This window comes from Notothenia rossii, assembly GCF_949606895.1.
Source record: "Notothenia rossii genome assembly, chromosome: 8".
Taxonomy (NCBI): Eukaryota; Metazoa; Chordata; class Actinopteri; order Perciformes; family Nototheniidae; genus Notothenia; species Notothenia rossii.
This window is the reverse complement of record NC_136906.1, coordinates 55292365-55360377: the sequence shown is the minus strand read 5'-3', so window position 1 is coordinate 55360377 and position 68013 is coordinate 55292365. Positions and strand designations below refer to the sequence as shown.

Genomic DNA, 68013 nt, shown 5'->3' with positions numbered 1-68013 from the left:
ACTAATGACAGAAGCAACAGGTATTCTTGTATGTGGAGGGGATTGGAATGTACGCCTTAACCCTAGACTAGACTCTTCAAGAGGATCCACCCAGACCTCCCTACACAAGAAACTTAAGATTCTCATGTCAGAACTGGGTGTGATAGACCTCTGGAGAGACTTCTACCCAACAGGTCGGGATTACACCCATTATTCTCATCCACATACAGTCTATACCAGAATCGATTACTTTTTCATTTTTAAAAGAGATCGCCATAGGATACATTACTGTGAGATAGGTAATATTGACTTGTCTGATCACGCTCCACTGTCGTTGTCGTTACAAATCAGTAATAACCCTGGAAATACACTATGGAGGTTAAACTCAAATATTCTAAACAATTTACAATTTAATAGACGAATGAAAGAAGAAATAAAAATGTTCATAGAAGAAAATTATAATGGGGAGGTCGGCTCAGAAATGGTGTGGGATGCACTGAAAGCCGTTTTTAGGGGCAAAATTATGTCTTTTTGTGCGTATAAAAAGAAAGAAAGACAATTAAAATTATCAGAATTAAACAGAAAATTAAAAGAGCTTGAGACAAAAAGGAGCCAGATACAACTCTCATCTCAAAACTAAAAGAAGTTAGGAATGAGATAAATATTTTGTACGCACAAGAAATAGAAAAAAAGCTGATCTATACAAAACAAAAATATTATGAATCCGGTTCAAAATTTGCGAAGTTTCTGGCGAGGAAACTCCAAAAGCAACAGGCGGATAGCACGATCTACAAAATTAGAGACTCAGACTCTAAAACTGTTCTATATAAGCAAAACGAAATAAAAATGACTTTTCAAAAGTATTACAAACGATTATATACACAGCCACACCTGGAGGGTGAAGAGCAAACTAGACAATTTTTAGATTCTCTCAACTTACCTACCTTGTCAGAAGACCAAAATACAAAATTAATAACTGCAATAACAGAGGAGGAGTTGAATATGGCGATCTCTAGACTAAAAGCAAACAAATCACCTGGCCCGGATGGTTTTTCTTCCGAATGGTATAAAACCTTTAGGTCTGAGTTAATACCGAGCCTCCTCCGGACATTCAACACAGCTTTAAAAGAGGGAAAAATCCCACCATCGTGGAGAGAGGCTACTATCTCTGTTATACCAAAAGAAGGAAAGGACAGACTGGATTGCGGGTCATATAGACCAATCTCAGTTCTTAACACCGATTACAAACTATTCACCTCAATTCTTGCCAGGAGGGTCGAAAAGGTTCTTCCCCAGCTTATCCACACTGACCAGACCGGGTTTATCTCACAGAGACAGACCCATGACAATATTAGACGTTCGTTACACATATTGAGTCATATCCAGGAACATAAATTACAAGCCTTATTGGTCAGCCTGGACGCGGAGAAGGCCTTCGACTCTGTGAGTTGGAAGTTTCTATATAAAGTTTTGGAAAGGTTTGGATTCCACGAAGAGTTTATTAGAGGAATTAGTACACTATACAATAATCCAACTGCACGGATAAAAATAAATGGGTACCTATCAGAAACTATTAAATTAGAACGAGGCACAAGAAAAGGTTGCGGAATGTCGCCATTGCTTTTTGCACTTTATATTGAACCCCTTGCCCAATGGATAAGACAGACCGATGACATTAAAGGCATCATCATAAAGGGAGAACAACACAAGACCGCGTTATACGCAGATGATGTTTTGCTATATTTAAGGGAACCCTCGAGCTCACTTCCTGAACTGTTTAAGCTATTGGACACTTTTGGTAAATATGCAGGATATAAACTAAACGTTCAGAAAACCCAGATTTTAACATTAAACTATACTCCCCCTAAACAACTGCAAGATAAATGTAATCTGAAATGGGACCAGACTTCACTGAAATACCTGGGTGTGCTGATTCCAAAAGATGTCTCCACACTGGCAAAGATTAATTATGATCCCCTTTTGACCAAAATAAATGCAGATATACAGAGATGGAACTCCAACCCTTTCATGAGTCTTACCCAAAGAATTGAATCAGTAAAAATGAACATTCTCCCACGACTTCTTTTTTTGTTTCAGGCTCTCCCCACAGAAATCTCCACAAAGCAATTCTCTGAGTGGGATAAAATGATTTCCAGGTACATTTGGCAAGGGAAAAAACCCAGGGTTAGGTTCAAAACGTTACAACTGCCGAAGGAGGAAGGAGGTATGGCGGTACCACATCTGAAAGATTATTTCTACTCGGCTCAAATTAGACCATTGTTGAACTTATGCAATCAAGACTACCATGCCAGGTGGAAAGATATAGAATTGTCACTGATCAAGGACCCCCCAATTCAGGCAATATTAGGCAATAAGGATTTAGAAAGATTTATAAACAGCACTCAAAACCCATGGATAAGATTTCAACTTAAAATTTGGAACTCTGTTAGACAGGAATATAAATTATTAGATAAACTAAGAATACTCAGATGGTGCGCCTATGACCAAGATTTCAAGCCTAATGAGTTGGACTCAAGATTTAAAAACTGGATAGCCAAAGGAATAACAACATTTTACTCAATAACGGATAAGGGACAATTAAAAGATTTCGAAACTTTAAGAGAAAAATATGCTCTGGAAAAGCAAGACTTTTATAGGTATCTACAACTACGCCATTATTTTGACCAAACTATTAAAAAATACCCACCAGATATGGATGACCCAGTGCTGAAAGAAATTTTAGGAGCCTATATGTCAAAGTTAAACAAAGGTATTATATCCAGACTGTATAAAGGCTTCATGGCAAAAAAATCTCACTCCACAGACTATGTTAAAAATAAATGGGAAAATGAAGGTAATTTTGAGATCTCGAAGGAGGAATGGCACAAATATTGCATCTTTCAGTGGAAATGCACCAACTCGCATACATGGAGAGAATTTGGATGGAAATGTCTAATTAGATTCTTTATTACCCCAAAGCAAAAATCACACTTCACAGGAGAGGATTCAAAGTGCTGGAGACTGTGTGGGAGTCAGGATGCAAATCACTGGCATATATTCTGGGATTGTCCAGTCATAAAACATTTCTGGTTAGAGATACACAAAATATTGGAAAGTATATTTAATGTGAAAATACCTTTCCAGTTTTGCATTTTTATTTTAGGGAAAAATGATTTTCACCCAGGGCACTTCAACAATTATTTATTTAGTATTCTGATATCTGTTTGTAAAAAAACCATCACGAGGCACTGGCTGCATCCTGACTCCCCCACAATAGAGGAATGGAAGGATATAGTTAATGAAGTATACATAATGGAAAAAATTACCTTTTCACTTCGCCTACAAATGGACAGATTTATTAAGCTGTGGTCAGTATGGGTCTCCTATGTACAACAGTCACGGCCAGATTTCGTGGACTTAAGTAATTGCTAGATTTGTCTTTTTGTGATGGTGTTATTTACCTTTGTTAGTTTTATTTATTTAGGCTATTTTGATTCTTGAGATCTCACTGTTCTGTATATATGTATAATATGTTATTGCTGCTGTATCGAGAAACCCAGATGCTGATGTCCCAACATACCATGTACATCTATGTTACATCCCTTTGTTCTTTGTTCTTTTTACTTTAATAAAAAAAAAAAATGAAAAAAAAATAAAAAAAAATAAAAAAAAAAAAATCAACATGGACCAGTAATCACTAACTTTGTTTCCCCCGGCCCCTTATTGGAGAACACCCAGCTAGTAACCTGGCAACCAAGCTTCAGCTTGCGGCGGTCAGAAACTCATGTATCTTCGAATCTACTTACAAATTAATATGGGGAAGTGTCAGTTCAACCGTATTTGGTTGGAAAACATCTAATTTAGTGCTTGGTTGAAACCAGTGGAGGGGAACAAACTCGAGAGACGGCTGAGCTGACCCCTGTGCAGAATCGTTGTCTAGTTGAAATCTCCAAACAATATTGTCCATTTTAGACATAGGCCTATTATATTTACAGCCCTTGATAACATCCATTTTCTGGGCTCAAAATGTGTCTTGGCTGTTTTCGTTGTGAAAACAAATGGACCTTAGATACACGGATTGACCGTCCTCATCTGCGCTCTTATTTTGAAAGACAACTTCCGGTAGCAGACTATGAAAAAACCGGGGTTTTTTTTGTTTCTGTTTTCTAGTGATTTTATTTTGTTTTGAGAAGTAAAAAAGGAAAATCATCCCGTTTTTTAAGTTCAGTAAATCTATTGTTGACCATGATAAAGAAAAACGCCTTGTATTTCAATTTTGGTTTTTCAATTTGAAAACGAAAATCAAATATCCAGTAATTTTTTGTTTTTGAATATCTATTTGTGAAAAGAAAATCCAATGACCAAAACATACACTGACCGTAATATAATGTAATGTAACCACTAAAGAGAAGTTCAGACACACCAAAACATGAAAAGTTCCACCAAGGCTGAGAACACATATGCAGTCTGTACTTTTTAATAAAAACGGATTTTTATTTGTATTTGTGATCATACAGTGTGACCTGCTTGTATGTACTTACACAATAGGTGTACTGTTCTCTCTCTGTTTTGTCCTGTCTCAGTGTGAACATAGATTAAACAGCCAGCCAAATTATTTTGAGAGCCAGGGAATGAGCCAAATTATTTTGAGAGCCAGGGAATGAGCTTATTTGTAGTCCACTGACATTCAAACGGAGTGAAACTATAAAAAAAGAAGTTAAAAGGCACTTCATGTAAGCGTAAGGCTTACACTTACACTACAGTCATTGCTTTCTGACCGACTTGATCCTTTTACTCTTCACGTTGCATAGGGAAAATGAGTAGTAGTCTACTGCCATGCTATTCAGTTGACTTTTTCCTACTTCCTGTACCCGGTTTCCTGTCTAACCTTCAGTACACATTTTACAAAAATATAAATGGGCAAATATGAAACATACAGGTCAATATCACCTAACTATTGGTAGCTGAACTGTCAATACCCCAACACATATTCTTAGATATAAATACCTAATTTTGAGTTATTTAGACACAATTAACACTTTTGGTTTCATGTCTTGTTACATAATAATAGATCATATTTGTTAAGTGTTCTTATGGTAGAATTACTATTCTTGTGGTATTACTGCCTTATTAGGCCCATATTGAGCAGAGCATATTAAGACCAAAACTCATGTACGACAACTTCCTTACATGCAATAAATAAGCACTAATTAGAGGGTTATTGAGTGAAAACTCTCAACTAATGGCTTATTACTTGTAGAATATGGACATGTAGAATAAGGCATTAATAGGTGTTTTATAATGACTACTAAAGAGCCAATATACTGCTAATATGCATGTTAATGAACAACTAGTTGATGGTTAATTTGTGTACCTTAAAATTAAGTGTAACCGAAACTGAATATGTGACGTGGATCATAAATATATCAGCAATTAAACAACATCTTCAATTTCTCATAATTTTACAGGATATTGCTATATTATTTCACATATTTTAGTTCTACACATTAATATCTAATTTGTAAAACATCACAGACAATCACCAAGCTTCAACCTTAGCTGAGGATTATGGGTAATTAGATGTTTTCGCCTATCAAAATCTCTGAAAAAAGAAATGTTTCTCTCAGAATCAAAAGGGAAAAGCATTGTACACAATTTAAACCAATTAATGTAGTGTAATTAACAAGGATAAACTGATGTGTTTTAGTTGATGAGTACTGCAGATATCACTGTAAATCATTTGACAGTGAGGGGAATAATTCCGGTTTTAGTATGACAACTTCGAGATTGGAAATACTGTTTTCACCCCGTGAGGGTTGAAGCTAACTTTACATGGACGCTGCCGTCAATGTAAATGAATAGGGGGAAAGACGTAGTATATACACGTTCTCCTGACGAGACCCCAAATAATCTTCGTAATATCTATTTAACTATAGATCCTACACATCCACTGGACGCAGATTCTAAAAGTACAATATAGACCTCTCGCTAGAAATCTAATCAAAAAGCATTTTAATGGCCAAACTATCCTACAATTTAGGATTTTCCAAAGAGGGTTATTTGAGAATATACGACCCACCGGAGCGTTTGTAATCAACGGGAGCATCAGCCCATATGCCGCAAATGGTTGTTTCTTACACTACAGTGCATGACATTAAGGATTTTGGGAGATGGCCCTGTGGGCCATCTAAGCTAATTTACAGATGGCCCTGACCCCAATAGAGATTGCCCTGAAAAATGCGCGCGGACGAAATGACGCACGAAGTGTTCTGGGGGCCTCCCCCAAGAACATTTAGATTTTAGCAGGTCTTAGATGCTGTCTGGTGCATTCTATAGACTGAATTATAAGATGAACCACCACAATATTACAATTTCAATTGTATTCTTCATTTCACTTGTTTGTGTTTGCTCGCTTGCATGCCCTGCATAGCTATAATAAATACTTAAGTTGTTGGTCAAGACACTTTCCATCTGATGAAGGCAAATGCCTTCCCAGATGTAAAAAAGTAGATGGCCCCTGTTAAAAATGTTTGTAATGTTATCCACTGTAACTTGGTCGAAGGAATGCCTCCTCATCCAGAAGCTGACCGAGCAGACCCGAGCAGCCGAGTGCATCCGCGAAGCACACACAATGGCGACGTTAGAGTTCCCGTTGGCAAGTGTTAGAAATTAAAATCAATGTTTTAATGGGGAAATGTAGTTTAAACATGCCGTCAGTTTTAATGCTCTTTTATACTGAAAAAACAGAAATTCTTGTGCACAAGCAGTTAAGCTTTTATTCTGAAAATCCTTCATCTACGGTTAGCATTTAGCATGTGGCTAATATACGATTTCCTAAAGAGGTGAATTTAGTAGCGAAATGATATGGAGTGGTGCAAACCGAAGCCTACTGATTTAACACTACAACTATAGATGTCGAGATACTACCATGCTGAATATTAAATGAAGGTACAGTTTATTTGAATACATTATTGTTTACAGACGAGAGTAGCATGTGACAACATCCGGAATGACCGGAAACCAAACGAGCCGAGAAGTATTGTTTAGAGTATTGATTACAGCGTTTAGAATGTGTTAAATGAAAAGTGATGAAAGAGAATATGAGGAGAAACGGCGTGTTAAGCATATATTGAATGTGAAAAGAACCTATCCTCTGTTTAAATGCAATAATGGACATTGGAGACGAGGCGAGCCGGCTGGCGGGGAGGAGCCAGCAGAGGATATATAACGGCACCGGAGGAGAGATCCGGGCTCTTCTCTTCGAGGAGCGGATCACAGCTGTTTGTCTGACTGAACAATATCCTGCTTGTGACCAACCCGCGCCTTTTTTAATTAAAGTACCCAATTGAACTTTCACAGAGACTCCATTTAGTCTCCTTTTAAAGCTTCTCTCCTGGACGGGAGAATAACGAACACAGTTAACACAAGCAAATCTAAATCTCTTCGGTCAAAATAGTTTCCCTTTAGCGCAATACCGCTTCAGTTGCGCCACTTATGTGACAGACAAGAAGAGTATGTGACAGACAAGAGTAGTCCATTCTAATGTGTAACACTTAATGTGGAGAAAGAGATGTGCTGTATGGGTTGATTGTGCGTTGATCTGTTGCTAATGCCTCGGGGTTCCGGTGGGCATGTAAACAAACACATAATGCTGCGCTATACTTTGTGGCCTCACCCAGTTGCATAGCGACACTTATTGTTTAGGTCACGGTGTCTTTTAATAAGCAGGTAGTCATATCATTAGCTAAAACTAGCTGGATCTGATCGATATGGACATAAACGAGTGAAGTCTAATCTGACAGGAGAGAAAGATCAGCTGCTGCTGACGAGTCGACACGCAGCTCTGCATGATCACATGCAGCGGTGAGCGGAACAAAACACACACTTCAGGTTAGAATATCACACGTAGCTATTTTAATTACCTCCCAAACTACCTAAACTAGTTATAGATATATTTAGTTTTACTGTCGGGTCACTCATTACTGGATCCGCGAGCTGCATGATACTGGTATAATAGATTGCCCGATCGGCCAACCAGCAGGTGAGGCTTCATGACCCGAGCTAAATACTAGATGGCCCCGGGCCATCGGGCAGTCCTTAATGTCGAGCCCTGCACTACCACTAGAGGTGCTACACTTTAAAATGTGACTATAGGTCGTAATAAGCTGTTGAACAGTCAACCTATTTGGTCGTTTTTTGGAGGAGGACAGGCTGAAAATAACACACATGCACTGCTAGTTGTAGCCTTTCTTTGTTTTTGGTTCATTTCACAGTGAACGACCCAATTCTGATTGGCCAATGGAGATTTGAATTCATTATACTAATGAGGTAGGGTTATAACTTATAAGTAAAAGAAGTCCAGGAGAGTGCCTCAGTTATCAAGGACATCCTTACTGAATGGTTTAATAGGTATGCCATGAAAATAATGTTTGAACTGTGCAATAATACTGAATATACTAATACTATTTTGTCAATCAAAACTTAAAACGTAACATTTCTTGGTATCCGTTTTCATCCTTTATGCATAGTAGCTGAATCACTGTAACGCATGGAAATGGAAAGCAGCCTCAGCTGGACTGATGTTCTCACTGAGATACATCCATGTTATAAAATAGATGTCTCGTACAAACTGAGAAGCAACCCTTCTGCAATGTGTGTATTATTTCGTGTTTTTCTTTGCTCATTATCTGTTGTAACTGTATGTGGAAACCTGCTTGTAATAATCTCAATCATTTACTTCAAACAGCTCCACACTCCTAACTCTCTCATTCTCTCTTGCTTTGGCTGATCTGCTTGTTGGGGCTATCGTATTTCCTCTCCCCAAGGAATTCTCTTTTATCTCTTGTCTGTACCACAAAGCTTTATTTTGCAAAGTACGGGGTACCTTTGATGTAACGCTGTGCACATCTTCTATTCTAAATTTGTGTTGTATTTCTATTGACAGAGCATCAGAGAATACCTTGGAACACTCAGATAAAGCAAACAAAAAATCGATAAATATGATAAAATGAATAAATGAGAATCGTATCTGTGTTGTTGATCTGTCATATTACAATGTTACGTTGATTTGTCTGTCTTTCACGGTCCATGCATTACGCATTTCAGTGGCTTTGTGTTGGAAAAGAAATGCAACCAAGCAGATATTTTTCTGGGTAGAATATCCTTCAACCAAGGTATTCTATATCCTTGATAGAATGCCCTGGCCGTTGCACTGAATGAGAGCGTACTTTTGGATTGACAGTTTGATCAACCAATCATATATTGATTTGTAGCCAATGGGCATATTCTTTCAGAGTTTCTCGGTTCCAGAGTACTCTAGAACAGGGGTTCCCAAACGTTGCCATGCCAAGGACCCCCAAACAACAAACTCTCACTCCCTAAACGTCCAGGAGCGACGCTTGGTCAGGGTGGCCGTGGCGTGCAGTTGGGACGCGCCGAGGCTCCTTCAGCTTCATAAACGGACGCAAAGAGCTTTCAACTGATTGAAATGTATTGGGCCACTCCACTACTCATCATCTCAAAAACACCAGATTACCTTTGTTAATCAAACGATATTGATAGGTTTAAATTGTGTACAATCATTTTTGTGTTTTTCCCCTTCAACTCTGAGAAACAACTTGTTTTCTCGGAAATGTGGAGCACCAAAGAGACTACACTACCCACAATCCCCAGCTATTGTTGTGACGACGCCTGTCCGCTTTGCGACAAACCCTGTGATTAATCTTCAAGCTCTGGGATTTGGATGTTGGAGTGGCAGTGCGCTAAGGTTACGCCGAGCGTCAAGCTCTTTGAAATGGAACGAAACCACGGCAGACTATTCAAAACTGGACTCGAATGCCCCCCGATAACTACACATGCTGGCTATTGTGTTTCGCAACATGTTCTCTATGGCACGTCTCTACTGGGAATTGCAGTTTTAAAAGACGTTTTCGTTTTTCCCAAAATGAGAAGTTGACAGTATTAAACTGTGTACAGCCCTGGAGGTTTAGGCGATAGGAAACAAATTGGTGTGTACAAATTTAAAACATGTAGTTTGCTAAACGGGTGAAAATCGCTTGTATCCATAATGGGCAGCATTATTATATACCCACATGACAGCTCATTGTTACTTTGTAATTCTCCACTAAAATTCAGAGGTTAACCTGGTATTTTTACTCCACTACATTTATTTTAGTTAGATTCTGATTAATGATGTGAAATATAAACAACCCTTAAAGCAGACTTTAGTTACACCTGAGTAAAATTCAGGGAAGGTGATTGTCAAGTGCCAACAATCAGGAGAGATATTTGATAGTTGGTGCTTGAGAAGACTAAACATTCATCTGCAGATCTCTATAAAGTATATTCATTAATCGTTATTCTCTACTAATAGTTCATTCAAAACTCTATATAATTGCTATTTTGCGCATCCCTTTCAAGATTTCAAGATTTTCAAAGGTTTATTGACATATCATACACAACTACGCTGTAGTTATGCAGTGAATGAAAAACTTGGGTCACAGTTTCCTCAACAGTGCATTACAAGACATCTATCAATATGTGTGTATACCTCCACCATTAAACTGTCAAATTCTGCACATTTCTTATACTATCTACATACATAAGAGTATAATTAATGTGTATAATACCAGTTAAAATAAGTGCTTCAACATAGTTAACATTGCAGGAAAGCAATATATTAGAGATTACTGTAAGTGCTTTGTCAGGCTTAATATTTATCTGTATAGATATCCCCAAAGTTGTTTTCTTATTTGAAAGAAGACCTTAACCTAAAGTATTCTTTAATGTGTTCATAAAGGTTAATGAGTTTGTCTGTTTTGCACATCCTCATATTAATATCTTTGTACATCCTGCACTAAACTGTTTTATTGTAGAGATCACTTACAGTATCTTCTTGATTTTTTATATTCTATATTTCTATCATTGCCCTTCTACTTTCCCCCTATGAAAGTATGTACTCTTAAAAAGTGTTCATCAAATAACATTATTTAACAAAAATAATTCAATAGCGCGCTTTAACCACTAGGCGGTGCACACAAGGTACACACAGCATACTAATAATAACTTTGTATTATTAGTGTAGGATACTTATGTATGTATAACATCTGAATATATTTAGTTTTATCTTTTTTTTTACATTATTTTACAGGATATTGCTATACTATTTCTCATGTTTTACTTCTACACATTAATATCTGATTTGTAAAACATCACAGACAGAAAGGTACATGTATATCCGTCATTTAATGGTAAGCCAGGGCCGTTTCTTCCTATAGGCGGACTATGCAGATGCATAGGGCCCCCGCGGCCACTAGGGGGCCCCCAAACTGAAAGATTTTTTTTTTTTTTTTTTTTGTATTCATACAAAAAAAGTATCATTCATACACACAAAGATGAACACAATTAGTAGAAGTGGGAGGGATGAAGCATAGCTTATGGAAAGTAGCCCTCCCGTGCATCATCCTAATACAACATTGGCATTATTGCGTCAAAAACGTATAGAAATAACGGAGTACAAAGAAATAAAGAAAACAGGAGAAAAAATTCAATAAAAGTTAGGGCAGGAAAACAATAAATGCATATATATATATATATATATATATATATATATATATATATATATATATATATATATATATATATATATACGAAAACTAGATATAGGGTCATTTTCTGCACATGTCAATGGAAATGAAAATACTATATATAAATATATACATATGTACACATGTACTTGGCAAATGAATAATAATAATAATAATATATGTATAATTGCCTATATCATTGTGAACACTTATTTTCAAGTGACTTTTTTTACATTCATATGTTCACGCTGTGGTTTTGAACTGCTTTTGAATATTATTAGGCATTTTCTTATGGAAAATATTGTGCATAACCAGTACTGTTTTAAGCTGTACTATGTCAAGACATTTTAATAGATTGAGGTTTTTTTTTTAAATATGGGAGTTGTTTGATCATATTTACCAACACCACAGACTATTTCTAATACATTTTTTTGGGATGTTATTATTTTTTGTACGTGTTTCCCCATATTTCGGAGCAGTAGTAAAGGTAAGGGAGAAATAGACTGTTATAAAGAGTATTTTTTCTTCAAGAATGTTCTTAGTATGATACAAAATACCTGTTGTTTTTGACTGTTTAGTCTGTATATCATTTATATGGTGCTTCCAATTGAATTTTTCGTCAACAAGCAGTCCTAAAAATGTACATGCACCAACTTTTTCTATCTCGGTATTGCAAATCCGTATAATGCAGTCATTTCTACTCTCAGACTTTGTATTGAATAACATGTCATTTGTTTTGGCCACATTAAGGGATCATTTATTAACTGCAAACCAATTACATAGTATTTCTAATTCTGCATTCACAATTTGTCACGGTTTGTGAAACAAGCAGGACCCAAATGCAGATATAAACTGAAACTTCCTTTATTTCAAGGCTATGATATATATGTACAATGACAAACAGAACACTCACCGCAGAACTAGTCAGGGAACAAAACGAACCGACCAAGACAGACAGACAACCCAGAACTTAAATACACACAAGACTCAATCACAGAACAAGACACAGGTGAGGAGGGAGGAGAAAACACAGGGGCCCAGGTGAACATAATCAGACCATTAGACACACCAGGGAAACTAATGACAAGAGGAAAACACAGGGAAAAGGACCAGACAATAACCCAAAGGAAAACATGACATGGAAAACAGCAAAAACACCCAAACCTACAAAACTATAAACGTGACATAACATGAGAATCGTGACACAATTTTAACAAGATCGCCAAGATTATGATGGGAGCAGAGAATTCAAAGTTCAGGTTCAGCCTCAATATATTTGGAGAGAATTAAAATGAGCCGTCTTTATTTGTAGACAGCCAAGCCCCCTCCTGTGTTTGGTGAAGCATTATGCTTAACAATCCAATTTAGGATATAAACACGACTAAACTGCAATGATAGCAAAGCTGCGGCTTGTGTTTTTGGGGTAATCAAGTCCAAATCATTGTTGGGCTGTCAGCCAATGAGTGACGTCTGAGGAAGATGAGGAATGTAAATTAAACATTGTTGAGAAAATGCTGCATCTCTTGCATTTATTGACGCAGAGGGACCTTATTGTTTACCTTTTTAATATAATTTTTTGTAATTTTCAATTGCTTGGTTTTCGTGAAATTAGCCTATTTTCCTATTAAAGTCTAACAGATTGATGCATCTCCACAGATCATCTTAAAGGCTTCCGAATCCCCCCATTGTAGTTAAAAAAAACTGTAAAAACTAGGGCCCCCAAACAGCATCTTGCATAGGGCCCCCAAAAAGCTAGAAACGGCCCTGTGGTAAGCTATTGAAATTGTGATCCAACTCAGTATTTACATTCTTATATTCAATGAAAATCAGTAATATCTTTAAAAACGTGCATTGCGGCTAAAACATCCAATCAGCGAGCTGAGGATCTTTCCTATGTCTGTTTCCGGTATTGTTCCTGTAATGAGAGTTCACATTTATGCTACATTGAAGGGTGGAATTGACTACACATCTTCAGAAACATAATTTGCTTCAGATATAATTCATAGCAAATAAAGTATAAAAATATAAATAATAAAAAGATAAAACACTGGCATGTAATTTACGTTAGAATAAATAGAAAGGTTTTGAATAATATATGAGAGTAAATTCTACGTCACTTTACAGCCCCGCCCACTTTTGGGGAAACCAACGCTGTCATTTGAACGGCGATCAAGCCTGAAGGCACAGAGATCTTCTTTTACTGTCCTTTCTTCTTAGAGGAAGTACAGAAACACGTAACTCTGGATTTGTTTTAATGTTTGAGGTGCAATAAACGACACAGCAGCTTTTTGGCATGTTAAAACTATTATTTTCTGCCTCGCTCATGAGAGTAACAACTGGCGAAATTACAGCCTTGCCTACTGATTTTAATTTAACCATATATCGAGCCTGATTCTCGATTTCAAATGTGTGCTCTAAAATGATATGTAAATGACTATTATCATTATTATAGGCAAGACAATAAATGGCAAAGATATGTAGAAAATAAACGTATTTAAGATACGTTCATAACAAACGTAACATGGGAGAAAATACGTTTCTAGCTAAACGTAATTGAGAATGCAGTTTAGTTCTGTGGGAACGTAATTTTTAGGAGACAGGGTTGGATTATTTTTGTATGAATTTATGTCTCATCCAAGCACAGAGCTTGTTGACTTATCACGAGGTTTGTCAAAGCGGACAGGCGTCGTCACAACAATAGCTGGGGATTGTGGGTAGTGTAGTCTCTGTGGCGCTCCACATTTCAGAGAAAACAAGTTGTTTCTAAGAGTTGAAGGGGAAAAACTCAAAAGCATTGTACACAATTTAAACCTATCAATGTTGTTTAATTAACAAAGGTAATCTGGTGTTCTTGAGTTGATGAGTAGTGGAGATATCACTGTGAAATCCATGGGCGTAGGAAGCATCCTCAATGTGGGTGGGACAATTTGACAGGGGGTGTGGGCGGGTGGCATGCTCAAGATGTTTTTTTAAATGTTGAAGTTAAATGCATCAATCTGCTGCACTTTGAGAGCAAAATTAGGGTCTAAATCTATGGATACATCTCTCAACAACACCCATGTGAAACAGAACTGTAAACAGATTTACTTTTTCTTTATGCATATTTTACAAATCACTCCCCTTTTAAATTGTATTTTTGTGTTACTGTCCTATAGTATGAGTTGGAATTATTTAATACTTGTTATTCTCTTATTTTGTATAACTATAATGATCATATAAAAGGTGTGCCTTGGAAATACTTATTTACATAAATGATTACCAAACCGTTTGAGACCCATTTTAGACTAAAGTTAACTATCTAACACTCAGAGAGTCCTTTACCTCACTGAACTCAACTGTAGTTATCAGCCTCTCAGTCTGACAGGAGAGGACTCTCCATCCACCTCTCAGAGAGTCCTTCACCTCACTGAGCTGTAGTTATCAGCCTCTCCCTTCACCTCTCAGAGAGTCCTTCACCTCACTGAGCTGTAGTTATCAGCCTCTCAGTCTGACAGGAGAGGACTCTCCCTCCTCCTCTTTAATAACAGTGCCTCATATTTGGGTGCTAGTGGAGCACGCTCGTGAACTGTTAGCGCCGGAGCCTCGCAGCGCGGAAACTGTGGCGCGCATAATTTTACAACTAAAGACACAGCTACACAAAAAACGCAGCATGTGTACGGCTCATGTGTACGGCCCTGAGAATCTGCCTTATTACAAAGTAACAGTGAAAACATGGTTTCGGAATCTCATTGATTTGGGCATTCTCACAATAAGCAAGTGGAATGGATTTGATAATGAAGCACTGACAGCCCGTCCACACAGCAGCTTTAAAAAAATCTTCCAACGCTTCTCTGCCCATTCACTTTGAAAGGGGTGACGTCACTTTGCCTCGCTTTTTGCCGAACTGCATTGTGGGGAAGCAAGGCGAAGATTCCAGGATTTACTGGATTTTCAGGATTCAAAAGTTGAGCAATGTTCAACTTTTGAAGCTGAGGTGGATGTGTCAGCCAATCAAATCCCGTTTATGCAAATCTGACAGTACAAGCGCTAGCCAATCAAACCACGTGTAAGCTGGGAGAGACATACCGCAGTTCATTTCTCATATTCCAAACGAGAAATTACGGTAGCAAATCACCCGGTTCTTTACGACCAGACTATTTAACGGGATACAAACCGGAGGAACCAGGCATGGAGGGAGGTGGCAGAGACAGTGGGTGAAACTGGTAGGTTTTCGCCTGTTTGGAGAGTTTATATCCAGTTTACTTCGTTTTAACATTGTTATTGCTTTGTATGTTGGGGGCGGGAGATTCATGTGATTGGTTGTTGGTCCCGTTGCTCGCAAAAAATCCCCAAGCTTTCAGACATGCCCACCTCCAAGATTTTCAAGATTTTTTCAAAGCTGCTGTGTGGACGGGCCGTGACACAGCGCTCTACCCCTCTGTTGCAAATTTTTTTTTACATGATGAGTACATTATGATGGAAAATATGACAAATTAATCATACAGCTTAATACATTTTCTTAATATATATTTGTATTAATAATTAATAATCAGTTATACATTTTTTGTATTTATCTTTTGTTTGTCATTCATTACATTCATTGTGTGTTATTTAAAATGATTGATAGATCAATTGGGGAGGTCGTAAGCTAACAGAAAATATACTATTTTTAACGATTTACATGTCACAAATTACTCCAAACTACTCACATATTGTTTTTCTGATATTCACGAAACGCTGTACACACATTGCTCTTTTGATTGCAAACATATTTCAAAATGGCTTTCATTAGCCCCGCCCCCCAGGAAGTCGGCCATATTGAAGAATTTGCGTTTTTTATGCATTTTAAGCAGTTTTGCTAACTCCTCATAGGAAAATGATCAGAAAAATTCAATTTCAAGAGAGGTTAAGCGCATAACCAATGTGAAGCTATATTGCGAAGGAATAGTCAATCGCTCAAACAGGGAGCTTGCAGAGAAAGTAAAACATTTTGACCATGTCAGATAAGCTACACTCACCTGCCTGTCTGCCTGGGACATCAACTCACACACACACACACGCACGTACGCACGCACGCGCGCACACACACACACACACACACTGAAGTATTATTTGAATTATTTGAAGTATTAAAGTAACGTGTTATGGCAGGAAAGTTCAATCTGGTATATTCATTTTAATGTCACCTTATATTGAATGTGTGTTAAACTTGTGATTTCTGCATTGAGTGACTTCTGCCTAGCAGATACCAAGAAGAGGCCCCTAGGGTCTCTCTGTTAATTATCAATTGTCCTTGCAATTAACAGGGGAATTCCCGGATACATTTTCAGATATAAGGCAGTTAAAGTCTTGTAGAATTAATGATTTATCTCCTACAGACCCCAAAAGAGGCCTTGAGACTTGGGTCACCCAGCAGTAAATGAGATAAAGGTCCTTTTGAGCTTATCAATAAAATGTATTCATTCCTAGTAAGCTGACTTTGGGGTGAAGGGAAGTTCAGGGAAGCCATTAAGCGATAAGAACAATTAACTTCTGTTAAAGATACATGATACGATGTTTGTGTGTTGAAGATGTTTAGGGGAAATGAGTATGTGTCCTGTCAAAGAGTCCTCTGTCATGACTCCGAATCATTGATTGGGGGATCTGCCTAAGGGCAGAGGGACAGAAACACACACACACACAAACACAAACACACACACACACCCCCCCCACACACACACACACACACACACACACACACACGCACAGAAGCAACAGATGGAATCAACAAACTGACTTACTACCTGGGATCCCGCCCAGAAGGGAAACCGACCAATGGAACACTGCCAACTCACTGTCTAGCTCGCTCAGAAGGGAACTCTGTGTATAAATGTTGTGATCATTTTGAAGATCGGCGCTCTTGTTTTTGACTTGCCGTTCCTGAGACATGTCTTACACGGTGGTAGAACCTGAGCCCGGAGTACTCTGCAGAGTGCTTCGTGATTAGGTGAAGTATTTGTATGATTTTGCCATTAAAGCAGATTATTGTTTAACCCTTATCCTGGCTGCTTTGAATTTTTCCTTCTTTTGAGAACCCGCTCATATAGACCCTTTTTGTGTTTGTACACAATGATGACGTAGAACGTATGCGCGCGCATTGTGGCAACAGAAGGATGGCAGAGATAAACAGCTTGTCAAGCTACGCAAGGGGATTATCAACTAAAGATCGTGAATGTTACCTTAACAAGTTGACTTTGACAAATGGTGTCCGACTTCCAGATCCGTGTTCTATTGATGAGTGGGTTGAAGACGTTAGCAAGTGGCCGAATATACAGTGGCCAGATATCTATACCTATTTAATTGAGAAACCGAGCGTGTAGACCAGAGAGAAATTACGAGCCTATAGATCAGTGGATGCTTACGAACACGTTGTCTGTGGTCATGTACAGAACGTCAAATACCATGACATAGACTCAGAGTTTTGTATTTTGAGATCAGAAATTCTCCCTAGTCAAAGACAAGGACACAAGACAACGATGTATGAGGCTTGGGTCATAATCAACCAACGAGAAAACTACGTCCTCACAGCGAATTGCACCTGTATGGCGGGGTAAGTAGCCTATTATTTGGTGTTGTGGGCTTGTAGGTAACAGTTCAGGGGTGTGTTACTGTCCTTTCAGCTGGCTATTACTCTCCTTTCCATATCAAAAATCGTATGCCTTGCCCTGTAACTTTCTCATCATAACCAGGGTTTGAAACTAACATGTTCATGAACAACAACACAGTGACAACAGGGTTCAAAATGTCAGCAGCCAATATCATTCAGTTACATTCAAAACCTGATTAAGCTTAGGATACTCACATGTCTAGTAAGTTAGATGTTTACCTACTTCATAGCCAGAGCCGAGATTTGTCTGAGAGCAAATGTTACTTTCAAGCCCAGTATGTTTATTATGATTTTGTGAATTTTCAGGCTTGGGTCATGCTGCAGCCATGCAGCTGCAATATTATTCAAAGTTGAGCTCTATGTTAGGATGGGAAGGACAGAGAAAGCAGCGGTTACTTCTGGATTGTGCATGTGGAAAGACATCAGCAGGAAAGAAGTCAGACCAGCTCCATTGAGGGAAATCAGCTTCCACAAACCAAAGAGGCTTGGCAGGCAACTTCCAGCAGCTTCAACATCTGCTAGGAAGAATAGTATCACACCCAGAGGCATGTAATAGTTGACAGAGCCTAGATAAGTTTCCTTTTGCCAGAGTGCATTTCATTCATTCTCAGGATTTCTCCTCAGTGTCTTGACACCATAATGTAGCCTGAGAAAGGTGTTACTTGGTGATGCAGAGATGAAAAGGCCTACAGACCAACGTGGCATCATGACCTTTTGTAAACATACACGCTCAGTTTGAATAGTTTCAGTATCATTTGTTATGTTAGTTTGAATATGTCTGTCCTTTTGTCTTCAGATTACTGATTCTAGAAATTCGATTGTTTGTTATCTACAGCTTAACTGGTCTGGTTTTAGAATAATTCAGTCATTATTCTTAAAATGTGAACATTATGCAGCACACTAATTGTGTCTTTTTGTTGCTCTATTATCAGTGTTGACAGATGATGACATCCGGGAACTGCTGGATGTGTACCCAGGTGCTGCAGTGCTGACGAGCCTGGAAAACAGTGACACGGACACTGCATCGTCTGACACTGATTCAGAAGAGCATCCAGACTTACCTGAGCCCTTGACTGCTTTATTTGATGCAACACTCCGGGAACTCTCACCACAGGAAATGAAGGTGAAATGTGAGGATACATTTCACAAACTAAAAACTACACTACAACCTCAACAATGTGAGAAACTGGAATTTGTGACACGGAAACAGTCAAGGTCAAATGAGTGGCAGACCTATAGGGCTGGTCGGATCACAAGCACCAAATTTCACCATGCAGCCACAACTGACAAGATCAGCAAAACATACCTAAATGATATAATGCAGTACAACAAAACAGAGTTAAATGTCCCATCTGTGCTCTGGGGTCAAAACATGGAGGAAACGGCAAGACAAGCCTACACTGCATTTATGTCCCAAAGCCATCCAGATTTCAGCATCAGCTCATGTGGCTTAGTAGTGCAACCTTCTGAGCCACACCTTGGATCATCGCCAGATGGGATAGCAAGATGTACCTGCTGTGGCAAAGGGGTGGTAGAGATCAAATGTCCCTACAAATACAGGAATAGCCTTCAAGGATGTACAGAAGACAAGCAGTTTTGTCTGGACAAGTCATTCTCTTTGAAACATTCACACACATACTACTATCAAACTCAACTTCACATGTTTGTGTGTGGTGTTAGCTACTGTGACTTTGTGTTGTGGACTAAGGAGAAGTTCATTGTGCAACGTATCCTAAGAAATGAAGAGTTTCTGCAGGAGGCTTTGCCAAAAGCACATGAGTTCTTTAGCTCGAGTGTGTTGCCTGAATTACTGACAAGAAGACATGATCCTGTCTTGGTGTCACAGAGAGCCTGCGAATACTGTGAAAGACCAGATTTTGGTAAAATGATCATCTGTGTCAAATGCAACAACCACATTCACTACAGTTGTGCACACATAAAAAGGAAGCCAGCAACATGGTTATGTAGGAAATGTCTGAGAGTTGAGGCTTGAATGCCTTCATGTAGGAGTGGGCAATATAATGTATTGTATTGTGATAGGAGATCAGATATGGTGTTAGATGTCGGTTATGGATTGTCTTTCCCTGGTTGTTAAAGTTGCATTACAGTTGAAACAATGAATTCATCATCAGCCTTTTCTTTACATTTGATGTTGTTATTGACAGCTGTGTCTAGATGCACTTCAGTGCAACAAGATATTTTAAGTTTTATTCTGTAATGCTATATATGTATCCATAGAGATAATTTGCGACCTAAAATTATTATTTACTGTTTACAACATACAGAACCAGTTTGATTCTAATATATTGTACATACTCCTACTTTCTATGTTGTTAATGTTTAGTGGCACCTGAATGGAATGAAACTCTGTTAGTAACAGCATTACAAATAAATGTGATACTGCACTCTGAATTGTTGAGATAATCTGGGGGGGAAAGGACCATTAGACACACCAGTGGCAGCCAATGTGGGGAGGTTTATTAAAATGCATTAAGTTTTAAGTACAGTAGGCCTATATACATGTTTTACAAATGTAAAATCACTTTATAAGTCATACATGGTTATGTGTAACTCATTTGGGAACAACACTCTTACAGAGGTTTGTGAGGGCACCACATACAATAACAACATCATCTAGTATGTCAACCTGCGACAAAGGAATAAATGTTTGTAAAATCTTAAAGTTTTTCCACCGACCAATAACTCGCTCTACATGGATCCTCACACGAGAAAGTTGTCTAGATGTGTCCACTTCCTGTGCAGAAAGCTGCTTCTTTCCTTTTGTGAAATGAGGGATACGAAGGGTTGCACCATAGGCCGCAAGCTCATCTCTGATGAGAAATCTGTCTGCTAAAACCTCATCCCTAGGCTCCAAAAGTTTGAGGAAACCTGACTCCTTAGTGATCTGCTTGTCTGAAACCCGTCCACCCCACCCAGGAGACAGAAAGGAAATTGCACCAGCTGGAGTGATGCCGATCAAATATTTAATGGTGTTGTTGTGTTTATAGTTTGACCATGTCTGGGCCCTGGAAGTCAGATTACTGGGTCTAGCTATAAACATTTCTGTGCAATCTATTATGCACCGGCATCTTCTAAAGTTGCGCTTGAATATTTTTGGCATATTTTTAAGTACTGCACCCTTACTTGGCCATTTAATGAGTGGCTTGAGGACCAAGGCCATAGCAGGGACCCAGCTCCGCAAAATATTTGATAAGGTAGTTTTTGATACCTGAAATCTATAAGCCAAGTCAGTATTACATAGGCCCAACCTTCATTTCATCAATATAATCAATAGGTGGTCCTCTACTGTAAGTTTGTTGTGAATTCTTTCTACGCTGCCCATCATTTTTGTAATCAGCCACTCAAAGACCACAGAGGTCAGTCCTGTGAGAAAAATCAATTGTCCAATATTGCACTTAACAGTGGTGTAGGAGAATGTAGATTTTTGCAGCTCTTCTTTCAGCTTTACATTTTCTGCTCGTAGTGTGTCAAACTCCTGTCGCAGGTTGACATATTCCTCCTGAAGTTGACTGTATCTCAGGTTCAGATCATCGTACTCTCTCTTTGGAACTGGGATATCCTCTTCAGCTTTAATATAGAAAAGTGAAAAATTAGCATGTGCTGCAACCAATGCAAACAAGTTCACAATTCAGGGGTTCTCACACATTTTTACCAATGAATTTTCAAAACTTTTCCATGACAGAAGAGAAGATACATTATCGATCCCAGGGGGAGATTTTTCCTCTGCATTTGACCCATCCAGGGGCCAGTGTACACGTCACACACAGAAATACATAGCAATTGGAGCAGTGGGCCTGGCAGGAGCACACACACACTAGGAGCACATTGACTCTTTCAGTGAGGGTGGGAACCCTGACAATCAATCAGTTAATTGTAAGATGATATATTCATATATTCATATATTCATACCAGGACAATGATCCATGCTGCATTCTTGTTCTGGATCCATGCTGCATTCTTGTTCTGGAGTTTCAGAAGTAACACGTTGATTTGCTGCAGTGTCAGCTCTCCTCTTTTTCCTATGGTACCTACAGTAACAGCAGAAATTCATAGTTAGACTAATCCATATCTCAGAACAGCAGCTGTTGGCACCAAAGCTTATGCTCGACTGAGAGGATGTCAACTCTAATCTTACCTGTCCATCTTTGCATTTGGGTTCTGGCTTTGTTTTGTGTACATGAACACAGATGGCACAAAATCAGGATTACTAGAGTCCAATGATGCCTTGCCTGCAAAAATAAAACACAAACACGTTTGTTTAGCCTAGCAAGCTACTAGGCAAATCTAACGCCAGCTTATCAAACTTTAGCTGCATTTGATTATTATTCTACATCATACAGACAATCACTAATGTAAACAAGGCTCTCCCGTAAAATCAAAGAGTAGGCTAGATAACCTCATTACCTGATATAAAGTGGGCGCTGCAGACGCGAGCATTTTTTATTATGTCCTCATTCCAGTCCACACGTTTAATCGCCTGCAGCCACAGACGCCGCCGGTTGCTCTGAAATGGTCGTGGTCCTCTCGGAATCCTATAAAACTTTAGTCCGCCGGTGGAATAGCGATTCGTACAACCTTATACGCAACAACCAGACATGTTGATGCTGGGTACAGTTTGTAAATACTTGCTAACCAGTTGCTACCTCGTCTTTGTCATTCAGAACTGCTTGAAAACAACACCACTTCCGTTGCCCACATGCGCGCGCAACTTTTTGATGACGTCGGCTGTAAAAGGGTCTATAGGAACGGCGCGGAGCAGAGATTCTGCCCCAACAACACACACACACACACACACACACACACACACACACACACACACACACACACACACACACACACACACACACACACACACACACACACACACACACACACACACACACACACACACACACACACACACACACACACACACACACACAGCTGGCAATGATATGATATTGACTGTTAGTCCAGCAGCGCCCTCTGCTGGCTGCATGCAATACCACCAGACAAATATACACTCCACAACACATAAATACAGCTCTTAAAGCATATAATATATATCAGGCTACATTCCTTGTATATGTTATGATATGAAGCACTATTTGCTTTCACGAGAAATATCAACTGTTTATTTGTAGATATATAATAAAGGATACAATTGAAGTGTGTAATGTAGGCCTGTTACATATGTAAGTGAGTGATATATATAATACACACTGCACTGTTTTCTGCACTGAAAACATGCAGCTGTTTACACTGTAAACATCATGTTACAATTAAAGCAGTTGTATTTAAAAACTAAATAGCCTAACATACAGGGTAGATGCGTTTAGTGAGTAAACAAATGGTAAAGGGCAGAAAGTGTGATGGGTATTTGAGCATCTAAAATACATTAGAATCACAACGGGAACAGTTTGCGGAGCTGTGTTTCGTTTGCATAAGCTGCGTGTGGATAAGTCGAGCTATGTTTGACAATGTTGGCAATCTAATGTTTAGATGACATAATAACCTGTTGTATTGTTTGTCAATGCACTATTTGTTCAGTATATAACACATGTATGTCATGGTTTTATTACAACCTGCCTGTTGAACAGTTAATTAACCTTGGAGAATATGTTCCATTGCAGAGAAAGTTATGCTTATTGTTTGCTGTATAATATAAGCAACTGATTCTCATTATACTTGTAATTTTGTATTTCTCTGTTATAGACCACACATAGGCCTTCATATAGTCCAGGGCTGGCAACTTTGGAGTTCAGCTTGGAGTGAGATGACAATATTCGTTTTTGGTACACCGATTAATTTTGATGCTATTAATTGTGTACTGCACCTCATTAGTCTTTACTCTTTTCAGTGAAAATATTATATTTTCTACTGTTGATATATGTCTATTAACTATGGAAGCCTGTTTGCGCCACAGGAAAAAAAATCCTGTAAGTCATTATAATGACTTAGTTATCTCATTATATTGACTTAGCTATCTCATTATATTGACTTACTATCTCATTATATTGACTTATCTATCTCATTATATTGACTTAATATCTCATTATATTGACTTAGTTATCTCATTATTGACTTAGCTATCTCATTATAATGACTTAAGACAACTACCAGCAAGTCAAAGCAATACACTAGCTGTAAGCAATCTTGATTTTGGAGCACTCCTGAAAAGAACATTGTTTTTGCTCTTGCCACACTTCATGAAGGTATCATCTACTGTTAAAAAGGTAACATGTGAAATTATGTTACTGGTATAGGCCTAATGTTAAATAGATAAACGTTAAATATAGCATGCACCGACCGTTTGGATGGCCGAACTGACTCGAGGTAGGCCTAGGTGTCTAACGTAACTGTATTGCTATATTTCGTGTAGTGTTAGCTTACTGGGTTTAACTGACGTATTTATTAAATAACATTAAAAACTCCTGTTCAGCTATTTCTTTACAATAATGTGCGTGAGTACTATAATTGTTGTTTTGCTGGTGTTAAAAGGTAAACACAGCGAACTGCAGTAGGCATGCAATTAATACTGTGCTACAGGTTCGCTAGGGCATATGGCACTTATTCATATCTTGAAGCGGATCGAAGTCTCGGAACGATGCACACTGTATGGGTCAATTCATTAGGGAGAGTTTTTGCTTTTGACTACATTTTGACAGGATTCGTACCGTGGACGCATATAGTAAATGGAGAAACGTTTCAAACAGGTCAGCTCAGAATTCTGTGGCGAGCAAGATAATGTGCATTGATACTGTGCTAGAGAAATAGGGAGCTCCACCATGGTTATTTAAAACGTGTTCAAGCTTGCAAATATCCGTTTACCTATACATAAGCCATCGCCTACGTTAGGTTCATACTCGTCGATTAAATATATAATATGAGTTCAGATTAAGGCGTTGGAGACTAGCCTATATATAAAGTTGTGAGTTTGTGACACAGCTGCTGCGGGCTCCTGCGTTTCCATGTGCAGTGCTGCCGGAGTGCACCGGAACGATACTACAGGACATTTATTTTCTGAGGAATAACATTTTTAATTCACATAAGCGACCGTACACATACAGCGTTTTTTACGTGTTCATTATGTCCACTGTGGATGTACACACACGTACTACGCCTGTACCAAAAGTAAAACATAACTTGTTTAAGTCGGAAAGAGGCTATAACTCGCCCTGGTGACCGAACGTCTACATAATCATGAAAGCAGAATATGAAGTATAACCGAACATCTGATGTAGAGTTCGGACTGTAGCAGCAACTGTGGTTTTTAGCATATCTTATGAAGGTAAACAGCGGTCGGTGCATGCTATATTCAACGTTTATCTATTTAACATTTGGCCTATACCAGTAACATTACTTCACATGTTCACACCTTTTTAACAGTAGATGATACCTTCATGAATTGTGGCAAGAGCAAAAACAATGTTCTTTTCAGGAGTGCTCCAAAATCAAGATTTCTTACAGTGTATTGCTTTGACTTGCTGGTAGTTGTCTTAAGTCATTATAATGAGATAGCTAAGTCAATATAATGAGATAGCTAAGTCAATATAATGAGATAGCTAAGTCAATATAATGACATAGCTAAGTCAATATCATGAGATAACTAAGTCAATATAATGATATAACTAAGTCAATATCATGAGATAACTAAGTCAATTTAATGAGATAACTAAGTCAATTTAATGAGATATTAAGTCAATATAATGAGATAACTAAGTCAATATAATGAGATATTAAGTCAATATAATGAGATAACTAAGTCAATATAATGAGTAACTAAGTAAATATAATGAGATAGTAAGTCAATATAATGAGATAACAAGTCATTATAATGACTTACAGGATTTTTTTTTTTTTCTCCCGTGGCGCAAACAGGCTTCCATAATTAACTGTTAATGCTTATCTTTACAGTTTAATGTATTTTAATTACACTTAGACTTATACCTGTTTACATCCTACTATCTCTTATACGGTGGCCCTGAAGTGCAAGACACCACAGCATTTCAGAAAACACCACAGCATTTCACAAAACGCCACAGCATTTCACAAAACACAACAGCATTTCAGAAAACGCCGCAGCATTTCACAAAACGCCACAGCATTTCAGAAAACAAAACAGCATTTCACAAAACGCCACAGCATTTCAGAAAACACAACAGCATTTCAGAAAACACGACAGCCTTTCAGAAAACACCACAGCATTTCAGAAAACACCACAGCATTTCAGAAAACGCCACAGCATTTCAGAAAACACAACAGCATTTCAGGAAACACCACAGCATTTCACATTGGACGGAAAGGGTATTCCTTTAGGGAGAACACTTCTTGTTTGTGATTGGACAGGGCCAAGTAGTGACCATGTCTAGTAGTAGCAGAGTGTTTTTATAGCAATTGATCGAATCCGCGCTGCTGCGCCAGTCAACAGAGCGTGCGTGTGATTATTTAGTAGCAGGATATGCACGGAAAAATAGGGCTCCCCCGAAAGCAAATGGGTAATTCGAACACTGCTCAGCGGGATATTTAAGTTTCCTCAGCATGTCTATATGTTAAAATGCAACGGGGGAAGTAACTGAAAGTAACCGTATGTGGATATTGCATCTACCAACCTCGAAGCACGTTTCCCTGGAGAGGACGCGCACAGTCTGAGAGATTCTCTCCAACACAGGGTGAGATCGCTCCTTCGTGCCACGCCGATCATCGTGTTTTCCTTTTTTGTGGATTATAGCCTGAAAAGGCATTCAAACATTTCTGTTTTTGCCGCCGATGGGCGCAGGAGCAACAGCCTTTTTTTTGTATCAATGAACTATACTATGGCCTGGATTAGGCAGTAAAGACAATTTCAATGTATCGTGAGTGGACTTTTTGTTGGGTTTTGTTTGGCTCGAAAAACTGTGAATACATTTGAATAACGCAGAAAACCTGTCTTTGTTTATTTTGTTAATGTGTGCATATAGACTTTAGTTAATACATTTCCGTGGGGACTATTTTGTGGGAAGAGCAGATTATCCGTTTATTATTTCTGTTTACCTTTTATAATATTTCATTCAAGAACCCCTTGTGCGTTTAATTAACACAACTATTTTTAAATAGTTGATCGTTACATGTCTGTCCCATAGAAGAACATGACAGCGCAGCGCAACTATACTACGGACGTGACTGCCCTGGCAGTGACATCAACATAGCCTGCTTGTGCTACCACACTTTCCCCTCAAAATATCGTTAAATAACGAAACTTGGAAATAGTGCCAATCCATACAAAGTGTAACCACATCATGTACATATGAAAGCAATCTTTAAAAAATAACAGCGTTGGTTTAATCTATAACTATTTTGACCATGTTCGTGCTGTTTTTGCCATAGAGAAGCATTGCCCCGGAAGCGTCTATCGTTATTCCAACCCAGTTTAGATTTAACCACGCCCACTTCCGCATTACGCAAGGATCGACGTAGCTCTACGCGATAGCGTCATAGACACGGCACAACCGCGAAATCTGAATCTGACAAGCAAAATACCGTCCTTATAAACGCTGCATAATATACAATATAATAGTGCTTCTTTGTCAATATGACTGACGACCACACTTATGCAGTGCTGAGGTAATGTTAATTCATCATTTAATATTAATTCCTGATGGATATAAGAGGGATACATTAGCAAACATCTGTATATATAGCCTATATATAATGTTTCGTTTTTTTTGTTTGTCTTCTTTGTCAATATGACTGACGACCACACTTATACAGTGCTGAGGTAATGTTAATTCATCATTTAATATTAATTCCTGATGGATATAAGAGGGATACATTAGCAAACATCTGTATATATAGCATATATATCATGTTTCGTTTTTTTGTTTGTCATGTAAAATGTTAACGTTTATTTAATATTTTATAGACATTTATAATGTGTTATAAATGTCTATTTTAACATTAATAACATATTAACGTTTTGCCATGTAAAAATGAAAGGTTGGGACATTTATAAAAATGTATTCCTTTACATAAAAGTGCTTTCCAGAGGTGTAAGAAGTGATAAGATCTTGTACTTGAGTAAAGGTACAAGACGAGATCATTCCGATCATGGCACATGTGTGTAAGTAACAAGTATGCTGTATAATCTGCAACAACTTTCAGGCGGTGTTATTGATTATCTTTGCAAAAGAGCCCCCACCAATATTGATTTTGAAAAATATCTTTTAATTGAAATATGGGAGCAAAAACAAAAGGGTAGAATTGATCATACCCTATTATGTTATTATTGCAACTGTTTTGATTATATTGTGTTGTTTTGTTTATATATATATATATATATATATATATATATATATATATATATGTATATATATGTGTATGTATGTATGTGTGTGTGTGTGTACAAATTAATTAATATAAAGTGTATATATGTGAGTGTGTGTGTATAAATGAATGAATACATCTGTGTGTATAAATGAATAAATAGACGTGTGAGTACATATAATTGTGTGTTTATATATATATATGTTTATAAATTAATAAATGTGTGTATATATATATATGAAATAGTATCATTAAATAATGCTGTGTGTGTATAAATGAATGAATACATCTGTGTGTATAAATGAATAAATACATGTGTGAGTACATATAAGTGTGTGTTTATATATATATATATATATATATATATATATATATATGTTTATAAATGAATAAATGTGTGCATATATATATATATATATATATATATATATATATATATATATATATATATATATATATATATATATATATATAAAATAGTATCATTAAATAATGCTGTCAGATAAATGAAGTAGGCTACACAGTAATAGTCAAGGTTATATTCAATATTCTGCACATACACTAGCTGAGATGATAAAACACCAGTAATACAATCTCAGGACTCTGGATCGTTTACTTTCAGTCAACAAATCCTTTGGAAATACAAAAAACAACTATTCAATATCCTGCTTTACACTGCGACCGCTATAACTGCCGAAAATGAAGTCTATGACGCTAAAGCTACGTTCTTGCGTAATGCGGAAGTGGGCGTGGTTAAATCTAAACTGGGTTGGAATAACGATAGACGCGTCAGGGACATGTCAAGGAAAGCCCGCCGGCTTTCCCTTCCAACGATTTGATTGGTCGGAAGGAAAGCCCGCCGGCCCTTCCCTTCCGACCAATCAAATCGGGAAGGCCTAAATGCCGTGCGTGACACTGCGTCTCACATACACAGTTGCCTTAGCGACAAGAGGCAGATATGAAATCTCCCTTCTACACAATATAATATTTGCAAGTATAGAGTACTGGCTGATGTTTTAGTCAGAAACAGGTAAACTGTAGTGTAAACGTACTACTAATAAATAACTTTAGTGCGAGTAAGTTACGTATTTGCACTGTAAGAGACTGTATATCAACGCAGCCTCAGTTGCACTTTCTCGCCACCTCTGGCCGAACAATGAAACCTAGCCAAAGTAGCTAGACAGCATTAAACATATAGCTGCTAATGCTATCAATATAATGCCGATTGAAGAATGATCACAGAAAAGAGTGTAAGTTACATTAAGTTAAGATAAAGTAAATATAATAAAAAAGAAGAAGAACGGCCTAAAGGAAAATAATTGTCATCCAGGCAGCTAAACTCAAACAATAGTTAGCTGTTCAACATTGGCAAAACATATTTATTTAAGTTTAAAAATATGTATTTAGACCCCTAGCTTGCTCACATTATGACAATATATCTGCTCACTTTGTTAAAAACGTTTTGTTTCTGTATAACTTACCTAGAGTTAGACTCTCCTCCGCTGACATCCATCCTCCACAGCAGCCAGAGGTGAAATGGCAGTTGGGACATTTGATTGACAGTTGGACAGTTGAAAAATGATACATTTGAAATAACTCAATCGTGATTGGGCAGGACAGTGCCCAATGTTAGTGCCCAATGTTAGCCCAGTGTTAATCAACACTAATGTGTTGACTATGTGCATTTTTTTTTTTTCTATGTACACACATGTGTGTGTAAAATAGTTCAGAAATGACACTGAATGTGTTGAATTGCCTTTGACACAGCAGTGTGTTAAAAAAAATGACACATTCATTCTAGGAGTGTAATACTTTTACAAACACTATGGTAATAATATGCATTCATTATGACAATATCATACTATTATAGGAGTGTTCTATAGTGTGTTAAAAAAACAACTACAGAAACACTAAATATTGCACATGCATCATAGATTTTTCATTTCATTCTAAACTACATGTCTTAACCTTTTCCCCTGCCCCTACAGTTTATAAGACACACTGAGATCAAACTCCGACTGTCACAGACAGACAGCAGCGATTGCGTTATTGAATGGTATATATATATAAAAAAACACAAACACCCAAGTACTTTTTCAGCTGTAATTGCATTATTGCATACTTTTTAATGACAGTTTTGCATTTGGAGAGGCAGGGTGACAACGGAAAGCTTGGTAGTCTATTACTTAGATACGTTTTACATTTTTGGAGGGAAACGCTTGTGTTCATGTTAGCATGGGTAGCATGATCATGTTAAGACTATGAATATCATTTTACCACAACAGTGGATGAACAATTGATGTGTTTGAACAAGAACAACAGGAAGAACAAAGTAAAAGGGACGAACAAAGTATTAAGTACAGTGTATGGAAAAAGTGGTGTGTGTTAGAACAAAACAAAGTAAAATGAATGAGAAGGAGAACAAAGAGGGTTAGGGTTAAACAGAAAAAGATTAATTCAGACAAAAAACACAATTTGATTAATCTAAAGTGTAAAACAATCTTCAACACAGACCAAATTAGTGCCCTTGGACAACAAAACATATGGTGGGGCAAAGAAACGATAAATTAAATTGAGACAGAGTGGGAGACTGAAAATGATTACTATGATAAATATTAAAACTATTTACAAAACTATTTACAGAAGCTCCTGTTGAACACCACTACAGGATATAAAACCTTCCAAGCCATGATCTCTTCCTGAAATCAGGACCACTCAGAGGAGAATGCAGCACATCAAACTGGAGTCAGGAGTGTGAATAACACATTTTGGCCAAAACAAATTGTTGCTTACCAATACAGTGGCTGAACAATGGACACCAAAAAGTGAAAAACAGAAGCATAATTGTGCGAACAACAATTGTGTGTGTGGGGGGAGGGGGGGCATTTTACAAATATTTACAAACAACTATTTACAAAAAAGCAACTATTTATAAAAAAGCAATACTATTTACAAAAAAGGGTTAGGGTAGGCAACTATTTACAAAAAAACCCCATCTGTTTCGGGGCCTGAAGATCGGTCCTTCATTCACTGCTGTAGAGTAGCCTGTTCAGTAGGCTATTATTTTTTTAAGACTGAATAATACCTTTGAAGAACAATCATTAAACTAGTGTGTATATTACAATACAAAGGAATCTATCCTAGCATGCCATCAAGCATTAAAAAGTAGCGCTAGGCTAGTTGTACAGTACAGATGAGTTAACACGGAACAGTACACAAAAAAAATAAGTACAGTCAACATGTCACATAATGAAATGTTAGTATGTATCCCAAAATGCAATGAAATATTAAATGAAATATTTATCACAAACGCCACCTCATTTCTACTAGTGCTAGCAGTTAAGTCATATCATTCAGAAAAAGCCGACTAAGGATGGCTGACACGGTCAGGTTCAGCAGATAAAAACCAAAATAACAAAAAAAAACACATAATCAATCTAAATCCTGCTTGTTAGTTACCCAGCATCATTGATATATAAGCTGCTAGCGATTCATTACTGAAATCTTACCTTCAAAGCTGACGAAGTCGCGCTAGCTAACTAGCAGGCAATGCTAGCAAAATTGGTTGTAACAACCAAGATAAAATATAGATAATTACGCTGTGCATATACAAATGAAGACCAGTATAAGCATCATAAAGGGCCTCTGAGACAATATAGACAGTTGACAATTCAAAATAGGTTGATATTTCAGCAACTTACCTCTGGAACTAATCGACGCGCCGTAATTGTGAATGAGGTCCAACGCCCAAATGACAATATTTGGAACTATTTCGATGTCCATACCCCGGAAGTAGGCGCCGCTATTTTTTACAACGGAGGTCTATGGGAGTGTCGTAACTCTTATCTCTCTATGACTCTTGTTTAGCCTAATGGATCCGATTCCATTCAGAAAACATGCATTTTAAAAGCTTTTCGCCTGCCGTCTTGTATGCAGACTTGTCAAAGCGTTAATTCATGGTTTTTACTAACCGTTATCAGTATGTACTGTAGTTACTTCGGTATCACTTTGAAACGTGTATTACAATTACATCATGGTCAAATATGTTCATTTGGTTATAGTTGGTATCTCCCATAGCAACCCAGTCTCACGGCATTTCGTGTTCACCAACACGATTTTTAATCTATTGATTCGTGTTCACCAACACGATTTTCCCCTTTTTTTCGTGTTGCACAGCATGATTTTAAAAGCAATGTATTTCTATTGGTAGTCTTTCCCCTTTTTTTTCGTGTTGCACAGCACAATTTTAAAAGCAATGTATTTCTGTTGGTAGTCTCACGGCATTACGTGTTATAGGAAGACCGGAAGCTGTGTGGTTCATAAAAACATGTTCTTACTCAATATCAAGCCACGATTATTGCTTATTTAAAATCGTATCATTTCGGACTTTTGTTGCTGTCTGTGAGGAAAATAAATGGGGCTCATTTTTCCTTCTAATTTGTTATTCTTTTCAAAATAACACACTGTTATTTAGTCAACAATAACACACAATTATCCTTGTTTTTATTTATTCGTTTGATTCTATAATCTCTGGCTTTTTTGCCGTCCTTCAGAAACTGAATTTCAAAATAAAATTAACCGGAAACAGACATAGGCCTATAAGGGACATTTCGAGCATCATCGAGTTTAGGATGGCCGAAGACACTACACTACCCATAATCCCCAGCTATCGTTTAGGACTACAGTACCCGTGATTAAACTTCAAGTCGGGATTGGATGTTGGAGTGGCAGTGCGCCAAGGTTACGGAATCGAAACTGGATCGAACGCCGCCCCCCCCCCAACAATTAGAAGTTGCCAGTATTAAACACCAATTATTAACCAATTAAAATGAACCGATTAAACATCTCTCTGACACAGTTTAAACGCATTTCAAGTGGAAGAATTGTTCGTGTTTCCTCTTCGTGTCTCGGGAAGCTGGAAGCTGTATTATTTTGAAAAAATAAAAATAATAAAAAATATATTTTTTAATCATAACGGGTACTTTACACAACATTGAGTCAAACTTCTCCTTGTTTTATTTATGTTAAATTGTTGTTATCGGTTAATTTTCCATTTTATTTATTTTGGTTTAAGATATCATTATTTTTTATTTATTATTATCATGTTAGATGCAGGGGTGAAAGTGGTTTGAATTTCTTGCAGGTACTATAATGCTACCCCGACCTTCATTGGTTCATATTGTTCTCCTCCCGCCCCCAGCTTCATGCATTCCTGAACACAAACTTCACATTTTTAATGCCTTTATGGGGTAGAAATTAGAAACACTTGACAATATGTATAGTCAATTATTTATTTTCAATTGTGCATACAACTTGTGTCAAAACTTAACAGACCATTAGCAAGGCATGTTGAGGGAGGTAAACTACACACTTTTCCACATTTTCCGCAGAGGGCTGAAGTAGCTCTCCTCTTCTGTGTAGCGGCGAGCCATGCAGCTTGTTGAGTGGGCTGCTCTTCTTCCTTTGCCCAGCCAGGTCTTCACATAAGGCAGTGGATCCCACTGTCTGCATGGTGGTCCCACAGAGCTGATGAAGAGGAGATTTGCTGCATTTTTTGCTGTAAGTTTGCTCCTATACTCAGTTATGATTTTGTTCATTGTGCTGAACCCCCGTTCACAGTCAGCATTGCTTGGAGACAGTGTGTCCACTGCCATGAGCAACTTCTTCATTTTGTTGGGAATGTTTCTTCCTCCACTGGCCTTGTATTCTGTGAATCCAAGATGGGCCTCTTGTTGGTTCACATGTAGGACATCACACAAAGCCCTCACCTCATTATCTCCAAATCGAGGATTGTCATAGTCCCAGTTGTCAGGGTTGAGGACTGCCATTTGAATGATAAGGCTGTTATAAGCCTCTTTTCGGTTGGCTGCAACACTGGCCTGTGCTCTGTTTGCTGTGGTTGTGAAGAGTCTTTCTTTCATATTGTCTGCCACTGCTCGGATGAACTGAGCAGAGTCAATGATGGGAGACCTGCCAACTCTTAAATCCTCTCCCTTGAATTCCATCACTTCCTCTGCCTGACTGGCATCAACTGCATGTTGTCCTGGGTAGCGATTGAAACTTTCTATGCGTTTGACATACGTCGTCATGATGTCATGGGCCTTTGGGAGTGTGGTCTTCCTGTTCTGAAGAATTTCTGACAAGTTCTTAAGTTCAGTCAGAACATCTGCCATCAGTGCAAGACTTTTCAGGAAGTTGATGGAGCACAACTTAGAAAGCAGACCTTTGAATTTGGCCCTCTCTCTGCTGTCCCTTGTATCATCCTGATGCCTCACGGAAATGTTGTGCCACGGCTGGATAAGACCGCCAAACTGCAGAGACTGCCCTCCATGAAGAAGCTACCCAGCGAACACTGAACTTTTCCAATCCTCCTGAGGGCGATGTCCAGGTTGTGAGCACATTCACTCAGCTGCCGCATGTCTTTTGGTGACTGGCTATATAATGAATATAGGCTGTCCATGAATGCCTGGAAGTCCTTTGTTCCCCCTGTCACATCCAGTGCCTGGTCAACAGCAAGCTCCAGTCTGTGATTAAGGCAGTACCATAGTATGATCCCTGGGAAGTCATCCTGGAGCAACTTCCCAACACCTGACTTCACTCCCAGCATGACACTGGCCCCATCACTGCAAAATCCAATGAGGATTTCTCTCAGCAACTCAACAGTGAAGCCATTTTTAAGCAAGCATCCCATAATCTGTTCCTTGATATGAGCAGCAGACATACTATCCAGCTCAACCAGGTCCAATGGAAAGGCAATGGGCTCCATGTCTCCATCACCACTAGCCTTCAGGAACACAATTAGTGTTGATTTGTGCCCAACACTGGTTGACTCATCAGCCAATACTGTGATTTTGCTCTTGGTCTCTATTATCTTTTTTAGAAGTTCCATTTTCATCTGTGATGACACATGCTCAATTATGTCAACACAGACAGTTTTGCTATGCAAAACACGCCCTAAATCAGCAGAATTTGCATGCTGCAGGTCAATCAGACTCTCAAAGTCTGTGAAAGGCTTGTTGTTCTTGGCCACATAATAGGCTGTCATGAATACCTTGGCAGTAGACTCAAACACAGACTCCTGACTACTCACGTTCATTCTCAGAAGAATATCTTTATTTGCTGTCTGAAGAATCTTGACTGCTTCATTATGTGCTACAGAGTTCTTGTGCTCACGGATTTTTTTGCGCAGTGATGAAAGCTGGACATCCCTTGATTGATCAGCTGGGATTATCTTTCCATCAGCCCACTGAATAGCAATATTAACACCACGGGATGCCATGACACCCAGATCCTTCACATCATGGCATGGGGTACAGCCTAGCCTTCCATTGTGAGCATACATCCATTCATTTTTCTATTTGACTGTTCATATTGTTCTTCTTTCCATATAGAAGGGTATGCAGTAGGGCTAGCATCACCTGTGGTGGCTTCTGAGGGACCTGCTGCCACTTCTTCTGGCTGAGTCTCCTCTTCCTCCCTCTGGGCCTCAACTGTTATAAATTAGAATAAAAATGTATAACTAAATTCAGCAGAGCAGACAGTCAAAAGTGTACAAGTCTCTGTCTTTCTTTGAATTTTCAGAATATTGGTTACATAAATTAAAATACTAATAAAATAAAATATCTCAAAATGTATGCCACAATGTGCAGATTAAAATAGAAGATATCAAAGCAAAAATATTTAATGTTAAAACAGTATGCTGTGTACATGTTGTGTTCTGAGTAAGATAGCCATTGACTATATAGAGCAGGGGTGCCCAACCTTTTTTGAACCAAGACGGCGGCGATCGTTGACGGGGGGGGGGGTTATTAACTATAGTTATTTGACCACAATATTTGAGCACAATTACAGTTTATTTTATTTTCAACTATATTCTTCTTCTTCTTCTTCTTCTTCTTCTTCTTCTTCTTCTTCTTCTTCTTCTTCTTCTTCTTCTTCTTCTTCATATTACTACTACTATTATTATTATTGTTATTGTATATGTAATATTTTTCACTCCCTTCTCTTTTTCAAGTGTCGGTGCATAACATTCAACTGGGACCCTTATGCACCCCCGTAGAACCGGGCCCGGAGGTGGCCAAACTACGGCCCACGGGCCACATGCGGCCCGTTGATCTGTTTACAGTTTTTCTCAATCGCTAAACCCACTATTTAGAATCAAAATGCATTTCTTCAAAACAAGAACATAGCCATCTAAACAGAAACACACTTGCCATAACTCTGAATATCTTTTGCAAAATGCACTTACATGACCAAAACTGAAAATACTGGTCACAAAAAAGAATAAGTCGATCGAAACAGAACAAATTGTCCTCTAATGAGACAAATGTGTTTTCATAACTGAAACTCCGGTCACCATAATAACACATTCTACCATAACAATATACATTTCTTGCAAAGTGCTCTAAGGCACTCAAAACTAAAAATACCCCTTCCAAAACCAGATACCTTCTCCAAAAACAAACATTTTTCAGCTCATTAGAAGACTATTTGAACAGTCATTACTAAGTGGCACACTAAATACTGACTACAATCATCAATACACAAACCTCAAGCTATCGATATTGGAAACTGAACGGAAAACTGACAAGTTGGGAGAAACAAACTTACATATAGGAAAAACAGTGTGTTACTGTAACTATGTCATTGTTTTTATGTCTCATTTTCAGTAGAGCACCGTAACAGAAACAAAAGATGAATAGCAATACACTGGAAAAAAAATGATGTAAATCAGCAGTAAAGCAGAGAATGAGATCTATATAGCTTTACTGATCTGCTCTTTGCCGTCTGTCTGGCCACATAGCCTCATCTACGTCACAGCGTATTTCTTCCCTTGCAAGGCAGCATGGGAAATATCTCCTTGCGTGTCGACACCACCCTTGACAAACATCTTACTGAAGTGAGGGAGGTCTTTTATAGGATTCTCACTAATTAAAATTACTATAGGAAATTCATTGATGTCAGCTGTGAGCAATTCATTTACTTGGAAGTGAAGTACTCAATTCACCCCAATACAAAAAAAAACATTTCTCAATGTGCAAAAAGGAAAAGACCACAATTACTGACTGTAAAAATGTTGTATCAGCTATAGCTAATCCTCCCATTATGAACATCTCAAAGAGCTATGCAAGTCATATCAACACTATTATAGCTTTACCGGCACCATTTTAAAAAATATTTTAAGTACAGTCATGCAAATTCTATCATGTAAATGTTTTCAATGTAACATCATTACTGTAAGGTATACAGTACATTCCATGGAGTTACCTTTTTCAATGGGGTGATTGACTGATAACAAGTGTTCATATTTTGCACATCAAGTGTCAATTAGTGTAGCTATGGTCTAAGTTTATGAGGAAGTGTTATCCACTGTGAGAAGATTATTTTTGTTTTGTAGACATGAGTTACACAAAAGATTTTTGATCTTTGTGTAGAGAATTGTAACTTCAGTTAGAGAATTGTGTGATCTGTTTTGCAAAACACTGCTTAGCATCTGCATTTTGTGTGATATCAATGATAAATGGTATAGTGTTTTTGAGAAATGGTTTTCTGTTTCGATGGCTGTGCTGTTGGTTTGATGAAAGGAATTTTGATTCTAAATAGTGGGTTTAGCGATTGAGAAAAACTGTAATGCGGCCCGTCCAATATTGGTATAAATGAGCCAGGGTTCTCGCGCTGATCTTAAAAAGCCTTAAAGTCTAAAATCCAACGATCCAATTTTTATTTATGTTATCCCCCACTGTCCACACGCCGCGCGCGCCGCGCAAAGTCCCTTCCTCCCTGGTTGTCACAGCTGCGCGTGGACGTCGCGCCGCGCGCGGGAGAATGAGATTAAAACAACCCTCAGCCCGACATGAATCAAGACGGAACCAAACAATGCCCCCCGGCCTGGCTGTCACATTGATACATCATTGTGGCCCCTGAGCCAAAAAGTTTGGCCACCCCTTGTTGGAGATTTGGAGGATGTTTAAAACCAACCTCGTCTCCGCGTGTCGTTTGATAAGCTGGGTAAATTCGTAAAAAGGAAGGGATTAAGAAAACACCAGAATACAAGTTAAACAATAATCTTGCTTTAATGATACAAGGTAACAATACAAATACAAAGGAATCACGAAGCACTCTGCAGAGTACTCCGGGCTCAGGTTCTACCACGTGTGAGACAGGTCTCAGGAACGGCCGGTGAAAAACAAGAGCGCGAACCAAAGGAAAACACAGGCTTTCATACTAAAACACAGGAGGAGGTGTGTGCGTGCTTTCCCCCAGAGGTCATCTTATTGGGAGAGACCAACACATGGCCTGTCGTACCCAATCAGTGCGACACTGCAGAAGAAACCCGGAAACAAAAAGTCTCTTTCAGCTTGATGAAGACCAGATACCTTTTGGTGTCTGGTACGAACCTGCTCTCAACAACAAGTTTCCTTATCTTATTTCACATCTTGCAGCCAGCACACACACATCCCCTTTATGGCCCTTTGTCCCTGAGTCCATCTTCCCGCCTCAGGTTACCACACACAAGTTAAAAGTATGTTTTAAGATATAGTTGTTATAGTTGGCTAAATATACGTAATACATGTAAATCACTTTCATATCAATAATAACGAAGAACACATTACCTATGCTCTTAAGCAGTATTAGAGATGCTTTTCAAATAGTCAAACTTCACACAGGCCTAATATAGAGAACACACTCATTTGTCCTACAGCCCTTCCATTTGTTTGAGCTATTGTTCACATCTTTACTTCAAATAAAAGGTTTCACATTGTATATTTCCAGCTTCCTTTACACATACTGTTATTATTAATACAAAGTAATTAACCACACACATCTATTGAAAACAAGTAGATTTCCCTGATAATTGACATGCTGAAAATGCTCTCTCGTCCCTATCATAAAAGCTGCTTCCATTTCATAGAGTAATAAAACATGTTTAAGCTAATTTCTCCACAATGTTTGTAGCCATTTAGTACCCACACATGAAAGAATAAGAACAGAGGTATAGTTGAACAGTAATCATGTAGCACATATATTTACTGCAATGAAAACACACACACATTTGCCCTAAGCATGTGTAACGCACACTCTTCTTTTATGAGGGAAACATTCCAGAGTTTTGGAGCTATCCCCAAATTAGGATGTCCCCTGCTCCCATCCTTCTCTAAACACAAAGACTTCACCTCAATATATTGGGGAGGGAAAATATACTTTGTCCCTTCAAATTTAACACACATGAATATATATAAGGTGACATTAAAATGAATATACCAGATTTAACTTTCCTGCCATAACACGTTACTTTAATACTTCAAATAATTCAAATAATCCTTCACCCTGTTGTAGGACATTAACGATAAAACAGAATATTGTTGTTCTACTTTTAGACATCTCGCGATCGACTTGGGATCGACTGGTTGGGCACCCCATATAGAGATATATAGTTTGCTAGTTAGCTAACTTATTATATTCATCATGGCCAGGTTCATGTCCATTCTCTGGGTTAAATAAGCATCATCACCTGTGTCATCTGTGGGCGTTGTTTTTCTAATTTTAATCACATTCTGAGTTTCTTCATCTCTCTCCTTTCTCTTAAACATCTGAAGAATCGTCGTTTGCATCTTTGCTTTATTTACCACGTAGCCTAATTTTCTAGCTGTCATTCAGTAACTCCATTCTTTTCTCCTCCCGCTGTTCTGATAAAGTGGGAAAAAGCAAATATGTGACCCGCTCTATCGAAATCAGTCGGAAGTCGCAACGGCTCATTTCAAAATAAACGTGGACTTGCGTAAAAAAATAGTTTTTCGGGGTTCGCGTGTTTTGTTTGATTTTAAATAAACAAAGTCTTGGCTTTCAGAATATGAAACTTGTTTCGGCAAATTCAGATGATAAATACAACTTAGAAGCTTGTAACGGCATAATTACAAGCGGAGAACGGAGTAACTTGAGGTCACAGCAGGCATAACAACAGCCGGTGTTTCTCGTTAGTGTTTTCCCCGGGAAACAAACACAATATGCAAAAATACACAAACACACACACACGTAAACACACATACACACTCGCGAGCTTCCCCCAGACCAGTAATCCAAACCAAAAAATCTTCCCTTCGTAGTATAAATTCCACGGGTGGAGCTGTCAATTCTTCCTGGTCCTCCGGACCGCCTGGAAATCTCTTACCGGTACTAAGGACCGGGTACGACCGGCACACTTTCAACACTGGTTAGATGTTTAAACTTTTCTGCATTTTATAAGGCAATATATACTTTTTTGTTTTTGCCCGTCGGCTATTTAGGTTATTAAAGAGTTATCGTGTCAAAATATAGGAAATGTATTAATATTTTATTGTATAATCGGTACAGGAAATTACATCATTCAGAGCACCACCTATTGGCCAAAGACGCTGCCACCGGCATTGCGATCCATCCTCTGACAAAGTAAGTTGGGTCACTAAAGTCTGATACATGTTTTGCTTAGATTTAATAATTGGGGCTTTCTTTTAAGCCTTTACTCGCATGGTTCATCATACATACTGAACTGTTCTAAGTCTGAGAAATGCTTTCGCCATAATCAGCAAAGCAACATTAATGTGAAATTATTCTTGCGGGCGGCTAGCTAGCTAGCTCACGTTCAACATAAGCTTAAACTAGTTTAGCTACATTTATATCAGCTCATAAGTGGTGTGTGAAAAATATTTGTCTTAATTACGGCTACATACGTCGGTGTTAAAGGGTGAGTTATACGTTATCTTAATCGCTTTTGTTTTACACATGACAGTACTAAAGATGGCCGACATTTTAATATATGTTTGAGGGGGAGGGGCATAGTCCACGTCCATGTGCTTGTTACGCGTATGAAACAGGAAACACGTAAATGAACTCAGTCTGTCTAAAGTAATTAAACCGTCACAATGTTCATTTAAAAAAGCTAGTTTCACTACATAATTCACTTTTTCTGTTCTCTCCTGCAGCTCCTGTACCCACACCACAAACCCATACACTGATCTACACCATCATAAAACCAACGGCACTTTTAAGAGCCAAACTCAACCTATCTCCCTATCTCCCTATCTCCCTATCTAGCTCTCTTATATCTATCATCTATTTCTTTATTCACCCTTCTATCTATGCTGTGTACTTCTCTACTTTCCTGTGTTTGTCAGTCTGTCTGTTTGTTTGTAATCCCGTGTTAATCATGCCAGGTGGGTCTACAAAAAAGACATGTCCCTTCTGTCAGAACATTTTATTTTGTGCACAGAAGATCTATGGACATTGCCTTAAGGAGCAGCCAAAAAAGCCGCGCCTTGAGAAGAAGCTCAAGAGGTTTGATGAGAAGCGAGGGGGTTGGGTGTCAGGGCGGAAGAAGAACCACAACATTGCTTCCATCAAGGATGAAGCCATTGTCTTGGTATGTACACTTTTTACTGTATGTTAAGGCCCGGACACACCAAGCTGACACCAAAGAACTGACACACCCTGACTGTTTGCCAATATATTGGGCCAGGATCAAGTTTAATGTTGTTTTTATATACATTTATTTCTTAATGATGTTTGTGTCTTATTAACCAATATACACTTTGATATCAACTTCAAATATAGATATTATTGCAAAGGTATTATTTAATATTCTCTTTTCTTTCAATTTTAAAACTACTCTTATCTTACAGTAACTTTCACAGCCAAGGGACACTATTTTAATTTAACTACACATTTAAATAAACAGAGCACTTCCATGTTGTGTTCCATTCTTGCTTATGTACACACTTTTAGACTTTAAAGGTAGGGTATGTAAGTTTGACAAACCGGCTCGAGATCGCTAGAATTTGAAAATACACAACCGGAGAAAATCTGCCACTTCCTTATAGAGCCCCTCTTCCAACACACACGAACGCGCACATGACCAATGAGGGCACGAGATAAGTTTGTGCACAGATGGAAGGCTGACAGGCAGGTAGGCCATCCAGTTACTTTAGCCGGGCCGGCTCAGATGATTGGTCGTGCTTTTTACAGTATTACGGCTTCCACAGATGACATTTTTTTATGGATTTTTTGTCAAAGCACTTAAGATATTCATTGCTGTCGGGATGTTAAGATAAGAGCATTCCATGGAATATAACAAAAAGTGTATCTCGAGCCGGTTTTTCAAACTTACCTACCCCACCTTTAATAAGACTACATAATTGTATGTTACTACTCTATATTACTCTTACGACTGCAGCCACAACATACGGGAACGTTATACTTCGTAGCACGCAATTTCAATTTCAACAGTGTCAAGATATGCTTGGATTGTGTTACATTTTTAATCATGCAATAGTCATTGTAAGTGTTAACTGTTAATTGTTGAGTGGTCACACATTTGTATCTTATTGTACTTTCACTTTAAGATTATCAGGGTTTGAACTGGGACTCAGGATACTGATTTATTTGTATTTTGTGTTTGTCTATAAAATATGTTCTGCTTCTACTGTGTAACCCTTCCTGTTAAATACATGATTCTGCAAAAGCTTAACTCAGCATCTAGGTTTATGAATGGCATACAACTAGATGCTGTCATCAGTAATGTTATAGTTGTAGTTATATAGTTGTTGTTGATGTTTCCTTTCCATTTCTTTAAACAGTAAATATATTATTTTGTCATTACAGCTTGAGAAACTCCATGCCATTGGCTTTAAACCAGTGCTGCTTCTTGGCAAGGAGACCAGGAAGAAGGACGTCAAATGTGAAATCCTAACCCCTCGCTGCACACTGACCGCCTATGCCCAGGATTACCTTGACAAGATAGGCACTTTTTATGATTACCTTTGTGAAGGTGAGATGCTTGCACTATATCTTCACAGTTCACAGTATTGTGTACACAAAATGTTTGTATCAATGGAGAGCTTAACATTTCCTTATAACCAACACAGTTATATGGAATGAGTTTGGATCAACTCATTTAATAAAGTCAGTTAAGTTAACAACAACTTACAGCGACTGTTTTCAATCCATCCAAATCTTGTGGGACAACAACTTGATCCAGTATTTATCCTTTGATACAGCCAGAAAGCAGTCATTCGGGCCATTTATTTGGGTTTGGCAAACTATATTTTTGTGAGACAACTAACACACACCCTTTCTACCTGTTAACTGTCACTATTTTTAGCTGCAAAGTATTACAAAAGTTGAAAGTAATTGCAAAATATTTAGGGATATGGACAATGTTTGACTGTTTATTATTTTAGCAAACTACATACAATAAATACATTTTTAAACACTGAGTATGTAGCCTAATGAGACATGGCTTACTCTGCAGAGGGGACTTGTGGACCTTTAACTGTTATTTATCAGGAAATAGTTAGGCAAGTTTACGTGAATTTGAAAAACCATTTTGGGGTATTGTGCTACCACTTGCGCATTCATTGTATACAAATTGAAAGTTGTAAAGTTGTTAATGTCAAGATAGTTAGGTTTGATGACTGAAATGTATGTTTAGGCTTGAGCCATCCCTTAAGCAATTTCCTTTTAGCAAACCGTTACTAAACGGTTTCCTTTATCAACGCCCAAAAGGGAGAAATATTTTGAGGTTAATGGTAAGAGCACAATACATGAAGACGATCCCAGTTGACCACATATTCAGTTTGACAGTTCTGTATTAAGGTCATGTTTCTCGGGTTGTAAACAAAAGCAGTTATCCAGTGCATCCAGAGGTCCCTTTACATTACATTTATGTTTTTATCCAAAGCGACTTGCTACTTATTTGATTGCACTTATGCAAAACACGTTTGTGTCAGTCTCATAAGTTCTGAACAAAATGTGTGGATGTAAATAATGTAAGGGAACATACATGCACACGTCTATATGTTGTCTACCGACAAATTGACATGTCACATCATATGGAATGTAGACACAAATCGGAAGACTAATATCGCAAAAACAAAACCATAAATGTTTGACTGGATAAATACCACTATTTCTCTGCTATTAACTTTGACTGCACACAGTCCTATGACATGACGAGTATATGTTTGACCCTGTCTGGAAACATACCTTAAGCACGCTGTATTTCTTATTTCTAGATATATGAGTTAACCTCTTTATCTTAAGCAAGTCAAGACCAACATTTGTTTAACTTGCACAGGTTGGACACAGGACTCCACTGGCCAGGGGGTTGCGGAAGATCCTGAGGAAGAGACAGTCACGCTGAACCTCACACCCTGTGACCCATCTGAACCAGAAAACAACTGGCAGGAGGCAGGGACCACAGAGAGCCAGGTGCCAGAGACAAGCACCGTGCAGGTGGAGGTGCTGAAGACCCCCACCGTGAAGCAGTGCACCATCATAGAGGTGGGGCAGGAGGAGCAGCCCCAGCAGGATGATGTGAGACAGGCTACCACCACGGAGGGGCCAGGTAATAAAATAGATAGATAGAATCGGAGGGATGAAACCCTCTTTAATGGTCACACATGCAGAGCACACAGCACACACAGTGACATTTGTTCTCTGAGATTTGCAGCCTTTATATTTATAAAAGTCAAGAGTGTTTTCCGATATTTTCCTAAAAAATTATTGTAGGTAACTTGTTGACAAGTCATGCTTCTACAATATCTCAAAACACCTAATTGCACTTCTTGCATTTTTGGGAATAATGATTGTTCCAATAGGTAAATAATAATAACAACAATAGCTTAATCTAAATAACAATTTCACCTACAACTTCATAAATATGAAAGGAAAATGGGATACTTGGGTATGTGTATATCCTTAGGTACTCGGATATAAATAAATATTAAACGTTTAGAAAAATACAGTCTTTCATTCCTGAACAGACATGTGGTTACTATATGGTTATACCTTTTTCACACAAAAATGCAAAGCAACAGCAGGCTTACTTTACATTTGATAAATCAAAAAAATAAAACTCCTATGTGATTTGGTTTACACACAGAAAGGGTGTTACATTGTAGCGTTGGGCAGTAGGTCGATTACATCAAAATGATTTGGCTCATGTCCATATATTGTACGAGAGGTTGATATCATTAATATTGTGGTCTACCTAAAGCAATCCCTGACCATAGGGGTAAACTTCGAAGCAACTCATGCAACAACGTCATGCAGCATATTTAAACTTTATACTCAAGAACTGCATTTAGATACGACACTGTCCCATAATGAACATACGGGGAATAAACTTAGGTTTTTGAATCAAAGTTAAATTCATTTAACGTTACAGCACAACATGTTAATATTTATCAAACTATTCCTTACACATAAAGTATGGAGTCAATTATATAGGCAAGACAACAAAACACCTAGACTTCATAGATCAACCTCAATTAAATCGCAATAACAAAAAAATATCTGTACCTAACACCTATTGCATCATGTGATGCTGCATTTGTGGGATGTATTTTAAAACTTGAGTTTAAGCTTAACTTGGTATACTGTATGTACATAGTAATATTTCTTCTTCAACCCACAGCTGTCAGGACAGGGTCCGTGAGGGACACAGTACTTGGTCCTAGACGCAAAAAGAAAAAGTCAGGTATATTAACAGTATTAAGTATTTTGACTGATTATAAACATTTGCATGAGTCGAATTGATTGGTATTCTAATAAATCTATCGACATGTACTTGAGCAAAGTGCATGTAAACGCAGTGATTGATGCTTCTTCAGTGAGTTAACAATGCTACATTGTGACTAATTACTATACTATAACTGATACATTATCCAAAAATCCAAAGGGCTTTAATTTTCTAATTAGACTAAAATACATACAGTCATAGTTGATAAGGTGGTGATGAGAATGCTAGGCAGAAGTGCAGTATTTTCTTTGGTCATCTCAGGCTCAGCAGTGGTATGGCCATTCAAACAAGCATCCCATGTTAGGACTGAGAGCAGCTTGGTTCCATTTCAATGATGTATATACAGTAACTTTTGACCAGTGATAACAGTGTGGTCACTTTTCATCGTGCAAGTCTGGTTGCTACTTAAGTGTTCATAGTTGTATTTATTTTATTTCTAATATGACTAATACTGTATGTGGAACCTACTTTGATGTTCACAGATTGCTCCTACCACACTCGCCTAGAAACTTTCCCCATCAGGAGTGTAATAAAAGAAAGAATGAGAAAGGTTAGACGGGAATAAAAGTAATGCATAGGGTGTGCTTTATGATTTACAAACTTCCAACACAATTGTTTGCTAAATAGCTAATATGCGTTTGGTCTTTCCGAAATTAGAGATTTGTTTTCTTCTCTTGATAGGGAAAAGCAGAAATGTTGGTGCAGTGGGAGCCCTGTCCAGTATGGTATATATCTTCCAGTTACTTGGCTTCATGTCATCTGATGTAGTCCCATGTTGGAGAACAAACACATGATATTTAACAAATGCAAAACATCCAAATCTACCACGAGTCCTCTTATATATTTCACTGCTGTTATTCTGAAGCAGCTGAAGTAGTGTAGGAACAAATGATTGTTTAACTTCATTGTTGTTAATGTATGTGTTTTTGTTTGTTTTTATTGTTTGTTAGAACATTTGTTTTCCTTTCTATGTTCACTTTTTCTAAATGGTAAATGAAACATTTACTTATATAAATTGAGTTATAAGATGTTTGCTTCACACATGGTTTATGCTTTTCGGAAAGACGAAACCAGTAACTGTAACTAACATTATTCCATTCTGTTTTCAGTGGCAAGGAGTGGGCTCATTCCTGGCAGCCGAAGAATTCTCCGGGATAATGCATAAAAATAAAATCTGTTATTTGAACACCAGTTTTGTTTTTGCACGTTTGTTCTCTTGTTTATATGCTCCATTTGAATCATATTTAATATGTTTCTATTAGAAATAAGATGAAAACCTCCACCAAAATGCATTTGACTTTTTAGGAAATTACAGTTGAAATACTACATGATTTCATTGTCAGTGATAGGAACACCATAACCTATTTTAAGCATATTCATGTGTGAAATCTGGTACTTTGCCATCCACTGCCTTATCTAATTTGTTTAACTTCCGAAGTATAACGCTTTGGAGGTAGGCTTGCATATAAAGCGTCTTTGGGTTTCAGAAAAGCGCTCTAAAAATAAAATGTATTATTATTATATCATTTAATTATAGGCCTAATTAAAATGATCCTGATCTGGATCACTTGTTTTGTTACTACATTTGAAAGCTTTTGGGGACAAATGCTTGAGATATTAAAATGGTAGTGATTACTTTGAATTTTCTTTTTCACTTATTGAAAACCACAACTCGAGTATCAGGATGGTCTTTATCTGGAAAGTTATCCACATCTCATCACCACGTTGTCACGGCGACCCTTTGTCACGTCACAGATACGGTACCCGAACTCAGATCGCCACCCAAACGATACTGCCGTTGCTAAGGAGGCAAAAGTGCAAATTTGTATTTTATATTTTTTTAAACACAGGGTTTGGTTTCGGATCGCGCCCGATTGACGGATTTCTGAAAGGGAATGGAGCCTATACGGCCGTCAACGCAAGACAAGTCGAACGAGTCCACGCACACACGCCGGAAGAACTACAAATATGTCAGCTCTGTGTACTTCGTAACGATTGTTGGGCGCGTATCTAATGGGAATTGTAGTTTGTAGCACTGCTCTCATATCCTTTCAATGAGTTAACTTTCTATTCTTCTGTGTTTTTGTATGTTTTGAGCTGAGGTGACAACTCAACATACAATGTTGATGAAATGAATGAAATTTGGTGATGATTCATGGTTTTTGTGTTAATGTAATAGCAGTTAAAACAGGACCGGTCAAATTTGACCGCGAACACCAAAGTAAGGGGGGAAACGAATACAATAGGAGGGTTTTAATGTAACCATTGCTTATGACATTGATGATATTTTAAATCAAAAAACATATTCCCTAAAATGTGGAAGCTCTGGATGCCATACAAATGAATAGTTGATATTTTTTTAGGGCCACAACTTTGGCACTAGAGCACCTAGTGTTATCAAACGCATTTCAATGGTGAAACTATCCAAACATATTGCATATCACAACATTTTCCACTACGATGAAAGGCGTGTAAGCCAACAAACCTTATTCTGGTTCCATCATGGGTAACCCCACCCATCCTCTCCACCTGCAGCTGGACAGACAGGAGCTCCTTCTCCAACAGACTGCTGCAGCTCCGCTGTCACAGGAACCGATACAGGAAAACATTCCTGCCCACTGCAATAACTCTGTACACAACACGTTCTCACTCCCAACCGGTCACATGTTGACGGACGGTCAACTCCTCGCAGTATCAATACTAATTCGGCTGACTTTTATATTTGATCCAATCGGTATATTTAAGCAATAGCTCACGACAGGCCGTGGTATATGCTCATTATATCACAGCTAAGGGGCGTGGTTCGGCCCGACGCGAAGCCCGTTGGGCCTGCAGTTTGCTTTTCAGCCCAACGGTATACTGTTTTTCTTAGACGCGGAGGGATACTGACTTGTTGTGCAAAGTAACTTACAATTCTACCCGTGGTATACGCTCAGTATATCACGGCTAAGAACCAATCAGATTGCTTGATTTGACTTGTCCGTTTTATAATGGTATATTTACACCATAACGATGCACAGCTGATAGAAAAGGACACCTAGTGGTTAAAGCACGTTATTGACATTTATTATTTTTATTATTAGATATTAATAGGAGACACAGACAGACAAACTAATAAGGCTTTATTTAAACATTAAAGAATACTTTAGGTTAAGGTCTTATTTTGAATAAGAAAAAAGCTTTGGGGTTTGTGATATTAATGTCACCTTATTAGACCCTCCAGAAAAACGCGATTCTGCGATCGCAGAATTTACCGCATAATCAGCAAAAATGGCGCATATTTTTAAAAGGCTGCATATTTATCAAAAGGCCGCATAATCCCCGCATTTTTCCACACAAAGTTGAGGGGGAAAAAAATGGACTCGTCTTGACGTGACGTCATCAGCTCGCGCATCACAGAATGTAAACAACATTGTATAGAGTGAACGTGTGGAGCTCACACGATAGAGAAAACACCAAGACTAACATTTCTACTAAAGACCAGGCAAAAAGTGGGGGGAAACTATTCTGCACCCCGTGCAACTGTGTGTTGGAGTATAAGAGAAAATCGACGGGGACGACCCAATTTGATTCATTCAAACATTCGAAAATGCTTTCTGCTGCTGCGGACAAGAAAGCCAAACAACTTACGTTCAGCGAGGCATCAACCTCCAAAACCCTTTCCAGGGCTACAAGAAACGAAGTGAGTAGCCTACAAGATTGAAGCTGGTCAGATAACGAACGAGTAAATGAAAACGGAATGAGGCGGAGAAGTGTGTGTGTGTGCGTGTGTGTGTGTGTGACATTAAAAAAAAACAATTGCTTTTACAATAAATAAACATTGAATGTGTTTAATTGAATAGTAAAGGGGTTTAACGTTAGTGGCAGGTTGTGTGTGAGAGAGAATAAATAAGACAGCCCAATATATTAAAAAAATGTTATTCTTTTTCCCCGCATATTTAGTAGGGATGTAACGATACCAAAAACTCACGGTACGATAATATTGCGATAACAAGTCCACGGTACGGTATTTATCGCAATACTGAATAATAAAGGGGGGGGGGGGGAAATCATAATTCTTTTTTTCGATAAAACATTTTTTTACTCGGAAAATGTTTCTTTATTACATAATAAATCTGATTTTTACAGCATTTTTGTAGGATAGCAGTATTTTAAAGTGTCAAAAACAAAGTGACAGTAACAGAATGGAACAAGAAAACCAGTGTTTTTGTACCTACTAGTACTACCAAACAAAGTAAGCATTTTCTTTATGCCACTGCATCTCACAAATAAACAAGGACATTTAATAATCAGACCCTGCAATAAAATAAATCAAGTTTCACTTTAGTTTTTCAAGTAACTCAACTCAAACTCACTAGTCACTCACTCAACATCATCAGACAGGTTTTTAGGAATATGAGAATGTCCACATTTCCAGGTATTTATAAGCTGGGATGTTTGGGCATTTACAATATCCCCTGCTCTGGAAAAAAGTCTCTCGCTTGGTACTGATGTTGCTAAAAAATATTTTTTTTTTAAATTTGAAAGCAGTCTGTCATTTTGACAGACTAGAACAAACTCGGAACAGCGCCAACGTTTCCCCGCAGCGAGGCTCTGGTGTTATGCCGTGTTATGCATGCTCTCCAAAAGGAAATTATATAGTTTCCAAACCGTACTCTGCCGTACAGATCAATACATGTCTGGGAGGTTTTGCTTTACGCTGTGCGCGTCCCGCGAGGTGCATGCACACACGGCATACCACCGCCCACCCCCCCCCCCCCCCCCCCCCCCCCCCGTTGACAGTTCACGAGCATGTTCTATCGTGAACTGTTCAGACCCGACGGGTAATAAGGGATTATGACGGATATTTTACGATCCTGTCTGTCGAAATGACGGACAGCGAAAAAGTCAACGCCAGGCTTATATGGTTGGTACTTGTCAATGTCTCTAGGTGTGTAAATGTAGCCCTGTAAATACGATGTCCTTTTGTGTTATCTGTTTTTTTTTTAAAATCGCGGTAGATTTTGTCGGTCTCACGACGGTATTGGGAAGTTTATTTACCGCGATACCGCGATATTCGGTATATCGTTACATCCCTAATATTTAGCATATTTAGAACTTTCCGCATAATTTCGCAACTTCCCGCAATTTCACCGCATAAAATCACATAGAAACCCTGCATGTTTAATCGCATAATCAAGGATTTTAGCCCGCATAATCAAGGATTTTTGCCCGCGTTTTCCTGGAGGGTCTACCTTATATATATTCATGTGTGTTACATTTGAAGGGACAAATTACATTTTTCCTCCCCAATATAGAGAGGTGAAGTCTTTGTGTTTAGAGTGGGATGTGAGCAGGGGAAATCCTTATTTGGGCATAGCTCCAAATCTCTGGAATGTTTCCATCGTAAAAAAGAGGGTGCATTACACATGCTTAGGGCAGATGTGTGTGTGTTTTCATTGCAGTAAATATATGTGCTGCGTGATTACTGTTCAACTATACCTCTGTTTTTATTCTTTCATGTGTGGGTACTAAATGGCTACAAACATTGTGGAGAAATGAGCTTAAACATGTTTTATTACTCTATATGAAATGGAAGCAGCTTTTATGACAGGGACGAGAGAGCTGGGGGAGGGGACATTCTTCTTAAGATTTTCAGCATGTCAATTATCAGGGAAATCTACTTGTTTTAAATAGATGTGTGTGGTTAATTACTTTGTATTAATAATAACAGTATGTGTAAAGGAAGCTGGAAATATGCAATGTGAAACCTTTTATTTGAAGTAAAGATGTGAACAACAGCTCAAATGGCTGGAAAGGCTGCAGGACAAATGAGTGTGTTCTCTATATTGGGCCTGTGTGAAGTTTGACTATTTGAAAAGCATCTCTAATACTGCTTAAGAGCATAGGTAATGTGTTCGTCGTTATTATTGATATGAAGGTCATTTACATGTATTACGTATATTTAGCCAACTATAACAACTATATCTTAAAACATACTTTTAACTTGTGTGTGGTAGCCTGAGGCGGGAAGATGGACTCAGGGACAAAGAGCCATAAAGGGGATGTGTGTGTGCTGGCTACAAGATGTGAAATAAGATAAGGAAACTTGTTATTTAGAGCAGGTTCGTTCCAGACACCAAAAGGTATCTGGTTTTCGTCAAACTGAAAGAGACTTTTTGTTTCCGGGTTTCTTCTGCTGCGTCACGCTGATTGGGTACGACAGGCCATGTGTTGGTCTCTCCCAATGAGATGACCTCTGGGGGAAGCATCCACACACCTCCTCCTGTGTTTTTAGTATGAAAGCCTGTGTTTTCGTTTGGTTCGCTCCTCTTCTTTTCTTCATACGGCCAAGGGGTAAGACCTCTCCCAGGAGAGGACCAGAGCAGGGGCACCCGAAAACATCTTATTTTTGATGTATTGTATGTTCCACCATTAAAGCAGATTATTGTTTAACCCTTATCCTGGTGCTCTGACTTTTCCTTCTTGTAAAACAAACTCATAGAGGAACGCGCGAAGCAGAGGTTCTGCCTCAACAGGGTATAAATATTAAGTCTGACAAAGTACTAATATATTGCTTTCCTGCAATGTTAACTACTGTATATTTAAGCACTTATTTTAACTGATATTATTGTATTTTACTCTTATATAAGATGTATGTAGATAGTATAAGAAATGTGCAGAATATGACAGTTTAATGGTGGAGGTGTACACACATATTGATAGATGTCTTGTAATGCACTGTTGAGGAACCTGCGAACCAAGTTGTTCATCTCCGACCTTTTCAGGTATTGAACATTCAATAAATAAAGAACACAGAATTATTAAATATAAAACACAGTATTTTTGTGATTATACTCAATGATTTACAAATAAACACCACTGCATATTTACAACTGTTACACATGCTGATGTAACGCAAATGTTTCCAACTTGGGATCAATAAAGTATATTTTATCTTAAGATGATCGATGGCTACTGCCATATTTGCAAAATTTGCCTCTGAACCTTGACAAGTGCATGTTTCAGGCTTATCAATTAACAACAGGAGGGGTCACAGACATAAGGCGAGCTGTTAAATAAAGCTCTTCTGACCTTAGCTGGCATGTGGGTATATATACCCACATGTCAGCTAAGCTCAGAAGAGCTTTATTATTTATATTATATTATATATATATATTATTTATATTATATTTAGGGCCGGGACTTTAACGCGTTAATTAAGATGAATTAATTACACAAAAATTAACGCGTTAAAAAAATTAACGCATTTTAATCGCACTTATTTTTGCACCGCGGAACGTTTCTCACTGGATGAGTTTCAGGGGTACCGATTATACTGGAGCACCAACTAACGTTCATGACTTCAAACAACAACAAACCACAGTGAACAATAGTCAAACATGAACGAACAAGCTGATGAGACCGCTTTGGTTGGCCCCGTGGATGGGACATTTTGTTTTAAAAAACGGACGGATGGAAGCATCGATAAGAGCACGGTTGTTTGCAAATTATGAAAAAAGGAATTTGCATATCACCGCAGCACATCAAGCCTCAAGTATCACCTCAATGCAAAACCTATAGCAGCTAGCGTGGAAGCTAGCGTGGACGTTAGCCCGAGTCGGAGTACAAGGACCCACACCCAATTTGCGTTGATCAAACAGTGGCCTATGCAACAGAGAGATTTTATTTTTCATCAGGATATTGGAAGAATAGGAGGGATTGAGGTCAATCACTGGCACTTTTTTATTTTATTTTAAATGGTACACTTTATGTTGAACTATTTATTACGTTGGTGGTGCAACTGGCACTTTATGTTGAACTGTTTATTGTTTTGGCCAAGGTTATTGAGAGAGTTGGACTGAAATGTATTAGATTTTTTAAATCAACTGTTGGTAAATCAACAAAGTCTGTTATGGCCTCTGAAGCAACAGAGAGATGTTTTCTAATAGTCAGGGTTTCCAATGTTCTGAATGTACTTGAAAGTATTGTGTTTTACTTAAAAAACAAAGTGTTATAGTTTACAGAAGGTCTACCTACCTATAAGCTACCTGAATCTCTGAAATGTAGCCTACTATATTCCTAAATATGCTATTGCTACACTTTATTGCAAAAATCGCACTTTGCTGTTGGTCTTGGTTAAGTGCCACCTTGAAAAAAATAAACAATGTTTTGTTGCTTAAGCTTATGTATTCAGTCATTATTCAATGGTATACTAAAATCCATGTGAAAAAAATTGCTTCTCACTGTTCTCAGGTCAAATATTTATATGTGATTAAAAATGCGATTAATTGCGATTAATTAATTACAAAGCCTGTAATTAATTAGATAATTTTTTTTAATCGAGTCCCGGCCCTAATTATATTATATATATTATATTTATATTTATTATTTTATTAATATATATATAATATATATATATTAATGCTGCCCATTAATGCTGCCCATTATGGGCACAAGCAATTTTCCCCCATTTATTAATTATATGTTTTAAATGTGAGTGTTTCCTATCCCCTAAACCTCCAGGGATGTACACAGTTTAATACTGGCAACTTCTTATTATGAGAAATATGAAAACGTCTTTTAAAACTACAATTCCCAGCAGAGACGTGCCATAGAACATGTTGCAAAACACACAATACTGTGTAGTTACTACACAGTTACTACATTTGTAGTTCTGGGGACGGGGTGGGGGAGGGGGTGGACCCGTTCAAATCAAGTTTTGGACAATCTGACGTGGTTCCATCCCATTTCAAAGTGCTGTTCGACGCTCGGCGTAACCCTCGGCGCACACTCAAACATCCAATCAGAGCTTGAGGACTATCACAGGGTTTGTCCATGGATGGGTTTGTCAAGCGAAGCGGAGAGAATACTTACTTCCGGGTGTAAAATTCTCTAAAGCAGGGGTGGGGAACCTTTTCCCTCTCATGGGCCATTTCAATTTTTTCAACATCCTCCGAGGGCCGTACAAATTATTGACCTTTGCTTAAAAAAACTAAAATCACGGCACATTAATTTGGCCTTTCTTTCATGCTGTGCAAAGAAAAAGCAACCTCTGAATCCAGATATCTTACCATGACTCGCGCATTCATGCACGTGCACGGTTGTGACATGACCACCAAAACAGAAAGATATGGACACAAGATGTGAGCAAATGTATTTAGTTTCCTATCTATGTGGACATGATTTAGGTGGGGGAGGACCTAACCTCCTCTACGGGGGTCCGGGGGGCATGCTCCCCCGGGAAGATTTTTTTTTAAATGTTAAAGTTAAAAGCATCAATCTGGTGCACTTTGAGAGCAACATTAGGAGATCTATGGATACATCTCTCAACACCCATATGAAACAGAACTGTAAGCAGATTAATTTTTCTTTATGGATATTTTACAAATCACTCCCCTTTCAAACTGTATTCTTGTTTATTAATAACAACTTTATTTTACTGTCATATAGTTTTTTTTTTTATACCAGTTTACTTTATTATCTTATTTTTGTTATAATAACTATAATGATCATATAAAGGTGTGCCTTTACCTCAGTGCTTGTAGAAAAAGCTTCTTATATTCGTTAGCATAGCTAGCTAACCAGATGCTAATAACAACTAAGTTATGATCAGTATGACAGATGAACAGATCGCCACTGGGCTTTCAACTAAAGACACAGCCACGCAACAACTGCGGCATGTGTACGGCTCCTTATGGGTAGGCTACTGCCATTTTTGGAAGTGCCGGAGCGGTGTTCTGATGCTCTCCGTCAGCACTACACCTCTGTCAGACGAGACATAATTACCACGTGATGACACGTTAGGCCCGTGTTGTGTTCAAAGACCCTGACCTTGGCCAGGAAAAACAGGCACTCCCTTGTTTCATTTTTTTGCAGTCTAGATTTCTTTCATTTTTTTCTTTTTTGCGTGTGTTTATAAATCACCTCGAGGGCCGTGCCAAATGGTCTCGCGGGCCGTATACGGCCCGGGGGCCGGAGGTTCCCCACCCCTGCTCTAAAGCAAATGAGCGGCTCCGACGTCCTGACGGACTCCAACTTGTGTTTATTAATCAAACAAATAAATACACACAAGGATACTTATGTGTTGTTGAGTAAATAACGGTGTGTGGTTTAGAAAAGAATACAAATTTAGAAGGAAAAAACGATGAAACAATACAGATTTCAGTATTCTGAGCCCCTACTCTCCCCATAACTGACGGCAACAAAAGTCCTACATTATTCAATTCAAATAAAGAAGTAAAAACAATAAGTGTGGCTTGATATTGAGTAAGAAAAAGGTTGATAAACGCTGTGAGAATGGATCTGCGGAGAGCATTTCGCCGCGATCCCAACGTGTCTATTACCAACGTTCAGGGAGCTCTATGCAAGTCGGTGACGGGGAGGGGCCCTGACCGTCCGTCAACATGTGACGGGTTGGGAGTGAGAACGTGTGGCTGTACAACAAATCACCTCTGGCTGGAAGAGAACTCTCTGCTCCATAGTTTCTCTCTTCACTGTACATTTGACATATTCAGTGTAATATTTAATATTCCATCTGTCACATAGTTATGTAAATATAATACCTTGCACATCTTGTTATTGCTCATTTGTAAATTCAACATGTATATTTTCTTCTTTATTTCTTGTCTTTTTATTTGTATTGTATAATGCCATGTGTTTTAATGCTGCTGCAACGCAAAGATTTCCCAAATTGGGATCAATAAAGTTCTATCTTAAACCAACAACCAGTGTTCCGGATGAGGATCATCTCTTTACAAAAATATTCAAGTGCTAACCCATATTGTTACTTCTAAATGAATTTATTTCCAAACGCATTATAATGCAGTGTGATGTAAACAACAAAAAGTACCACAGACGTATGCTTAATTTATATTTATTCATCAACCAACCACATCAATAACATTGTTTTTAAAACAATAAAATGGTCCTCTCTGGCAATGGTTTACTTATGTGTTTCACCACAATACAAGTAAAAGGCCACCATAAGGGTGTATGTCTTGACTCTAGAGCGTTGGGGTTAGTCAACATGAAAAGCATGGACAACAGAACATAAAATCAAGTTATGCAAACGGTTATAATATACAGTATTAAGAAATCATACAACACAACCATTTTTTTATGATTTAACTATGTATATTAAACATGTACATTCTATGTGTAAATCAAATATAACAATTTATAACAATGTATTATTTGGTTTTGAGAACAACAATGAGGTGATTCACCAAATAAACTATTTGTTGTTTATCTCAATGTCCCTAATTATACATCATACTGTAAAAGACTGTGCATTGTACATGTTGATTGAAGTACTTCAATCAATCAGGTTAATAGCTGGAGACCAAAAAGGAAATATAACTGACAAAGCAATTAAAGCAAGTAACGCAAAAGAAACAAAAATGAACAATTAGAGGAAAGCTGTTATTGGCCTGCGGTGTAACAGGTGCAGTCATACTGTATAAAGTTAATGACAGGTAAATCCTATAAGAGATCGAAAATAATAATGCATAGGCATCCCATTTGGGGAAAAAAGGGAAAGACCTCCTGCTCTTGGACAATGATGTGCTCACCAAGTTGTATGGTAACCAGCAAGATATACTTGAAGATTTAGGAATGTCCATTCTAGTGTTTCAAAAAGGATCAAAAGTGAATGGTTCACTGCTCAGGATGCATTCCAGGGACGCTGAGCATTTTCTTCAATACAATTTAAGTTGTGTACAAGTGAAATGTTTGGCCTGATGCTGCGACATAGGGAAAAGTCATATGGTCAACATATTCAAGGGTGATCTTCCATTGAGGAGTATGAATACAATCTCTAAATATAAAGTCAGTAAAGTATTTACATTTCAGATAGCACATCAAGTCTTGGCGGATATTCGTGCTTGAGAGCAGCAGCAATCTGGGGAAATACAGAGAAACAAAAAAGAGGGGCAGATCAGAAACCAAATTTGAGGTTTTTGAATCCACAATGTATGTTTAGCATTAATGAATACAAAAGTAACAGCAACATGTCTAGGTTGAGGCTAAATCAACAAAGATACTGTACATTAATTCATAAGTAAATTACCTAAATGATGTTTCCTTCTTCATCTTCACTGGTGTCTGGACTGCTTAGGCCACTTTGACTTTCCTCTTCATGTTGAAGGAAACAAGCATCAGGACCTAAAGCAGTCTTGTACTGCTGCAGTACCACCTGCAACCTCTCCAACGCCTCAGCATGCTTCCTTCTTAGGGTGCACCCAAGTCCTCCATTCCCCTGGTCTACATCTGAAAATACACAAAATATTGTTATATGGACATACTATAAAGTAAGATTGCTTCACGAGGCCAGAGCACTTCAATGGAGTATATTCTCTCCCATGTATATATATAGATGATTGTCACTGCCAAGGGACTTCATTATGTAAAATGGCCGGGTCGAATGGGCAAAGGCCATTATACTCCATCCAATTTCTGTGACCAAGAATGATTTGGGCTGACTTTTTTTCCTTTAAAACTCATACTTTACAAGGTAGGTTAAGTTTTGCTTTCAACTTACCTTCCTCAGCCACCTTATTTTTTAGAGCAACTGCCATGTTCTGCAACCAATGCTGCGCCATCTCCCACAATAGGATGCCTTTCTCCTCTTGCAGTCTCCGTGTAAGCATGACTTGATCAAGTATCTTTTTCTTGGCTGTAAACTTAGCTAAAATCGATTCACAGTTATGTATATTCATGAATCACATTTTCATTATAGCATAACAATATGTTTAAAACTCCAAACATGTACTTTCAAAATAATCAAATGTATACACAATAAGAAAACTTAACCCTTAAACTAAATGAACGTTCTAACACTCTACATGATATGTGCATAACTCAGCAAGGTATACCTTCATATAACAGAACTTCAAATTAATTAATATGAAATATCTGAAAACTGACCCATGCCATGAACTTCCCACGGCCACAGCGCGGACATGATGCTCCCTCCAGAGAGGGAATGCTCCACCGCAGCAACATCTATGCCTCTGGCAGAGTCGTGTACCAGCTGGTTGTACATCAATACCTCCTGATTAAGGCGCTTTTTGTCGTCTGCAAGCTTCCTTCGGAGTCGGTGGCGGAGCTTGCTGCTGTCTGAAAAAGACAAGTAGTGGGATAGGGATATGTGACAAACTATATTTGCAAGTGCAAAAAATATATATAATTCAGTAGGTTGAATCTGCAACCTAAAACATTATATTGTTATACCATTCTGTCGGTAAAGGGATTGCTTCCGCTGCCTCACACTTAGGTAAAGCCCCTCAATGCTTTGCTGCAGTGCTGTTTGAAGGATGTCTTCAGAAGTACCCAATGTTTTTGATGTTCCTGTAGAAATAATATTGGCAGTAAAATGTACTGTTACACAACACGTAACGGTTTTGAGAAACAAAGTTGTGCAACATATTTAACACCTTTTAACACAAATTGATGGTACAACTATGAAAACCGGAACATATCAGAGATAAACATGGACACATAGTTGGCTTGCTATTGCTTGAAGATTATGTCCCTGTCTACTGAAATCCAGTGAGGGTCCCATTACGTGGCATGAAAAATCAGCCTTATTGCCTTAAAATTGGCTGCTCTTTAGGATCAAATCTGTAAATTCAAACACTCATGGACAATGATATGTAGCTGGTGTTATCTCGTCATGCTTACCAGATGCCCATTCCTTCACGTCGGAAATCCACGTCGACACCATGTCATCTGAGACACAATGTAGCTCCGTCTTGAGTTCCTCAAGACTTGCAGTCTCTTCCAGGAGCCTCTTACTAGTCTGATAAACAGTAGACGATGGACATTTATCAAGATTAAAACTTGCTATGATTAACAACAAGCCATGTGCAAATGACAAAGGACACAACAACACCTTTAATAGGAGGCTCACCTTCACATATCTTGTGGAAAGTGCCTGATGAAGGGAGTCACCTTTTTTCCTGTTCCATCCCATTGCATGCACTGTGAGCATGTCCAGTCGTGCTTTTGAAAGCAATAATGAGGTTATGATGTGTCATCTAAAAAAGTATGCAATAATAGGGCAAAACCTTCCACTCACCTGCTTTGGACATGTATTCTGTTGTCAGGGCACAACGGGACAGGTAGCTGTTGACCTGCTCCACCTCTTCCCCAGCGGTCATCCCTGCTCCCTCCTGGTTCTTCCCACTCCATATAATCTGATGGTAAAAGGTTGCTGGAATTGTTGTGCAAAGAGGCTACATACTACTATACTAAACAGTATAGCTTAGATATTTACTACTTCAGTATTATAAATATAAAAAATATAAATGTACGTGATACAAAAATATTTTACATACCTCGCATTTGGTAGCATGGGCTCGAGCATGCATTACACTGAGGAATGGCTTCATGGTGGTCAGCTCCTGGAGAGCAGGAAGGACACTTGCAGCTTTCTCCATGTACGGCCAGTACTTGCAAGCCACATCCATGGCGAAGAACTTGGCTTTGGCTGGCATGAGTTCCTTTTGAAGATACAGGGGGTAGGCGAATATCTCCCCCCTGTACATATTTAAGGCCTCAAAAGAAACCCATGGCGACATACAGCCACCTCCATCCCTTCTTCATCCAGCTTCGAAGCCCTCCTTGACTTCTCCCTCGCTGCTGTCCACTGGGAGTCCCCACATGTGCCTCTTCCCTGGGTCTAAGACACACATTACATCATGACAAATCAGTTAAAAGCAATGGAATCACGATCTACACCATTTGTTCTAATTATCTGATTTTGGAGTAGATGGTAAGGAGAAGTAGCTGAATTTGAAGAAAGTCAGGGTCGGATATACATGGCTATTTTTGTGATATACCTATAAGGTAAAATGACTAATAAAAACTTGCATTTTTCAGTGATCTCTGTATTTTGTCGACAAATGCAGCCCATTAAAAAAAGCGCTGCCATCAGAACTGAGGAAAAAAAGATTAGCAAACATATCCATGAAATATAAACAGTAATCAAAAAAGTTAAATAACAACATTGTAAAAACAGCACCTTCCACTTCGCCGAAAGCGATACAGCTTCCTGTTTCCATCGGCAGAAACAGCCAACATCTCCGGCGTGCAGGCAGGGCAGATGAAAGGAGCACCACAGAAGAGCTGGTCTTCCTCATACGAGGCATAGGAGAACTCCAGAAAGCTGCGCTGCAGTACATCTCCGTTGACAGGTCCAGACTGGAAGATAATTACATATATTGCTGTGATTTTGTCTATTTACGGAAATGTTATAATGTATAATATGGTAAAGAATATTTACACTTACTCTTCCTCCACACTTTGTGCGATGCTCCAGCAGCTTTGCAAAGGCCTGTCTGGAGAATCCCGGAGAGATGACCTTGAGCTCTTCAAAGGAGCTTAGGAGGTCCAAGGTGTAAAGTGTGGAAATACTGACCGAAGCTGGCCAGTATCCACTCTTAAGGAGGACTTTCAAGTCGGGGGTCCACTGCTGCTGGCAAGTTTTACAGACATATAGTGGCAGATGCAAGTCATAACGCCCTTGGAACAAGTAAATAAACATAATTAAGACACATTTTAAAACAGTTCCATCTACAAATAGTCAAAGATGAACATATATTACATGAAGGTTTTACTCCAAGTGGAAGCACAATGCCTCAGCCCACAACAGTAAACATATAACAACAATTCAATAGAAATCCAAATATATATATATATATATATATTTGTTTACCATTGATGGTAATTAAAATCACTGGTTTGCCTGGTACCACAGTGAAGTTTGTGCCTTTACAGGAGCAGTTGGGTGCCTTCACAGTTGGCAATATGCAAGCTGTCAAAAAAAAAAGAAAAGCACTAATTACCATTATATGTGGCTCAGGAACGGCCAGTCAAAAACAAGAGCGCGAACCTAAGGAAAACACAGGCTTTCATACTAAAAACACAGGAGGAGGTGTGTGCGTGCTTTCCCCCAGAGGTCATCTTATTGGGAGAGACCAACACATGGCCTGTCGCACCCAATCAGTGCGACACAGCAGAAGAAACCCGGAAACAAAAAGTCTCTTTCAGCTTGATGAAGACCAGATACCTTTTGGTGTCTGGTACGAACCTGCTCTAAACAACAAGTTTCCTCATCTTATTTCACATCTTGCAGCCAGCACACACACATCTCCTCTATGGCCCTTTGTCCCTGTGTCCATCTTCCCCCCCTCAGGTTACCACACACAAGTTAAAAGTATGTTTTAAGATATAGTTGTTATGTATACGTAATACATGTAAATCACTTTCATATCAATAATAACGAGGAACACATTACCTATGCTCTTAAGCAGTATTAGAGATGCTTTTCAAATAGTCAAACTTCACACAGGCCCAATATAGAGAACACACTCATTTGTCCTACAGCCCTTCCCGCCATTTGAGCTATTGTTCACATCTTTACTTCAAATAAAAGGTTTCACATTGTATATTTCCAGCTTCCTTTACACATACTGTTATTATTAATACAAAGTAATTAACCACACACATCTATTGAAAACAAGTAGATTTCCCTGATAATTGACATGCTGAAAATCTTAAGAAGAATGTCCCCTCCCCCAGCTCTCTCGTCCCTGTCATAAAAGCTGTTTGCATTTCATATAGAGTAATAAAACATGTTTAAGCTCATTTCTCCACAATGTTTGTAGCCATTTAGTACCCACACATGAAAGAATAAAAACAGAGGTATAGTTGAACAGTAATCACGCAGCAGATATATTTACTGCAATGAAAACACACACATTTGCCCTAAGCATGTGTAACGCACCCTCTTCTTTTATGAGGGAAACATTCCAGAGTTTTGGAGCTATCCCCAAATTAGGATGTCCCCTGCTTGCATTCCTCTCTAAACACAAAGATTTCACCTCAATATATTGGGGAGGGAAAATATACGTTGTCCCTTCAAATTTAACACACATGAATATATTATAAGGTGACATTAAAATGAATATACCAGATTTAACTTTCCTGCCATAACACGGTACTTTAATACTTCAAATAATTAAAATAATCCTTCAGTATCCAGTTTTCTAACATCCCAAAAGTCATGCATGTTAGCTGAAATAGCAGGGCACTGAGCATTAATACTGAAAAATTTAGGTAAAGTAATTTAAATAAAGGTAATAACAGCCGGCTCGTGGCAGAGGCCACACAGGGGATGACCAACAGCCTCTTTTTCTAGAAGGCATTGTAGGTGGTGTGGTCTCGCTTCTTTCCAGTGCTCTGAGGCTTTCTGCTGCCGAAAAGACCAGGATGAGGCAGAGCTTTTTTGAGGCTCAGGAGGAGGACATGAGGAAAGAATGTCAGAGAGTCTCTCCATATTCTTTTCTGTGAACAGAATGGGAAACTTTAACTGTAAATGACTATATTTAAGATGAACACTAAAAATCAAGGATCATTTCTTTGCTCAGTATGGAACTGGCCAATATCTTTACTGAATTACATTCCTCATTCGAGTCCTGAACTGTCAGTTGTGTATAAGGTTATTCTCTCTCACTAACACAATTTATTTAAAAATTGATTTTAGTTTTAAACTTAAAGCCATTTTTGTGATTTACCAAATTTGTGTTGTGCTGAAGGTTCAGTACGCAGAACCTCCACACTGGAAGACTGGAAGCCCTCAGTCGGGGGGGATGTGACTGTAAAACATCACACAGAGGGTTAACAACAGATAACTGATGATTTGTATTATCTACCTATTGTTTAAAACCTTGTGAAATTAAATAAAGCATAGTTCTTATGACACCACAGTGGGAATGTCTCCGACTGTAGTGTCCCTATGCGTTTATATATTGGAATTATTGTAGACCCTCAACAAGCAATTACTGTGTTTTAATTCGATTTTCCAACCATTTACTTAGTAAATTCATAAAAATGTAAAATAATTGGGATTTCAACCTGTAGCTGAGCCTTGGCGTCGCCCTCCACGCCTCTCAGCTTGCCACGTCCTACACAGCCCCTTTTAGGGGACCGTAAAGTGTCTCCTACAGAGCGTGCCCGTTTCCTCTCCTCAGCTGCTTTCTGTGACCAAGTAACAACTCATGTAAGGTTGATGTTGCTGATAAACTGATACCATATGCCAGTGGACAAATAAAAGTAAATTCATTCACTTGAAGAACATTTCTGCTTCAAGTTTTTCCTACCATATACAACTAATGAAGTAAAACAAGTTGAACAAGCTTTATTTAGTAAGCCTCTGCCCCCCATGTTGTAATGATGAACCGTTTTGTAAAGGCCCTATACATTCATCCAAAATCCAGTTACTCTTGGCCTGTTCAGCATTTTTTGGATAACAGATAGTGCCAAATTCACGTGGGAAATGAATGAGGTCATATGGGTTAAAACACCAACCTTAGCTTCAGCTAGCATGTGTTCATGCTTCAGCTCAAGAGCCATGCGTTTCCCTTCTTTGGATGTGGGATTATTGGGGTCTGGGTTGTGTTTTGTTGCCATTGCAACACAGCCAGCCAGCCAGCCAGCCAGCCAGCCAGCCAGCCAGCCAGCCAGCCAGCCAGCCAGCCAGCCAGCCAGCCAGCCAGCCAGCCAGACAGACAGACAGACAGCCAGACAGACAGCCAGACAGCCAGCCAGCCAGACAGACACAACAACAGATATGCAACAGCTGCTGTATGAGACAAACAGAGATAGAGAGACAGATTGTAAGATTGAGATGGATAGATGAAGAAATAGATAATGAATGATAGAAAAAGATAGAGACAATAACTATAAGAAGGGTAGGTAGATAGACAGAGAGATAGGTTGAGTTTGGCTCTTAAAAGTGCCGTTGGTTTTATGATGGTGTAGATCAGTGTATGGGTTTGTGGTGTGGGTACAGGAGCTGCAGGAGAGAACAGAAAAGTGAATTATGTAGTGAAACTAGCTTTTGTAAAAGCACATTGTGACGGTTTAACTACTTTAGACGGACTGAGTTCATTTACGTGTTTCCTGTTTCATACGCGTAAGAAGCACATGGACGTGGACTATGCCCCTCCCCCCCAAACATATATTAAAATGTCGGCCAGCGTTAGTACTGTCATGTGTAAAACAAAAGCGATTAAGATAACGTATAACTCACACTTTAACACCGACGTATGTAGCCGTAATTAAGACAAATATTTTTCACACACCACTTATGAGCTGATATAAATGTAGCTAAACTAGTTTAAGCTTATGTTGAACGTGAGCTAGCTAGCTAGCCGCCCGCAAGAATAATTTCACATTAATGTTGCTTTGCTGATTATGGCGAAACCATTTCTCAGACTTAGAACAGTTCAGTATATATGATTGAAGAGTTTATCGCCGGCCACTAGAGGGCAGTGTCACTGCTGTCGCTGCCCGGTTATGCCGTGCTCTGACCCGGAAGTGCCGAGCGGCCATTTTAGTTCAAACATTGTTCATGCACTCCGCCTCGAGTTGAGACGTTCGTCCACTCATTCATGTAAGACTGTTTCCACTATTATATTATACCATATATTATACTATATATATATTATACTATTATACTACTATACTCTGTTTCGTGGTATATATTTGTGTTGATTGAATTGCATGGATGTAATACTTTGTCAGCTTATCTTGCTGCATTATTCTGTTTTAGGGTGTCGTCATCCTTGTCAATAAATCACCGAAACTGACATTGAGGAGTGTGTTTCTTCATGACGACACCATGGTCGTTGTTGGATGCCCTGTCCCCGGCTGCGAGTTCAAATCCGATGACTTGTCTGAAGCACTCGTCATTGCTATATTGACGATTCATGGATGTAGCCACCAGCACGCAGCGCCTGTCATGGCCGCGCCAGCCCAGGCCCCAGCCCCTCACGGCCCGAGACTCGATCGGCCCAAAGTTGATGTGGGCGTGTCAATAGAGGAATGGAACGTGTTCATCCGCCGTTGGAATGTATTCCGCGCCGGCTCAGGCATAGGGGACGCACAGGCCCCCTTCCAGCTGTTTCAGTGCGCTGGGCCTGTACTTGGAGACAGCCTGTTGAAAGCCGTCCCCGACGCCGCTTCCGGACCCTTGCCAGACCTGATCACCGTCATGCGTTCCCTAGCTGTCATCCCAGTTGCTACATGCGTCCTGCGCACCGAACTACTTCAGTTACGCCAGGAACGCGACGAGACATTCCGCGCATTCGCTGCCAGAGTGCGGGGTAAAGCAGAGACATGCGCATATAATGCGGTATGCGAGTGTGGTAAGGACGTGGACTATACCGACCACATATCAGCCATGTCGTCATTCCGGCGCTTGAAGACGACTCCACAGGCGAGCCCCGCCCCGAGCCCCGCGGACGGGGCTAAACGTGCCTCGTGTCCGGAATGTAAGAACGTCTTTAACGTCTTCACGGAGGGGCCTCGCGGGTGGAATCCTAAGCCTCACCAGGTGTGCATCGGCTGCTACAGGGCCCGCCGACAACAGAGGCGTCAACAGCCGTCATCCGACAGTCAACAGGCCGCCATGGGGTCGGAGCTGGTATCCCAGGTCTCGTCGGTGCAAGCTGGAGCCCGCCCTGGCCGACGTCGCGGGAGCCTTTGCCGACGCCGCGCCCCTACGTCGCACGGCTGTGTCGACAGGCCTTCACCTATCATACTCGAGCACCACATCTTCTCCAAGGGCGAATGGAGGCGAGCCAGGCTGAAAGACCACCCCCGGGCGTTAATCACCATCTCGATGGACATGCCAGTCGGGCCGAGGGATGGCACCAGCAACCGGGGCTCGGCCGACGGAGCTCGAATATCCGCCGTCGCAGACACTGGCGCGCAGTCGGACCTTTGGTCTCTGGAGGAGTTCCTGGCCTGCGGTTTCGCGCGGGACGACCTGCGACCCGTCAGCCTCAGCCTGTTGGCCGCCAACCGCTCCCCTATAGCCATCGAGGGAGCGTTCTTCGCTAGGCTCTCGACGACCTGCAGCGGGGGCCGTACTACATCCTGCCGTTCCATGGTATATGTGAGCAGCTCAGTCCGGGCCATGTACCTCTCCTACGAGTCGTTGCTCAACCTCGGCCTCTTGCCCATTAACTTCCCGTCGGACGACGTTGCAAGGGGGCCCAAGGACAGGCGTAGCCCTGACACGGCTGACACGCCAGTCCAGCCCCTGTCCATCAATGCGACGAGGTCAACCAACGGCGGCTGCGTGGGGCCAAGTGACCCCGGGGACGCCCAATGCTCATGTCCTCAGCGCACGGTCCCCCCGGCGCGCCCCGCAGCACTGCCGTTCCCTTGTACGCCAGAGAACAATAACCGGATGAAAGGTTGGCTACTCGGGAGATATGCCTCGTCGACATTCAATACTTGCCCCCATCGGGCACTACCATGCATGGAGGGGCCGCCTATCGAGATGCACGTGGACCCCGCAGCTACGCCTAAGGCATGCCACACCGCGGCTACGGTGCCTCTACACTGGCAGCGGAGGGTTCACGATGACCTCCTGCGGGACGAAGCCCTTGGGGTCATTGAACGCGTGCCGTACGGCGAGCCGGTGACGTGGTGCCATCGTATGGTAGTCACTCGGAAGCACGACGGTTCCCCCCGCAGGACCGTGGACCTCTCCCCCCTCAACAAGTTCTGCCAACGTGAGACCTTCGCCACTGAGTCCCCGTTCCACCTCGCACGCCGCGTCCCGAAGGGCACCTGGAAGACCGTCACGGACGCCTGGAACGGCTACCACAGTGTTCCCCTGCGTGAGTCGGATCGCCACCTCACTACCTTCATCACGCCCTTCGGCCGTTGGCGCTACACCAGGGCACCACAGGGTTTCCTGTCGTCAGGGGATGGCTACAACCGTCGGTTTGACGCCGTCCTCTCGGACTATGAACGCAAGGAACGTTGTGTGGATGACACCATCCACTATGACACCGACCTGGAGCAACACTGGTGGAGGACCATCGACTTCCTGACGCGTGTCGGCCGATCGGGGATCGTGCTGAATCCGGACAAGCTTCAGTTCGCGGAGAGGTGCGTCGACTTCGCTG

The 68013-nt window shown here is 39.2% G+C and overlaps 4 protein-coding genes across 9 annotated transcripts in view; 2 read left to right on the top strand and 2 right to left on the bottom strand.

Moving 5' to 3' along the window:
* Nucleotides 1-17616: 17616 nt before the first annotated feature.
* On the top strand, nt 17617-20872 carry LOC307014103 (uncharacterized protein). Of its 2 annotated transcripts, none has more exons than XM_079641827.1 (3): nt 17617-18132; nt 18556-18734; nt 19122-20872. In XM_079641827.1, exons 1-3 carry the CDS (start codon nt 18059-18061, stop codon nt 20180-20182), a joined length of 1314 nt encoding a protein of 437 aa, XP_079497953.1. In that variant the 5' UTR covers nt 17617-18058; the 3' UTR covers nt 20183-20872. The 2 variants fall into 2 exon arrangements, with proteins under 2 accessions (XP_079497953.1, XP_079497952.1); XM_079641826.1 differs by having other exon boundaries at nt 18496-18734.
* Nucleotides 20648-30007, bottom strand: LOC307014104 (uncharacterized protein). Its single transcript, XM_079641828.1, has 4 exons — nt 29973-30007; nt 22346-22439; nt 22120-22238; nt 20648-21777 (listed from the first exon to the last, which is right to left on the bottom strand). Exons 1-4 carry the CDS (start codon nt 29998-30000, stop codon nt 21461-21463), a joined length of 558 nt encoding a protein of 185 aa, XP_079497954.1. The 5' UTR covers nt 30001-30007; the 3' UTR covers nt 20648-21460.
* Nucleotides 30008-34986: 4979 nt separating this feature from the next.
* LOC307015798 (uncharacterized protein) lies at nt 34987-47236 on the top strand. Its single transcript, XM_079644633.1, has 9 exons — nt 34987-35821; nt 40596-40917; nt 41451-41887; nt 43126-43291; nt 44600-44869; nt 45941-46003; nt 46528-46595; nt 46727-46770; nt 47155-47236. Exons 3-9 carry the CDS (start codon nt 41675-41677, stop codon nt 47201-47203), a joined length of 873 nt encoding a protein of 290 aa, XP_079500759.1. The 5' UTR covers nt 34987-35821; nt 40596-40917; nt 41451-41674; the 3' UTR covers nt 47204-47236.
* Nucleotides 47237-56884: 9648 nt separating this feature from the next.
* LOC307015438 (uncharacterized protein) overlaps nt 56885-68013 on the bottom strand; it is a 14120-nt gene continuing 2991 nt past the window's right edge. Inside the window, exons 2-18 of one of the 5 annotated variants that reach the window (XM_079644051.1) lie at nt 64397-64883; nt 63944-64066; nt 63604-63684; nt 62814-63373; nt 61743-61841; nt 61317-61549; nt 61050-61228; nt 60899-60964; nt 60364-60707; nt 60105-60222; nt 59937-60028; nt 59708-59825; nt 59258-59374; nt 58952-59143; nt 58566-58712; nt 58095-58294; nt 56885-57926 (exon numbers count right to left, since the gene is read on the bottom strand). In XM_079644051.1, the coding sequence (XP_079500177.1) occupies nt 58095-58294; nt 58566-58712; nt 58952-59143; nt 59258-59374; nt 59708-59825; nt 59937-60028; nt 60105-60222; nt 60364-60606 (1227 nt within the window). In that variant the 5' untranslated portion in view covers nt 60607-60707; nt 60899-60964; nt 61050-61228; ... (4 more) ...; nt 63944-64066; nt 64397-64883 and the 3' untranslated portion in view covers nt 56885-57926. Of the gene's footprint in view, nt 57927-58094; nt 58295-58565; nt 58713-58951; nt 59144-59257; nt 59375-59707; nt 59826-59936; nt 60029-60104; nt 60223-60363; nt 60708-60898; nt 60965-61049; nt 61229-61316; nt 61550-61742; nt 61842-61872; nt 63374-63603; nt 63685-63943; nt 64067-64396; nt 64884-68013 lie in introns of all 5 variants that reach the window. The other 4 variants (XM_079644050.1, XM_079644052.1, XM_079644053.1 and 1 more) reach the window with 4 other exon arrangements.

Coding starts and splice junctions, on each gene's coding strand:
- LOC307014103 (XM_079641826.1), top strand. CDS start 18,059: ATGTATGAGGCTTGGGTCATAATCAACCAACGAGAAAACTACGTCCTC. Junction 18,133..18,495: donor AATTGCACCTGTATGGCGGG/GTAAGTAGCCTA, acceptor GTGAATTTTCAG/GCTTGGGTCATGCTGCAGCC. Junction 18,735..19,121: donor GAATAGTATCACACCCAGAG/GCATGTAATAGT, acceptor CTCTATTATCAG/TGTTGACAGATGATGACATC.
- LOC307014104 (XM_079641828.1), bottom strand. CDS start 30,000: ATGTCAGCGGAGGAGAGTCTAACTCTAG. Junction 22,440..29,972: donor GGAGGAGAGTCTAACTCTAG/GTAAGTTATACA, acceptor TTATTTTTGCAG/GCAAGGCATCATTGGACTCT. Junction 22,239..22,345: donor CCAAATGCAAAGATGGACAG/GTAAGATTAGAG, acceptor CTGTTACTGTAG/GTACCATAGGAAAAAGAGGA.
- LOC307015798 (XM_079644633.1), top strand. CDS start 41,675: ATGCCAGGTGGGTCTACAAAAAAGACATGTCCCTTCTGTCAGAACATT. Junction 41,888..43,125: donor AGGATGAAGCCATTGTCTTG/GTATGTACACTT, acceptor TTGTCATTACAG/CTTGAGAAACTCCATGCCAT. Junction 46,004..46,527: donor ACGCAAAAAGAAAAAGTCAG/GTATATTAACAG, acceptor TGATGTTCACAG/ATTGCTCCTACCACACTCGC.